The sequence below is a fragment of the Lactuca virosa genome, chromosome 7 (genome assembly GCF_052849685.1).
Source record: "Lactuca virosa cultivar CGN04683 chromosome 7, Lactuca_virosa_CGN04683_v6, whole genome shotgun sequence".
Classification (NCBI taxonomy): domain Eukaryota; kingdom Viridiplantae; phylum Streptophyta; class Magnoliopsida; order Asterales; family Asteraceae; genus Lactuca; species Lactuca virosa.
In genome coordinates, this window is record NC_136432.1 from 289,696,193 (window position 1) to 289,768,281 (window position 72,089).

Sequence of the window (72,089 nt, forward strand, 5' to 3'; positions counted from 1 at the left end):
AGCAATCTCCTGAGGAGTAGCAGCAGACTCATCGATTTCCTTAAGCTCCTTGTCGAGGACATATTCCTTGTCCTCGTAGCGAGTGACCATCTTGATGTTCCTAATCCAATCATTAAAATTAGTCCCATCAAAGATGACTCTCCTACAAAGGTTCATGAGAGAGAAGGAGCCGGTAGGATTTGAGCCCAAAGCAATTTTGGAAGACATCTGAAACGAAAGAAAGACAAAGTTTAGATTAGATAAAAAGTCCTTAATATAACACCCAAAATGAAATATTAAGGCTAGGACCCAACACAATATTTTACAATGTGGAAGAGGGATGCCGTAATCCAACTCGCAAAATATTTGAAGGTAGGTAAATGTGTTGGATTAATGTCTAAGTCCATAACTATAATTGGTAAGACTTGACCCGACCCAACATGGTCCATTTGGGTTGCATGACATCGGGACAATTGGATAGACAAGATGAGGAAAAAGGATACTAGTGATTTATATTATTATATTATAAGTTCTAATATATTAATATATAATCATATTATTTAATTAGTATTGATCAAGAATTAATTTATAATTAATTAAGTGATCAAAAGGAACTAATTAAATATGAACTCTAAGATATATGTGTGTGATGGGCCAAGTTCATTTAGGTTGGGCTAAGCTTTCATGGATAGTCCATGGAGTGTTTAACCCATGGATCATATGAAATGAAAGGTCATGGGTATTAGGGTTTAACCCTAATCTCCACACTATATAAAGATGTCCTTGGTTGGTGAAATGGGCACTAGTGTGTGTACACAAAAGGGCAAGGCCGATTTCACTAGAGATAACCAAAGTATCCTTATTCTCAAGGTTATTCCAAGTGTTCATGGTGTTGTGTGAACCGTTTGAGGTGTCACACTTGGGGCACTAGGCACTCAAGCTTCATGAAGACAAGTTACATAAAAAAAAGGTATGTATTCTATCTATTTGATTACCCAAGTATATGATATTTGTATGCTAGTATAGGGTAATATCTTGGAAACGTCATATTTGCGTGTATAATAGAGAAAACATAGATCCAAGGTATTTAGGGTTGTATGTGCACCATAGGATGTTGTAGTATACTAAAACCCAACAGTGGTGTCAGAGCCATGGGTTGTTTTCTGTTATATTCATGCAAATGTTTGATTTTCAAAGTTGAAAAAAAAAGAAAAAAAAACATGAACTTTGTCAAATTTTAAGATAATTACTTGTTTTGTGAAAAACTAATTATTTGTAAAATTTGAATCATTTGCTATATGAGTTGAATTAGGTCAAATTTAGTAAAAGATAAAATGATATGATTATTTTATTAGTTTTAAAAGTTTGATCTAAATGTTTTAAGGAGTTACAAATTTTGTCATAAAATTTTGGAGCTCAAAAAGTTTTTTTAAAGTTGTGATCTTATGTGTTTTGAAACCTCCATAAGTTATGGATATGAAAAGGTTTTAAATTTTTTTTTGTTTTTATGGAGTTAAAAAATTTGGTTTTAATGTTTTAAAGAATTCCATAACTTATTCTTAAGTTATGGAACATGAAAAGTTTCATCATAAAACAAGCATTTAACTCCATAAGTTATGGATTACCAAAAGTTCTATGTTTCCTTGATTTATGAGTTAGTTTAGATTAATGGAAAAAAAATTTGTGTTTTAGTTGTTTTCAATCCTAATTAATCTAAAAGTTGTTCATAAAATGTGTTTTTTTGTAACTTGTCCTCAAGTTATATGAAAAGTCACATTTATGAATCTTAAAAAACTCATAAATATGCCTTAGGTTACAAAAAAAATGAAGAGTCTTTTCTTATAAATAGTTTTTATGGCTCCATAACTTGTCCTCAAGTTATGGATGTCCAAGAGTCTCTTCATTAAAAGTTTTAAAGCTTTACTTAAAACTCATAAGTTATAAAAAAAAGAGTTTTGAATAGTTTCAAAACTTGCCCTCACGTTTTGGAATTTGAAAAGTTTTCTCAAATTAATACTTTAATTCCAAGTTAAGCCCTTAGAATTTTAAACGTTAAAATTCAACCCTTATACTTTATAATATTATAAGTTAATAATATATATATGTGTATAAGAGCAAGTCAATCTTACCATTAGTAGGCCTCATTCACGAAGCCGGTCTATAATGGGAGTATAAGGTTGTTGCCTATAAAATGGCAGCTTAATGGGTGTCCACTCTCACCCACCGCTTCCTTGACTGGTGGAGGGTCGTTAGCCGAACAGGTAGGACAAGGACTATAATTCTCCCTTCATTAAAATTATTAATGATAAATACTAAGTAACTAAACCTTTTATTAATTCCTAATCTTAGTTACTTAGGAAAATGTGAATAAGGTGCTAATCCATGAAATTACACTTTGTACTTTGTTTAATCTGTTAGTGGAGCGTGTGTGGTTAACCGGCACACTAACCTGGACTTAACAAGGTAGGCAAAGGGTAACTTAATGTTTATCATAATATCGTTGGAGCGTGTATGGTTAACCGGCACATCGATTGAGGGGTAAATATTAAGGGTACCAAGTATATTTGCATGGTTACTTCACACCTTGTTTTGTGATCCTCAGCATCCCAGTCACAAAACCTGAAGGGCACACTCGAGATTGAAACATGCCATTGAAAAGTTCAATGAATCTCAAAAGAATCTAGGAGTTTCAAAACCAATTAAAACCTAATAATATATTTCGTTTATCTTGGTGGAAATTGGTGAATCGTCATTCACCTACCTTCAAATATTTTATAGCTTGGATTACGGCATCCCTCTTCCAAGTTATAAAATAGTTTGTTGGGTCCTAGCCTTAATATATCATATTGGGTGTTATATTAAGGACTTAAATCAACTTTACGTGAATTTCTCCCATTGTTGATGTCTGGTTTAGACAACAATGATCTTCCCAAACCAAGCTTTCCTAATGAATATGACTTCCCGAGTTTAGCTCATGGAAGCCATACTTCTCTTCCTCTACCTCCTCCAATTATTCTCCCTAACCCACAAGTTCAAGGTCACTCAAGCCCTAATGGCAAGCAAGGTCTATGTGTGATCACATATTAGAGATGAAGTCACATATTGACAAGCCGGGAGAGTTGGGTGTCAAATTCTTGAGAAAGTTGGATGTCCAATCACTTTCTAAGTCACATAGTGAGTTCCTTTGGGACTACTATGAAACAGACTATGACATGAACCTTAATGATCATATCTATTTGCTTCGTGCTGCTGAATCAGCAATGATTTGGAACGATAGTAAAGCAAATTTGATTAGAAGATCAACTTCCCAAAAAATTTATGGACAGTGACAATGGTGACACTGGAAATCCAGAAAAAAGCATTCTCTTCCCAATGGAAAGGGATTGGCCATAGTCAACCCGGTTGACCAAATGGTAAAGAGAAAGGCTAAGTCTGAGATAGTCTCATTACCAAAGGGTCCATATGTTTATTTTGTCAAAGGAAGGGGCGTTGATTGCAAAGCTGCCAAATTTCCCTAAGGATGTTAAAGTCAATAAGTTTGACTCTACATCAGGTAGAGCCCATTATCTAACTCTGTTAAGTTCTATTCTGAGATCCTCATTAGATGATGTGACTGGGTCACATGTTGATGTTTTAAGAATCAAAGAATAGATAGAAATCTTAAAGGAAGTATATGCTGATTTTGATCGCGAAGGTGGATTTCGATCGCATCAGAATTTTGAGCAGTTGCTTAAGAAGTTATGATATATTGCTAAGGAATAGATAACAACAATTTTCCATGTGGATTGTAAGGATAAGTTTTTTTCCGCAAAGTTTTAAAATAAAAGAAAATTGTTTAATTTTATTTATTTGAAGTATCCTTACAATGGCATTTGTGGAAAATTGTTGCTTATATGATTGCACTGACAGCAATATTGGAAAATGGATTTGATTCTTTCATTTGTGGTAGTGTCTAAATTTACCAAATCAGGAAAGTTCCTCATCACCCAAGTTTCAATTGGACCGAAACTTGGAATCATGCAAGTTGAATAGTATGATGAATGAGAACTTTCAAGCATTGGAAAATCAAGACTAATTACTTGTTCACATGGATGTGTGAGTCAGGTGAAGGACTAAAGGGATCGAGTACACATTCTTGTGCACTGGTCATGTCCACCACAAAGCTCGTTAAGACTATTTGATTTACTAAAGTTTAGTAAATATGGTTATACTTACAAGTTTAAGTATAATTCTGAAACATTGGAAAAGTCTCAATGTATGGCAGAACGAATGGGAAGAATCAAATTAGGCAGAAAGATAAAAGTTTCTCAAATCTGAAAAGATGGGAGAGTACCTTAGTATCATGTTTGTGATCATCTTAATGATTTAGAAATCATATCACAATTAGTCCTCTAAAGGTCATCTTAGTGCATTCTTATGACTAAGAAGAGGAGTCATGAATTGTTGAAATGGTTAGATGAGGAAGATGAGTCATACTTCGTTCCAAAACAATTGTTAGAGTCATACTCCAAGATTGTAACTTGAGTGACATATCTTAAAGAAAGGTTTAAAACACTTGTCAAATGTAAGAGTAAAAGTGTCCTACTCTTGTACATTTGAAATTGGTAAGTTGTGATGTTTTGGATAAAACAAAGACCAACTAAGGCCAATTGTGTGAAGTGTTTGTCTTGATAAAGAATCCGCACTATCTCTTGAATATTTGGCAAGATAGTCTTATATGTCAAGAGGATAGTGGGAGTCTTAAATATCCTAAAAAGAATTTCAAGAACTAATCAAGAATAAAACCTGAGGTTCTTCACTAGCACACAAATTGAGGTTTATAACCTATCGTGTTGACATATTCTGTGCCCATTCCAGTTAAAGTTGGCTTTGCATAGGAGTTCTGAAAGTTCTCAATTGGTTGCATAACAACTTGGAAGCAATGGCAGGCCCTGTACTGCCAGGTGGCAAGAAGTTAAGATTGCATAAGTTCAGTCCATATGAGTTTGGATTTGTCATTATCCTTGTCTTGTGACTATGGTTTTGACGATTCACATGGATAAGAACACATACACCATAAAATCTAAGGGTCATAAGGTTTCTCTCCGATTCATGAAAATGATGGTGAGGAAACACTTCCACCAAGTAGATTTGAAGCAGATGGCAAAAGGTCTAAACAATTGAGACTATGCTTACGACATCCCTTTTCATAGTTCTGAAATTGTTTAGACACACATGCATGCTATCTAAGGAAAGGTGTATGATTTTGATAAAGTTTTATCAAAGCATCTCGTATCAAAAATTTGAACTTTGGTAAGAAAGTCAATAAAGTATTGATTTCTAGAAGTCCAGCTGATTTCTGAGTACATGTCAAAGCTAGTGGGAGCATAAGTGTTATTCTAATAATCATCATGTTAGTGGGAGCATGATAATTATTGTTAGTGTTGCAAGTTAGCAATGTTAATTATAGAAAACAAAAGTTTCAATTCGTGAGGTTGCAGGGATTGAAAAAGTTGTTTTGCTATAATTAAGGGAGAGGATATACTTCATTTCAGTTCTAAAGGCTTAGATTGAGACCTTAATCATCTTTAGTCAAGAATATATATATGAATTTCATGTTGGATTGGTTCAACTTAAGGAAATTCTATATATTGCGTTCTCAAAATTCGATTATGATTACGGCATCCCTCTTCATAGTCAATTTTTGAAAACATGGCAAATAAAAATATTGTAGCAAAAGACTGGTCTAGAATCATGTCTTTATGTGAGACATCATGAATCGTGTACCATTTGCTTTGGGTACAGGATCGATTGCATGTGCTATAATATTTGTCATTTCTAAATTTTTCCAAATGCCCAGAGGCATTAAGAAGGGAAAAGGTCTAGAATTGGATATGACTAAAATGATTAAGCAATTGTCGAGGACAATCTGAGGTTTACCAAAGATTGGTTGCTCAGGGACAGTTGGAAGTATAGTGCTAATTTTGGAAGGACCATATTGACATGTTCTGAAAAGAGGCATCTCTTATTCAGAAGTGATAGACAAAATGAGAATATGGAGTTGTCTCCATAGGTGGAAGTTATTTATGTAAGATTAGAAAACTTAATGCAAGAAGCATGTCCAAAGCAATGTACTTTAAATATGAGACTTAGTTTCCATGGAGTTGATCTCCATTGGAATACCTTATAATGACTGTTGACAAGTCTTTGTGACTTTGTACATATTCATTACAGGAGGGTCAGTGCATATAAGTTTAAAATCTAAACAGATTTCGATAAATGATAGGAATTTGAAATTCTCACATTTTTCGATAAGGATTTGGGAGTGTGAAATTAGAATCATTGAAATTATGTTCAATTGGTTTATTTCACAAAGTAAGGATCATAGACAAACATAGAGTGCATACTTGGTGTATGGCAAAGCTATTGTTTAAGAAAAACATAGTGTACATGCTTGGAGCATGGGACAACTAGTGTTTTTAATTCAAGTATAAAGTTGATAAAACTGAAACAATGAATAATGAGTAATCAGTATGGTGATAAATAAAAGTGTTTATTTATATTCATAGGGTTTGATACGATATTTGATTCATTTATTCTTGTGTTTCACTTTGCATGTTTGGACTTCCAGAATAACTAAGTCGCTCTTCCTGAATGATTAAGTTATTCAAACCATCCACAGTCGGTCATATGTTGGAAGTAGATATGAATCAAGACTGTCATGGGTTGGTTTGTAGAGGTCCAAGTTGGTGGACAAAGTGGTGCTACAACACTCATGAGTGCTCATAAGTTCTGAGTATTGGATTCAACCCACGCTCATTTGAATCACTTCATGGATTTTATCACGAGTGATCATGAGACGATAATATCTTATATTCTTCAAAACTAGAGATATGAGTTGTTACTATGAGTTGGTTATACATTGATTGCACGAAAACGCATTGGTAACTCGATGTTATAAAACGTGTCTTTGTGTATGATTCAACAAGTAGTAGAACAAGCCTTATGAGTCGAAGTTTATCCATTCCTTTTACCTTCGGGATAAAAGTGATATCTGTGGGACCCTCGATGATTTAATGATGACACATGTGAGTGCTTGGCCAAGCCAGGACTGATTTGATCTGTTCAATCAGTCAGTCGTCATGAATCGGAAATCGGGAAACAACAAATGGACAGAGAGAATGATTTATAATCCATGTCTCAGTCCATATGATATCTAGAATGGAGGAATATATGATCCCTTATCTAATAGACAAGTCATTGACAAAGGTCAGAGTTCATCGGCAAGGTCAGAGTTCGACAGAAGCTTTTGAGAGCTACGATTGCTAGTCAAGGTTTGAAGTCATACTCAATAATAGTTTTAGACTTATCCAAGTGGGAGACTGTTGGATTAATGTCTAAGTCCATAACTATAATTGGTAAGACTTGACCCGACCCGGCATGGTCCATTTGGGTTGCATGACATCGGGACAATTGGATAGACAAGATGAGGAAAAAGGATACTAGTGATTTATATTATTATATTATAAGTTCTAATATATTAATATATAATCATATTATTTAATTAGTATTGATCAAGAATTAATTTATAATTAATTAAGTGATCAAAAGGAACTAATTAAATATGGACTCTAAGATATATGTGTGTGATGGGCCAAGTTCATTTAGGTTGGGCTAAGCTTTCATGGATAGTCCATGGAGTGTTTAACCCATGGATCATATGAAATGAAAGGTCATGGGTATTAGGGTTTAACCCTAATCTCCACACTATATAAAGATGTCCTTGGTTGGTGAAATGGGCACTAGTGTGTGTACACAAAAGGGCAAGGCCGATTTCACTAGACATAACCAAATTATCCTTATTCTCAAGGTTATTCCAAGTGTTCATGGTGTTGTGTGAACCGTTTGAGGTGTCACACTTGGGGCACTAGGCACTCAAGCTTCATGAAGACAAGTTACATAAAAAAAAAGGTATGTATTCTATCTATTTTATTACCCAAGTATATGATATTTGTATGCTAGTATAGGGTAATATCTTGGAAACGTCATATTTGCATGTATAATAGAGAAAACATAGATCCAAGGTATTTAGGGTTGTATGTGAACCATAGGATGTTGTAGTATACTAAAACCCAACAAAATGATGATTTACCAATTTCCACCATGAAAACGAAATTTGTTAATTAAGTTTTAAATAGATTTGAAACTCCTAGATCCTTTGAGATTCATTGAACAATTCAATGGCATGTTTAAATCTCGATTATGCCCTTCAAGTTTGTGACTGGGATACCGAGGATCACAAACAAGGTGTGAATAACCATGCAAATGTACTTGGCATTCTCAATTTCAATTATCACCTTAATCAATATGCCGGTTAACCACACACGCTCCATTGACCTTATGATAAACATTAAGCTACCCTTTGCCACCCTTACTAGTCCAAGTTAATGTGTCGGTTAACCACACACACTCCATCAACGACTTGGTAAGGTGCAAAGTGTAATTTCATGGATTAGCATCAATTTAACATTTTCCTAAAGTAACTAAGATTGGGAATTTATAAAAGGTTTAGTTACTTTATAGTTATCATTATACTTTTAATGAGAATTTTAGTCTTTGTTATACCTGTTCGGCTAACGACCCTCCACCAGTCAAGGAAGCGGTGGGTGAGAGTGGACACCCATTAAATCACCATTTTATAAGCAATAACCTTATACCCCCCTTATAGACCGGCTTCGTGAATGAGGCCTACTAACGGTAAAACCGACTTGTCTTATACATATATATAAATATTAAACCTATAATATTATAATAGTAGAAGGGTTGAATTTTAACTTTTAAAATTCTAAGGTTTGGAATTAAAGTTTCATTTAGTGAGACTTTACAAATTCCAAAACTTGAGGTCAAGTTTTGAAACTTGGCAAAACTCTTCAAGTCCATAACATATGAGTTTAATGACATCCTTAATAGAAAAACCTTTCATGTTCCCTAACATCCATAACTTGAGGACAAGTTATGGAGTCCATTAAAAACATTTAAAACATTATTTAACTAATACAATAATCAAATAATTCATAGAAGATACAATTAAACTCATATGAACAAGACAATTCAAATCAAACAAATTTCATGTAATTAGCCTAATCATATAAACTATTACAAAACATGAAAATTTGACAATTATCTTTTAATTGGACAAGCATGATCATTACCATATCAAAAAAGAGGTTTCATAGTTCCAAAAACAGTTTAGGGTAATGATCATAATCCAATTGTTAGCCAAAACTCAAAATTCTGCTCACAGATGCATCACCACGTCGTGGTAAAAGCTGTTACGTCGTGGTGGGCATGCGGAAACGAAATTGGCAGATTTTCTAACTTTGGAAAAACAAGTATCATCAAGTATAATGGAAAGCAAGTGTAGGCTCTGATACCACTGAAGGGTTTTGAGCATTCTAACACTCCTATGGTGTACATGCAACCCTAGATGCCTTGGATCTATGTTTTCTCTAATATACATGCAAACTTTCAAGATTCCAAAGCATCATCCTAACTAGCATACAATGGAGTATCTATACTACAAAATTCTAGTTAGATGACATACCTTTTAGTATGGTTGGAAACCTAGAAGCTTTAAGAACCTAGCACCAATAATGTGAATGCCTCAAATGGAACCACAAATCACCACCAACAAATGGAAGAACTAGAGAGAGATTACTTGCACTTAAATTTCGGCTACCACTCTTGTGTGTACACTTAGTGGCCAGTTTTGCTAGCTAGATGGGTCCTTATATAGTGTGTCATGATTAGGGTTACACCATGCAAACCCTAATGTTCATGACCTTCCACATTCCTTAGGTTCCATGGGTTTTAACCTCCATGGAGTATCCATGGGTCACCACATGGGTTTAGCCCAACATAAAGAACTATGGATCATAAGCGCACTTTATAAGAATGAATGATTTACACAATCAAGCCCCATTTATTTAATTAGTCTCTTTTGATCACAAAATTAATTCCAAATTAATTCTTGATCAATACTAGTTAAATAATATGATTTCATATTAATATATTAGAACTTATAATATATTAATAAATCATAAATAACCTCATCTCAAAAGTCCATCCTTACAAATTGTTCCGGTGAAATGCAACCCAAATGGACCATGCTACTCTCGGGTCAAGTACATACCAAATATATGTTGGATTAATGTCTAAGTCCATAGCTATAATTGGTAAGACTTGACCCGACCCGACATGGTCCATTTGGGTTGCATGGCATCATGCATTTGGATAGACTAGAATGAGAGAAATAACACTTAAGGTTGGTTAATATATTATAAGTTCTAATATATTAATAAGGTTGTTTAATTAGTATTGATCAAGAATTAATTTGGAATTAATTAAGTGATCAAAAGGAGACTAATTAAATATATGGGTTGATTGTGTAAATCATTCATTCTTATATATGTGGGCTTGTGATCCACGATTCCTTATGTTGGACTAAGTCCATGGGGTGACCCATGGATACAACATGGAGGTTAAAATCCATGGAGCATAAGGAATGGGTAAAGTTATGAGTTACATGGTGTAACCCTAATAGCCACCATATAAAAGAATCCCATGGCTCAAGAAATGGTGCACTAATGTGTGAGTGTGAGGGCTAGACGATTTCAAGGAGTGTTCAAGTTTCTCTCAAGTTATTCCAAGTGTATTTGGTGTTGTGTGAACCATTTGAGGTGTCACACTTGGGGCACTAGGCACTCAAGCTTCATGAAGACATTCTACATCAAATAGGTATGTATTCTATCTTGTTATATTTATTATTTTGTATGCTAGATTAGGATAATAACTTGGATGTTCATAATTGTATGTATAATAGAGAAAACATAGATCCAAGGTATTTAGAGTTGCATGTACACTTAGGAGTGTTAGAATGCTCATAACCCAACAGTGGTATCAGAGCCTAGGCTTGTTTTCTTGTTATACTTGCAAAAGTAGCTGAAAAATCGAGTTTGATGCATATATTCGATTGTTTTGGCTGGAATTGGACTAGGAACATTAACCTAAGATGTTTTTGGACTTATAAACTTGTTTTTGATGTGGTAATGTTCATGCTAATCCAATTTCTAAGATAATTGTAATAATTTCAAGATTTGTATTAGTTTGTATGTTCTTGCTAATTTCTTGAAGATTGATGATTTGAATTATCTTGTTCTTATGAGGTTCTTAGATTAATAGAAAAGTTGTGTGAAATAGTTGTTTTCAATCCATTTTAATCTAAGAGTTGATTCCAAAGTGTGTTTTTGTAACTTGTCCTCAAGTTATATGAAAAGTCACATTTAAGAATCATAAAACTCATAAAAGTTGGCAAAGGTTACAAAATGAAGAGTCTAGTTCTAATTAAATGGTTTTATGACTCCATAACTTGTCCTCAAGTTATGGAGGTTCAAGAGTCTCTTCATTAAATTAAAAAAAAAAGGTGTAACCTTAATTAGTTCCATAAGTTACAATAATTTTTTTTTTATTAATTAGTTTAAAGTCTTCCATAACTTGTCCTCAAGCTATGGAACTTGAAGAGTTTTAATTAAAAAAAAACTACTTTAAACTCATAAGTTATGAAATTAATTAGTTTTGAATAGTTTCAAAACTTGCCCTCAAGTTTTGGAATTTGAAAAGTTTTCACTTATGAATACTTTAATTCCAAGTTAGCCCTTAGAATTTTAAAAGTTAAAATTCAACCCTTATACTTTATAATATTATAAGTTAATAATATTTATATATATGTATAAGAGTAAAGTCAGTCTTACCGTTAGTAGGCCTCATTCACGAAGCCGGTCTATAAGGGGGGTATAAGGTTACTGCCTATAAAATGGCAGTTTAATGGGTGTCCACTCTCACCCACCGCTTCCTTGACTGGTGGAGGGTCGTTAGCCGAACGGGTAGGACAAGGACTATAATTCTCCTTTCATTAAAAGTATTAATGATAAATACTAAGTAACTAAACTCTTATTAATACCCAATCTTAGTTACTTAGGAAAATGTGAATTTGGTGCTAACCCATGAAATTACACTTTGCACTTTGCTTAAGTCGTTAGTGGAGCGTATGTGGTTAACCGACACACTAACCTGGACTTAACAAGGTAGGCAAAGGGTAACTTAATATTTATCATAGTATCGGTGGAGCGTGTGTGGTTAACCGGCACACTGATTAAGGGGTAAATATTAAGGGTACCAAGTATATTTGCATGGTTATTCACACCTTGTTTTGTGATCCTCGGCATTCCAGTCACAAAACCTGAAGGGCACACTCGAGATTGAAACATGCCTTTGAACAGTTCAATGAATCTCAAAGATCTAGGACTTTCAAATCCAATTAAAACCTAATAAATTATTTCGTTTTTCATGGTGGAAATTGGTGAATCGTCATTCACCTACCTTCAAATATTTTATAGCTTGGATTACGGCATCCCTCTTCTAAGTTATAAAATAGTTTGTTGGGTCCTAGCCTTAATATTTCATATTGGGTGTCATATTAAGGACTTTAAATCAACTATCTTGAATATCTCCCAAAAAGATGTCTGGTCTAGACATTTATGATCTTCCCAAATCTCTTGAAACAAGCTTTCCTAAATGAAGATGATGTCCCATGGATATCATACTTCTTTCACCTCCTCCAATTATTCTCCCTAACCCACAAGTTCCTAAAAAGTTTAAGGTCACTCAAGCCCTATTGGCAAGGCAAGGTCTAGGTGTGATCACATCTTGGAGATGTAGTCACATATTGACAAGCCGGGAGAGTTGGGTGTCAAAGTCTTGAGAAAATTGGTGGCTCAACTACTTTCTAAGTCACATAGTGAGTTCTTTTGGGAATCCTATGAAACAGACTAAGACAAGACCCTTAATGATCTTATCTATTTGCTAAGATCAACTTCCTAAAACACTATGGACATTGACAATGATGTCATTGGATATCCAGTAAAGCTCTCTCTTCCCAATGGAAAGGGATCGACCATAGTCAACTCTGTTGACCCAATGGTAAAGAGAGAGGCGAAGTCTGAGATAGTCCCATTATCAAGGATCCATAGGTAACTATTGCCAAAGGAAGGGGCATTGGTTACGAAGCTGCCAAATTTACCTAAGGATGTTAAAGTCAATAAGTTTGGCTCTACTTCAGGTAAAGTCCATTGTCTAACTCTATTAAGTACATGCTGATTCTGATCGCGAAGATGGATTTCAATCGCATGGTTCGGTGATCAGAATTTTAGGCTATTACTTAAGAGTTATGATATTTATATTGCTTAGGAATAGATAACAACATGGTTTTCATATGGATTGTAAGGATAAGTTTTTCCGCAAAGTTTTAAAATAAAAGAAAAAGGTTTTGATTTTATTTATTTTAAGTATCCTTACAATGGCATTTGTGAAAAGTTGTTGCTTATAAGATTCCATTGATAGCAATATTGGAAAAATGGATTTGATTCTTTCGGTTGTGGTAGTGTCTAATATTACCAAATAAGGAAAGATTCTCATCACCCAAGGTTCAATTGGACCGAAACTTGGAATCATGCAAGTTGTATAGTATGATGAATGAGAACTTTCAGCTTGGAAAATTAAGACTAATTCCTTATGTGAATAAGGAAAGGACTAAGGGATCGAGTACACATTCTTGTGCACTGGTCAAGTCCACCACAAAAGATCAAGAAGACTATTCGTCATGATTTACTTAAGTTCAGTAAATATGGTTATACTTATAAGTTTAAGTATAAGTCTGTAGCATTGGAGAAGTTTCAATGTGAGACAGAACGAATAAGAAGAATCAAAGTATGGCAGAAAGATAAAAGTTTCTCAAATCTGAAAAGATGGGAGAGTACTTTAGTATCATGTTTATGATCATCTTAATGATTAAGATACCATATCACAATTGGTCCTCTAAAGTCATCTTAGTGCATTCTTATGACTAAGAAGAGGAGTCATGAATTGTTGAAATGGTTAAATCAAAAAGATGAGTCATACTTCGTTCCAAAACAATTCTTAGAGTCATACTCCAAGATTGTAACTTGAGTGACATATCTTAAAGAGGGTTTGTTAACACTAGTCAAATGTAAGAGTAAAAGGTTATCTACTCTTGTACATTTGAAATTGGTAAGTTGTGATGTTTTGGATAAAACAGAGACCAACTTAGGCCAATTGTGTAAAGTGTTAGTCTTGATAAAGAATCCGCACTATCTTTTGAATATTTGACAAGGGAGTCTTATATGTCAAGAGGACAGTGGGAGTCTTAAAGCTCTTGAAAGTTTCAAGACTTAATCAAGAATAAAACCTAAAGTCCTTCACTAGCACACGACTTGAGGTTTATAACCTATCGTGTTGAAATTTTTGTGCCTATTCAAGTTGGCTTTGCATAGGAGTTCTGAGAGTTCTCAATTGGTTGCACAACTACTTGGAAGCAATGGCAGGCACCTGAGCTGCCAAATGGCAAGAATTTAAGATTGCACAAGTTTAATCAATATGAGTTTGGATTTGTCACTAACCTTGTCTTGTGATTATGGTTTTGACAAATTCACATGGATAAGAACACATACACTATTAAATCTAAGTGTCATAAGGTTTCTCTCCGATTCATGAAAATGATGGTGAGGAAACACTTTCACTAAGTAGATTTTAGCTAGATAGCAATTGTGATATTTGCATTCTCAAAGTCGTTATTGAGCGTGTGTGGTTTACCGGCACACTAACATGGACTTGTGAGAAGTGGCAAAGGTCTAAACAATTGAGACTATGATTACGGCATCCCTTTTCATAGTTCTAAAATTGTTTAGACACACATGTGAGCTATCTAAGAGAGGTGTATGATTTTGATAAAGTTTTATCAAAACAATCTAGTATCAGAAATCTGAACTTTGGTAAGAAAGTCAGCTGATTTCTGAGTACATGTCAAAGCTAGTGGGAGCATAAGTGGTATGCTAATAATCATCATGTTAGTGGGAGCATGATAATTATGACAAAGGTTGCAAGTTAGCAATGTTAATTATAGAAAACAAAAGTTTCAATTCGTGAGGTTGCAGGGGTTGAAAAAGTTGTTTTGCTATAATTAAGGGAGAGGAAATTATACTTCATTTCAATTCTAAAAGCTTAGATTGAGATTTTAATCGTATTTAATCAAGGATATATATATGAATTTCATGTTGGAATGGCTCAACATAAGGAAATTCTATATATGGGTCCATTATTTGCGTTCTAAAATTCGATTATGATTACGGCATCCCTTTTCATAATCTGAATTTTGAGAACTTGGCAAATTGAAATGGAAATATTATAGCAAAAGACTGGTTTAGTCTTTATGTGAGACATCATGAATCGTGTCCCATATGCTTCGGATATAGGATCGATTACATGTGCTATATTCATCCTTTCTAAAATTTTCCAAATGCCTGGGGCATTATGAAGGAAAAAGGTCTAGAATTGGATATGACTAAAATGATTAAGCAATTGTCGAGGACAATCTAAGGTTTACCAAAGATTGGTTGCTCAAGGACAGTTGGAAGTATAATGTTAATTCTGGAAGGACCATATTGACATAATCTGTAAGGAGGCAACTCTTGTTCAGAAGTGATAGTCAAAATGGAATATGGAAATGTTTCAAAGTTAGAAATTATTCAATCTGTGTAAGATTAGGAAACTTAATGAAAGAAGGATGTTTCCAAGGAGCTGATCTCCTTTGGAATGCTCTGTAATGATTGTTGTCAAGTCTTTCTGACTTCGTGCATAATCATTAAGAGGATCAATGCATATAAGTTTAGAATCTAACAGATTTCAGTAAATGACATGAATTTGGAATTCTTGCATTTGCAGTAAGGATTTGGGACTGTGAAAAGAGGATCATTGGAGTGATGTTCAATTGATCTATTTTACAAAGTAAAGATCATAGACAAGCATAGTATGCATACTTGGTGTATGGCATGACTAGTGTTTAGAAAACATAGTGTACATGCTTGGAGCATGGGACAACTATTGTTTTAAATTCAAGTATAAAGTTGATAAAACCGAAACAATGAATAATGAGTAATCAGTATGGTGATAAATAAAAGAGTTTATTTATATTCATAGGGTTTGATACCATATTTGATTCATTTATTCTTGTGTTTCACTTTGCATGTTTTGACTTCCAAAATAACTAAGTCGCTCTTCCTGAATGATTAAGTTATTCAAACCATCCACAGTTGGTAATATGTTGGAAGTAGATATGAATCAAGACTGTCATGGGTTGGTTTGTAGAGGTCCAAGTTGGTGGACAAAGTGGTGCTACAACACTCATGAGTGCTCATAAGTTTTGAGTATTGGATTCAACCCGCGCTCATTTGAATCACTTCATGGATTTTATCACGAGTGATCATGAGACGATAATATCTTATATTCTTCAAACCTAGAGATATGAGTTGTTACTATGAGTTGGTTATACATTGATTGCACGAAAACGCATTGGTAACTCGATGTTATAAAACGTGCCTTTGTGTATGATTCAACAAGTAGTAGAACAAGCCATATGAGTCGAAGTTTATCCATTCCTTTTACCTTCGGGATAAAAGCGATATCTGTGGGCCCCTCGATGATTTAAAGATGATACATGTGAGTGCTTGGCCAAGCCAGGACTGATTTGATTTGTTCAATCAGTCAGTCATCATGAATCGGAAATCGGGAAACAACAAATGGACAGAGAGAATGATTGATAATCCATGTCTCAGTCCATATGATATCTAGAATGGAGGAATATATGATCCCTTATCTAATGGACAAGTCATTGACAAATGTCAGAGTTCATCGACAAGGTCAGAGTTTGAAAGAAGCTTTTGAGAGCTACGATTGCTGATTGGTTCCTGAAGTCATACGCAATAATAGTTTTAGACTTATCCAAGTGGGAGACTGTTGGATTAATGTCTAAGTCCATAACTATAATTGGTAAGACTTGACCCGACCCGACATGGTCCATTTGGGTTGCATGGCATCATGCATTTGGATAGACTATAATGAGAGAAATAACACTTAAGGTTGGTTAATATATTATAAGTTCTAATATATTAATAAGGTTGTTTAATTAGTATTGATCAAGAATTAATTTGGAATTAATTAAGTGATCAAAAGGAGACTAATTAAATATATGGGTTAATTGTGTAAATCATTCATTCTTATATATGTGGGCTTGTGATCCAAGATTCCTTATGTTGGACTAAGTCCATGGGGTGACCCATGGATACTCCATGGAGGTTAAAATCCATGGAGCATAAGGAATGGGTAAAGTTATGAGTTACATGGTGTAACCCTAATAGCCACCATATAAAAGAATCCCATGGCTCAAGAAATGGTGCACTAATGTGTGAGTGTGAGGGATAGACGATTTCAAGGAGTGTTCAAGTTTCTCTCAAGTTATTCCAAGTGTATTTGGTGTTGTGTGAACCATTTGAGGTGTCACACTTGGGGCACTAGGCACTCAAGCTTCATGAAGACATTCTACATCAAAGAGGTATGTATTCTATCTTGTTATATTTATTATTTTGTATGCTAGATTAGGATAATACCTTGGATGTTCATAATTGTATGTATAATAGAGAAAACATAGATCCAAGGTATTTAGGGTTGCATGTACACTTAGGAGTGTTAGAATGCTCATAACCCAACAATATAGTTATGGACTTAGACACCTTATCTAATAGTATGGGCCCATACTACCGAAAGCAGAGGATCCGTACTCGAACCAAGGAAGGCTGAGATGAATGCAGGGAACTTGTAGTGTATGAGATCCCTCGAGTTATGTTTAGTATTCTGATGTTAGTTATGATGTGTTGTTTTTCAGATGGTGGTTTTACGCCCTAGACCAGCAGTTGGCAGTTCAGGTGCCGATGAGGGATCAAGCTCAGGCTTTGGGACTGAGCAGTTAGACGAGCAAACTAGGGAGTTCATCTCCTCAGAGATCACGCGCAGTATTCTTGAGCAGAATCCTGTGATAGTCGGTTCGATCAAGGAGGGTATCCTAGAGCTTATGGAGGAGAGATTGAGTTCTCTCCGCACTGAGGTGGCAGCCATGATGGGGTCGCGCACACTCACTTTTTGGGAGTTTAGAGCATGTGGAGCTCCCGACTATCATAGGACTCGGGACACCATTGCAAGTACTAGATGGTTGGCTGATGTCGCCAACGCATTCCACACCAGCAGATGTCCCGAGGGGGACAAGGTTAGACTAGCGTCCTGTCTTATGAAGGACAGGGCACGTGACTGGTGGGAGGAGGTCGAGCATGCTATTGGGGATGATGCCATGTTGGATGCAATGACATGGGGTGATTTCTCGGCCAGATTCAGAGCTGAGTTTGCACCTGTGATAGAGGTGCAACAGCTTGCTAGGGACTTCCAGGATTTACAGCAGACTACTGAGACGGTGATGGAGATTACCGCTAAGTTTAAGGAGAGGGCCCTTCTTGTTCTGCAGTATGTGGCGGACGAGGGGATGAAGAAGGCCCGATATCATGAGATGTTGAGGAATGACATTCGGCAGTTTGTGAGCCGATCCAGCTGCAAAACGCTGGAGGATATGAATGCCAAAGCTAGAGAGAGAGAGATTGACTTAGAGATGGAGAGGAAGAGGAAACCGGATGCGGCATCTGGTATGGAGGGTTTTGGAAAAAAGCCTAAGACAGATTCCCGAAGGAAGGTCTAGCAGAGACCGCTGCAGCAAGTGTGGCAGGGGGCCAGAAAAGCCGTGTAGGGTGGGTAGTCCGGGCTGCTTTAAATGCGGCCGAACGGGTCATGTGAGTAGGGACTGTACAACCACCACTACCGCATCTGATCTAATTTGCTTCCAGTGCAATCAAAGGGGCCACAAGCGGTCCCAGTGTCCGAGCTTGGCAACAGCAGGACAAGTGGCAGTACCCGTTCCTGCTACATTGAGGATTACAGATGCCCGACAGGGCCATGCTGAGGCGCTAATGGCGAAGAGTAGAGCCTTCCAGCTGACATCAGAGGAGGCACATGCAACACCTGATGTTGTTACGGCTATGTATCTTCTCCTTATCTCTTCATTTATGTTGATTATTGCTTATGTTTATGTGTTTTATTATAGGATCGTTCCTAGTGAACGGTATATCAACTTTGGTATTGTTTGATTCGGGAGCTACCCGATCTTTTGTGTCACTCGCACTTATCAAGCGATTCGTAGGAGCTCCGAGGGAGCCGGATTGCCCACTTGATGTAGACATAGCAGATGACAGGACCGTCAGGGTTGCTAAGGTTCACCGAGGATGTACTCTTCAGTTATTCGATCAACAGTTTTCAGTAGACCTGGTTCCTATTCCCCTGCGTGGGAATAAGGTTATAGTAGGCATGGATTTGTTGAGCCCCAATGGGGCAGTGATCGACTGCGAGCAACAACTAGTGAGGGTTAAGACTCCTATGGGGGAGGGTTAGTGATCCAGGGCGAGAGGCCACAGCGTGGACCGATTTTCTGTTTAGCAGCGAGGGCGAGACGCCACATTCAGCAGGGTTGCGCAGGATACGTCGCCTATGTCATGGATACCCGCGATAAGGGTAAGGCAATAGTTGATGATGTACCGGTAGTGCGAGAGTACCTGGACGTATTCCCGGAGGATTTACCCGGGATACCTCCGGAGAGGTAGCTTGAGTTTAGGATTGACCTAGTCCCTGGTGCAGCCCCGATAGCCAAGGCACCATATCGAATGGCTCATCCCGAGATGCAGGAGTTTTCTACGCACTTGCAGGAGCTGCTAGACAAGGGTTTTATTAGGCCGAGCAGTTCACCACGGGGAGCCCCGATCCTGTTTGTGAAGAAGAAGGACGGGTCACATCGCATGTGCATAGACTATTGGGAGCTGAATAAGGTAACGATGAAGAACCGTTACCCACTTTCGAGGATAGATGATTTATTTGACCAGCTTCGGGGAGCATCTTGGTTCTCCAAGATTGATCTACGGTCAGGGTATCACCAGATGCGAGTCAGGGAGGATGATGTGCAGAAGACAACTTTTAGCACTCGCTATGGTCATTATGAATTTGTGGTGATGTCTTTTGGGCTTACCAATGCTCCATCCGCGTTCATGGACCTCATGAACCGCGTGTGCAGACCAATGCTGGATCGGTCTGTAATAGTTTTCATTGACGATATCTTGGTTTTCTCCAAGACTCAGGAGTAGCATGAGGAGCACATGAGAGAGGTGCTGGAGACATTGAGGAGGGAGAGACTTTTCGCAAAGTTCTCCAAGTGTGAGTTCTGGTTGCGCGAGGTGCAGTTCCTTGGGTATCTCGTCAACCAGAAGGGTATTCTGGTCGATCCAGCCAAGATAGAGGCCGTGATGCAGTGGGAGATTCTGAGGTCTCCAGGTGAGATTCAAAGTTTCCTGGGTCTTTCAGGGTATTACAGGAGATTTATTTAGGACTTCTCCAAGATTACAGTTTCGTTGACCCGACTGACCAAGAAGTCGGTGGTTTTTCGTTGGGGACCTGAACAACAAGCAGCCTTTGAGACGCTCGGGCAGCGGTTGTGCGAGGCACTGATTCTCACTCTACCAGATGGTGTAGATGACTTCGTAGTCTACTGTGATGCTTCGATCACAGGCATGGGAGCAATGTTGATACAACGGGGTCATGTGATAGCTTATGCCTCGAGGCAGCTGAAACCTCACGAGGCTAACTATCCGACGCATGAATTAGAGCTGGGAGCTGTGGTATTCACCCTCAAGATTTGGCGACACTACCTCTATGGGGTCCGTTGTACCATTTACATGGACCACAAGAGTTTGAGGTACCTCATGGATCAGCCGAATCTGAACATGAGGCAGCGTTGGGGTTAGATGTGGTAAAGGATTATGATTGTGAGATCCTTTACCAACCGGGCAAGGCCAATGTGGTGGCTGACGCCCTGAGCCACAAGGTGGTAGCGGCTCCGATCAGAGATTTATGTCTGAGGATGACTATGATCACTCCACTGTTGGAGCAGATTAGGGAGGCGCAGGTTGAGGGCCTGAAGGAGGAGTGCCAGAAGTGCGAGAGGATTATGCGCCAAGTGGACTCATTTGATTATGACAGTCGAGGGTTGTGACCCTGCATGGGAGGGTCTGGGTTCCCTACTGGGGTGGAGTATGGCACGTTCTGATGGATGAGGCCCATAAGTCGAGGTTCTCCATCCATCCCGGGGCGACGAAGATGACCGAGATCTTTGCCCTGATTACCGGTGGCCCTGCATAAAGCGGGACGTAGCATGGTATGTGGAGAGGTGCTTGACCTGCAGGAAGGTCAAGGTCGAGCACTAGAGACCGCACGACAAGATGCAGCCGCTAGACATTCCCGTGTGGAAATGGGAGGATATCACCATGGATTTCATTACCAAGCTTCCCAGGACCGCATGTGGAGTAGATTCGATATGGGTCATCGTGGATCGGTTGACCAAGAGCGCTCATTTTATCCCGATCCAGGAGAGAATATCGGCCGATAAGTTGCCTGAGATTTATGTGCGCGAGATAGTGGCACGGAATGGGGTGCCTATCTTGGTGGTGTCAGACCGAGATGTTCGTTTCACTTCCAGGTTTTGGAAGCGGTTTCACGATGAGATGGGTACTCGTCTCCACTTCAGCACCGCTTTCCACCCTCAGACAGACGGACAGAGCAAGAGGACGATACAGACTCTCGAGGACATGCTACATGCATACGTGTTAGATTTCGGTGGCAGTTGGGATACGTATCTTCCATTAGAAGAATTTTCGTATAACAACAGTTACCATGCCAGCATAGACTGACCTCCCTTTGAGATGCTCTACGGGAGGAAGTGTATGACCCCAATCTGTTAGGGTGAGATCGTTTAGAGAGTTATGGGGAGTACTGAAGTAGTACTCAAGACCACAGAGTGGATCCAGCAGGTCCGGAGCAGGCTTCAGACTGCTCAGAGTCAGCAGAAAAGCTACGCCGACAAGAGGCATTCGGACTTAGAGTTCCAGGTGGGCGACATGGTCCTCCTGAAGGTGTCGCCCTAGAAGGGTGTCATACGGTTCCGGAAACGGGGCAAGCTGGGCCCTAGGTATTTCAGCCCCTTCAGAGTCATAGCCCGGGTGGCAAGGTAACATACAAACTGGATCTTCCTGCCGAGCTCAGCCAGATCCACAACACCTTCCATGTTTCCAAGCTATGGAAGTGCTTAGTGGATGACACGACGGTTGTACCCTTAGAGGATATTCAGGTTGATGACAGCCTGAATTACATTGAGAGACCGGTGGCGATTCTGGATCGCAAGACGAAGGAGCTGAGAAACAAGAGGGTTAAGCTAGTGAAGGTGCAGTGGCAGCACCGCAAGGGCTCGGAGTGGACTTGGGAGCCTGATGAGGAGATGAGGGAGCACAACCCGAAGTCGTTTTCAGATACAGCAGACTTTGAGGATGAAGTCTAAGACAAGTGGGGGAGAATTGTAACGCCCGGTTCCCTGGTACGCATTTAATTTAACTATTTATTTATTCTGAGAGAAAGACTTGACGAGTTGGTAGCCCTAACTCGTCGAGTAGAAGGCAGACTATGCGTGGAGTTTAAGTTGTCTACTCGGCGAGTCAAGTCCTTGACTCAGCGAGTCAAGTCCTTGACTCGACGAGTAGCTCAGTCAGGGTGAAACAATAATTTTAGGGTTTTCCACCCTATTTAATCACCTTAATCCCCACCCCTTAGCCTCATTTCCAGCCTCCTTGTCCCAAACCCTTAACTACGAAACCCTAGAGTGCTTTTTGAGTGTGTGAGCCACTTTTGAGTGTTATTTGTGCCTTTTGAAGCTTGTGGAAGAAGAAGAAGTTGGAGGACTCAAGAGAAAGACTGTAGATCCAGAAGTTTCATTGCTATAGCTACATTTTCTTGTAATAAAGTCTCAAACTTGATCATTCTCTCCTTAGATCTATTTATGACTTCTTTTGAGGGTTTTTGGTTCAAGATTTTCTAACTTGTGGGTAAGGATTGATCCATGAGTTTCTCTTCCAGATCTAGTGCCTTGAGAGGCTGTGAGGACATAAAGGTGAAAACTTTATGCCCTTGGAGTCCTCATGCAAGTGCTAAAGAAGTATTTATGGCCTTTTGAGCCCAAAAAGGCCATGCATAGATGCAAGCTCGAGACTTTTAGTGATCATCTGATAGCTAGACCCTAGATTTAGGTTTGCATGTGTGGATTGAGAGTCTCTGGCTCTTTGGACAAGATCCATGTCCTCAAGGAATTAGGGTTTTGTCTAAACCCTTTAAGAAGAGTGATGAACGGGTAAAGTTGGAAACTTTACCCTTAGAAAGGCCATTCCAGTGAGAAAAGGAACCAAGGACCTTAGATCCAGAAGATAGGGGCTTACTCTATTAAGATGGCTCAAACAGAGAGGAGAACTCGACAAGTCCAGGAAAGGACTCGACGAGTTGAAGCGGGTTGTCCCGATCTTTATGACAGGAAGAACTAGACGAGTCTGTTTAGGGACTCAACGAGTTGACTTAGTTGACCATGTGTTTGAGTTGTTCATGAACTCGCCGAGTTGGAAGATGACTCGACGAGTTGGGGTTGAATGTGAGTTGACCTTGACTTTGACTTTGACCAGGATGTTGACTTTGACTAGGGGTAAAATGGTCATTTTACCCTAAGAAGGATTATCAGATTTTGATTAAGTGTTGTTATGGAATTGATAGCCGGAGAGTTGCTGGAGCAGCAGACAGGGATTCGTTACTCGAGTTTTCAGCAGTCTGTCTTACGAGGCGAGTTCCCTTTCAGTAGGAACGGGTCAAAGGCACCAAGGGCGGCCCGTATATGTGATATGTTAGTAGATGAGTGTGAGCGGGGCCCGAATCTTCTAGCAGTCGAGTGTGGGTGGGGCCCGAATCTCATAGTATTATTTGAGTATAGTTATGTGATTGCTTGATAGATATACTTGTTGTCTGTGTGATACTTGTATGCATGTTAGTAGCGGAGTGTGGGCGGGGCCCGAATCTCCATGAGAGTGGGCGGGGCCCGTATCTCCTAGTTGTATGTTATTTGTATGGTATGTGGTAGTTTTGGGGAGCTCACTAACCTTCGTGCTTACGGTTTTCAGTTTTGGTTTCACGTACTTCCACTAGCAAAGGGCAGGGCTCGGGATGATCGCATGGCACACACCACAGTCTTTAGACTGGGAGACTTACTCTGATTTTTGATATGAGATTTTGATATGTTGACATATATTATTATATTTGGAGACACATGGTTTATGATTTTATACTATGGCGATGATATTATGGTTTTAATAATAATTTAAAGACGAAACTTTTGGGTTGTATTTTTGTGACATTTCATCAAGCATATTCTGATTCAAACTATGGTGGTCTTCAATTGGAAAGAAAAAGCACCTCTGGTGGCTGTAAAGTTTTGGGTGGAAGATTGGTTAGCTAGTCATCTAAGAAATAGAAGTGCATTGCTCTTTCAACAGCCGAAATGGAATACATTGTTGCTGCTAGTTGCACTTCTCAAGTTCTTTGGATGAAATCTCAGCTTTTAGACTACGGGTATCGATTTCAACAGATTCCAATCTATTTTGACTATCAAAGTGCCATTGCGATTATTCACAATCCAATTCAGCACTCCATGACAAAGCACATCAATATTCGGTACCATTTTATTAAAGATCATGTTTTAAAAGGAAACATTGAACTTATTTTTGTTTCATCTGACGATGAAATTGTTGATGTCTTTGCTAAGGCATTAGACGAAACCAAATTCAATGGTTTCTGAACAATATGGGTATGATGGTTCTTGATCCTCAATTCTTCCAAGAAGCTTGTACTCTCTGATGGGAATACCAGAAAGTGAATTAATTCTGAAGTCAAAATCTTTTTCATCTCAGAATCATTTCCATTTGGAATAAATAGGATCATCTTCCATGTCTTTTCGTCTAACCTCTTGTTTTAGTTTTAAGTTGTACACCTTTCCATATCTTTTGAAGTTCATGACCAATATAGTCACATTGGTATTTTGTTTTGATCTCGCCTCAAAATCTATCTCAAAGTGTGTTATGAAGTTCACCTCGGAATTCAAATCCGAAACGGTAATTTGCATTTTCCTCTTACCTCTGTCCGAGCTCTGACTCTTTATGTCTTGGAATCTCAAATTTGTTTAAAAAATGTCGTCTAAGATCTTCATACATTTTACCTCTGCTATTAAGTCTGAGTCTATGTAATCTCGATCTCTATATCATGTAAAAGTGTTCTCATTTTCTCCTTGAAGCACCTTATGACAATCTATCTCATAATTTCCTTATTCCGAGATCACCCGTTTCAAGAGATGTTCAAAGGTTATTCATTAAAGTTTTTTTTTAAAACATTTTCTTAAATGACTTAACGGTTCTTTTTCTAATGATTATCCTTAATTCCTAAATAATCGCGCTTTTTGCACACGTCTCGACAAAGTGCACACCATCTCAAACTGAAAATACGGATTTCAATTTCGCACGTATTGCCATCGCATCTTTCGTCCTTGTAGGTCAAACGCATGCCATTTTTTGCAACACATTAAATGCGATCCATTTACCAATCGGGTATAATCATTATGCTTTTTCACAACCCGACCCGGATTTCCAAACTATATAAAGATCTCAAATCCCAAATGTTGCTTTTTACGCTCTAGTCTTCATATTCTCTAATACTCTCTCTGCAAACCTATTCTTTGGACTTCATACCTGCAACAATGGCCTCCTCACAAAATGCCCCAGAAACTCCAAAATCAGTCCCAAACAAGAAATCGTCAAAAGGTCCTGCCTCATCTTCGTCAACTAAACCCATTCTTTGTGAAACCACTCAACTCTTCTCACTTGGTCCAATGGATTATGATGAATCCATTCGAGTGATGATTGAGTTCTGTAACATCCCAAGTTCCAGAGCAAGAGATTGGGGTGTAAAGTGCCAATGGAGGTTTGGACTCGGCGAGTTGGAGGGGTAACTCGGCGAGTCGAGTCGTGAGTGGACCGCGTGAATAAGTGACCCGACTCGGCGAGTCGGGGATGGACTCAGCGAGTCCGTGCTGGAATATGAAACCCTATTTTCAGGGTTTCCACCATATTTAAAGAACAATATGCCTTCATTTCACCCTCTATCTTTCCTGAGTGTTCCAGAGAAACCCTAAATCGTGAGAGACTCCATTGTTGAGAAGAGTGAAGCTTGGAGGAAGAAATTGGTGAAGAGAAGTTGGAGGAAGTTGAGGATAGCATCAAGAGAGCTTGTGGATCTGAAGTCTACATCAGTTTAGACTCATCTTTGGGGTAAGAAGTCACCTCCTTAAGCCTTTTTCCTTATTGTCATCCATGGTGGTTGTTTTGGGGATTCTTTAGCATGACTGAAATCTATTTTGGGTATAGAGACTAGATCTGAGGTTGCAACTTTAGATCTAGGTGGTATTGGAGCCATGAGGGCAGAAAGCATCAGCCATGGGACTTGATTGAGAGTGCCTTTGTCCAAAAACCTTCTTGTAGCTTGGTTGGAGCTTGTTGAGCCTTGCATGCACGTAAAGTTGGAAACTTTACGTGTGAATCTGGCCCTAGGAGTCCAGATCTATGTATTGGAAGCAATGAAATGGCCTGAAATCGTCTGAATGAAGATGTTACGTTTGGACTCGGCGAGTCACATGGGTGCACTCAACGAGTTGTATGAATATGTGCTTGGACTCGACGAGTTGGAAGAACAACTCGACGAGTCTGTTGAAGATTGCCTGGGACTCGGCGAGTCTATGCTTGGACTCGGCGAGTCTGGTCGTGGAACCCTAGACTTTTCTGTTTGAGCTGTGAATCGGTGAGTCGAGGGATGACTCGGTGAGTTGAGCAAGAAGGGACTCAGAGCTTGTTGGACTCGACGAGTCTTGGGGCGACTCGGCGAGTTGAGTCGTGGCATGGGAGTTTCTGAGCATAGGAACTCGACGAGTCAACGGGTTGAATCGGCGAGTAGGGTCAACCAGGAAGGTTGACTTTGACTGAGGACTTTGACTTGGACCAAGGGTTGACCAGTTTGACTTCTAAGGGTATTTTGGTAATTATTGGTGTTTATTGGTTTTGGTTATTGGTAATGATCAGTGGTGGAGTTCGTGCTGGTGGTCGGAGCAGCGTGGTCTTATTTCTTCAAGTCGGCAATTGCGAGGTGAGTTATCCTCACTATATCCACAAGGTCTACGGCACCAAGGCCGGCCCTTTATTGGATGGAAATCCGGGTAGTTGTTGTTATGTTATTGCCTTGCTATGTTTGCATCCTCGTAGTTAGGATGGTATGTGTTAGATACCTGGTTAAGGTCGGTACCCGGGATATAAGGTAATGTTATGCTAGTGACCGGTTAGGTCGGAATCCTGGTTAGGATATTGATATGCTATGTGATCTGTTAGACTGTTTGTCTGGTTGAGGATTGTATATGATTATATGTTTATGTGCACATGGTTGTTGGACTGAGGTTGGGTTGAGGCGGGTCCTGCTTTGTGCTGTAGGCCAACATACCCAGGGCGGACCGGATATTCCGAGGCCCCAGCGAGCGGTCCGGATAGGCTGAAGGCCCCGAGAGGGCGGACCAGACGTGCCGAGGCTCGGAGAGTGGACCAGGCCGACTGAAGGCCCGGTGCGGGTGGACCAGTCATACTGTAGACTCAGAGAGTGGACCAGGTGGATTGAAGGCCCGGTGTGGGCGGACCAATCACACTGTAGACTCGATGTACATGGCTAGACTCGGAGGGTGGACCAGGTGGACTGAAGGCCCGGTGCGGGCGGACCAGTCACACAGTAGACCCGATGTGCGTGGCTGTTCTATTTGTGATATGTTATGAGTACGTTTATGTGTGGTTGGTATTTTGGGGGTAACTCACTAAGCTTTCGGGCTTACAGTTGTAGTGTTATGTTTCAGGTACTTCAGGAGATCGTGGCAAGGCGAAGGCATGATCGTACCGCTCCTCATGTTTTATGATTTATGAGATATGGTTCTGGGGGAAACTCTGATAATAAACTATTTTGAAAACGAGATGTATGAACTTAATGGTTTTGAAATGAATTAAAATGTTTTAATTTGGCTCAATTTTTATGGTCGTTACAAGTTGGTATCAGAGCCTTGGTTTGAGTGAATTGGAGGAACATTCGTGTGAATCCAGTCTCAAATCAAGGAGAGATTTTCGAGAATGGTTTTCAAAAGGTTTTCAAAATAAGTAAAGGAGGATGCAGAGGGTACGATCAGCCGGAGCCAGTAAGTAGACCCCAAAATACCATACAAGTTATTTGATTATGTGATATGTTAGAACATCATGCTAGTACTAGGCTAGGGATCTTCAGGAATTGCATGATAGAATTGCCTGATTATGTGATGCCTATTATCCTAGGGTTTTCCTTATATGAGATATGCAGCTTTTCCTCTAGGAGTGAGGATTGAGCGGGTGTGTGTATATATATGGTTAGAGTGTTGTGGTTATACTTGAGACAAATATGGGTAGGTGTGGAAGGTAGTATGGGCCCGTACTACTGAAAGCACAGGACCCATACACGTATCAAGGAAGTCACAACTCTCTAAGGTATCGGTTATGAGGTAGTTCCCCGGGTGGATATATGATGTGTCTAAGGGTCTTGTTGGTGTGTTGCAGTATGGCGATTTCGAGACGTTTCGGGGCAGGATCCGGTTCGGGATCAGGATCGGGAGAGGGTGGTCAGGATGGGTCAGTGCCACCCGAGGTCATTGGTCAGATGAGTACGGCTGAGTTGGATGCCAGGATTCGTGAGATCCTGCATGATGAGGTTGCTGCTATGTTTCGGCCTGAGTTGCCGGAGATGTTTGGGCCGATCAAGACCGCCATGGTTGAGTACTTTGATGAGCGCTATGCAGCTTTTGCGGAGGCGGCTGCCGCGGCAGCTACAGCGGCTGTAGCAGCGGCAGGGGGAGGAACCGGTCGAGGTTTTCAGTATAGGGACTTCGATAATACGAAGCCCCCTACCTTCGATGGAGTCCAGGATCTGATCGTTGCTATGAGGTGGTTGTCAGACGTGGAGGGATGTTTCTTCACGTGTTCATGCCCTGCGGATCAGAGGGTGAGATGTGCTCTGAACCTTTTGAGGCTTGGGGCGAAGGATTGATGGAGGTTGGCTACGGGATCTTATTCTGATGAGCAGCGGGCTGCGGTTACTTGGGATCAGTTTCGGGAGACGTTCAGTACTCGTTATGTTCCACAGGTTGAGAGAGAGAGGTTGGCTCAGGAGTTTCTGGAGCTGAAGCAGGATTCAGCGTCGGTGATGGAGATCACCAGGATGTTTACTGAGAGGGCGATGTTTTGCCCGGAGTTTGCGTCGGAGCAGGCTCAGATGTCCCGGTATCTAAGTATGCTCAAGAGGGATATTAGACAGTTTGTGTCTACGCAGAGGTGTGATACCTTGTTGGAGTTGCAGGAGGCCGCCAGGCGGCGTGAGTTGGAGATTGAGTTGCAGTTACGAGAGCAGAGGCATGCCCCGGTGCAGTCCCAGCCGGCGCCGAAACGGTTGAAAACCGTTGACTCCAGGATTAGGGGTCAGAGCAGCCACACTTGTGAGAAGTGTGGGAAGGGTCATACCGGAGTTTGTAGGTCCGGTGGTGCGTGCCGCAAGTGCGGGAGAGAGGGACATTATGCGAGGGATTGCCGACAGTCAGCCCCGGTGCAGGATATGAGGATTTTCTATCATTGCCATCAGGTTGGACACTTGAGGGCCAACTGTCCACAACTTGTTGCAGGACCGGTGTAGGCTCCAGCACCGGCCACTTTGAGGATTACTGGCGGAGGCCAGGGTGGAGCGGAGCCTCCGAGGGCTCAGGGACGCGCATTCCAGCTTACAGCAGAGGAGGTCAGAGCAGAGCCAGATGCAGCTGCGGGTATGTTTCCATCTTGTTATCTTGTTATTTGTGTAGCATTGTAATCTGTCTGCATTGTTTCGCATGTTTCATAGTACGATTGAGGATCTTAGTAGTTAGGAGTTGTAGTTGTTTAGCGCCCAGGAGGATTATGGTCGGAAGACAAGTTATGTGATCTCGCTGCTAGGAATAGCAACGGCGATTTGAGGAGGGTTCAGTTGAGATTCGAACTCCCTTGGAGTTCGGGTGTGCAATGATGGAAGGGTCATTCGGTGAAGGTTACTCACTCCCGAGGGAGTCAGATCATAGATAAGAGGGAATATATGGAGTAAGGGCAATTGAGTCATGCCGGTTTTGGGAACTATGGTTAGTAGTCGATGCACCGAGTGGGGGAGAATTGGAAAATTCTCCGGTGGAACGACATGCATCCAGGGATGGTTAGCTGTTGGACTTCAGTGTTGTGTTAGCCGAGAATGTGGAGATAGACAAGTGGGACAGGGAACAGACCATGGTTTCAGTTAAGGTAGTTGGTCGATGTGAGGCCTGGGTTTAGGCCATGGAAAGGATTCCGGGAATGGAACTGGAGTTCGGAGCCCCGAGAGGGCTAGAATAGTCTGCATGGGAGAGATTCCCAGGAAGAAGGGATCAGGGTGATGTGTGACAGTCTTTGAGCGGTCCGGATAGACTGAAGGCCGGTGGGCGTACCAGTCAGGCCGAAGGCTCAGGGAACGGTCCAGATAGGCTGAAGGCCAGGAGGGGGGTCCAGACATGCTGAAGGTTCTGAGAGTGGTCCAGATAGGCTGAAGGCCTGGAAGGGCGGTCCAGTCATGCTGAAGACTCTGTATGTGTTAGTGGATCGGTAGAGTGGAGTTTAGCTCAGTGGCACTTATAGGTGCGGTTATGGTTATGGAGTAGACTTCCTGGAAAGGAAAGGTATGTAGCTCTGGAAGGAGTGTGGGTCCTCTGAGAGGGAGGCGGCAGAGTAAAAGGATGATCAGAAGTGCTTTGGTTACTGGTAGTAAGCACTGGGATTGTATCAGGTATATGGAAGCACATACGGGTTGGATACCTGTTGAGGTTGTGGCAATGTTTGATGATGCACAGGCATGTTTTCGGTCTCCTTGGAAGAGGAGAAGGAAAGGGATTCCCGATTGGAGATTGGGACAGAGGAAGGTGAGACAGCAGGTTAACAAACTTGAGAGTAGTCTGGACCGGTGCTGAGGACTGTATGGGGATATTACAGTTAGAGGTCAAGGACCTAGAGATCGTGATAGAGAGGTGTGAGTGGGTTGCACTCCGTTGTGTCGAACCGAAGGGTTCGAGGGTGACGCAAGGACAAGGTCCTTGAGTCCGAGTATGGTTGCAGGCTTGAGTTGTGTATGAGGAGGTAGTTCAGTATGGGGTATTCCGTCATGAGGATGACCGGACCTTATGATTGATTGGACCTGGTGTGTTGGTATTCCATGCCGAGGCTGTTAGGCCAGGTACGAGTGGTTACGTAATATGGTTGGTTGATGGGTTATGCGAGCTGAAGGATGCGGCATCCTGTCAGAGCATTAGGGATAGAACCCGAGGGTGGAACAGGATTCGTTCCAGTTTGCAGTTATCAGGGTTATCGCCAATTTTTGGGCAGAGGAAGATGGATTAGTGTCTTGGCAGGAGCTCAGTGGGAGTATTATCTGGAATTGTGTGCTGCAGCAGGCTTCGAGGATGAAGCCTAATTTAAGTGGGGGAGAATTGTAACATCCCAAGTTCTAGAGCAAGAGATTGGGGGTGTAAAGTGCCAATGGAGGTTTGGACTCGGCGTGTTGGAGGGGTAACTCGGCGAGTCGAGTCGCGAGTGGACAGCGTGAATAAGTGACCCGACTCGGCGAGTCCGTGCTGGAATATGAAACCCTATTTTCAGGGTTTCCACCCTATTTAAAGAACAATATGCCTTCATTTCAGCCTCTATCTTCCCTGAGTGTTCCAGAGAAACCCTAAATCGTGAGAGACTCCATTGTTGAGAAGAGTGAAGCTTGGAGGAAGAAATTGGTGAAGAGAAGTTGGAAGAAGTTGAGGATAGCATCAAGAGAGCTTGTGGATCTGAAGTCTACATCAGTTTAGACTCATCTTTGGGGTAAGAAGTCACCTCCTTAAGCCTTTTTCCTTATTGTCATCCATGGTGGTTGTTTTGGGGATTCTTTAGCATGATTGAAATCTATTTTGGGTATAGAGACTAGATCTGAGGTTGCAACTTCAGATCTAGGTGGTATTGGAGCCATGAGGGCAGAAAGCATCAGCCATGGGACTTGATTGAGAGTGCCTTTGTCCAAAAACCTTCTTGTAGCTTGGTTAGAGCTTGTTGAGCCTTGCATGCACGTAAAGTTGGAAACTTTACGTGTGAATATGGCCCTAGGAGTCCAGATCTATGTATTGGAAGCAATGAAATGGCCTGAAATCGTCTGAATGAAGATGTCACGTTTGGACTCGGCGAGTCACATGGGTGCACTCGACGAGTTGTATGAATATGTGCATGGACTCGATGAGTTGGAAGAACAACTCGGCGAGTCTGTTGAAGATTGCCTGGGACTCGGCGAGTCTATGCTTAGACTCGGCGAGTCTGGTCGTGGAACCCTAACCTTTTCTGTTTGAGCTGTGAATCGGTGAGTCGAGGGATGACTCGGTGAGTTGAGCAAGAAGGGACTCAGAGCTTATTGGACTCGACGAGTCTTGGGGCGACTCGACGAGTTGAGTCGTGGCATGGGAGTTTCTGAGCATAACTCGACGAGTCAACGGGTTGACTCGGCGAGTAGGGTCAACCAGGAAGGTTGACTTTGACTGAGGACTTTGACTTGGACCAAGGGTTGACCAGTTTGACTTCCAAGGATATTTTGGTAATTATTGGTGTTTATTGGTTTTGGTTATTGGTAATGATCAGTGGTGGAGTTCGTGCTGGTGATCGGAGCAGTGTGGTCTTATTTCTTCAAGTCGGCAATTGCGAGGTGAGTTATCCTCACTATATCGACAAGGTCTACGACACAAAGGCCGGCCCTTTATCGGATGGAAATCCGGGTAGTTGTTGTTATGTTATTGCCTTGCTATGTTTGCATCCTGGTAGTTAGGATGGTATGTGTTAGATACCTGGTTAAGGTCGTTTGACAACCGTCAAATTTCGGTCAATTCAAAGTCAACAAGTCAAACCGGTCAACTCCAATAACCCTTGTATGCTAGGGTTTACGTTATGTAATCACTATACAATTCGCTATTTTAATGAGAAATCATCATTTGGAAAGTTCATGTGTTTGATTTTCCTTAGCCTTAACAAGTGCTAAACAACGAACCAAAGCGATAAAACACTATTACACAATCATCGGGATTGTGTAAGACACTAAAACACGGTTTAATGGGGTTTACGAACCTTGCGTTGTGAAGCCGGACACTCAAATTAAGCACAAACGAAACCTCTCTAAATCGTTTTCACTCTATCTCTTTCTATTTGAAATCTCTCCCAAATCTCTCCCAAATCTCTCTCAAAAGTTACTTTAACTTTTTGTAATCATTTGGGTCATCTCGACCCTTGACCGGGTCAAAAATCGCTTGAAACGGAGTAAAAACAAGTAAAATAGCTTTAAGGATCCGAAACCTAAGCTTCTGGACCGAAGCCTCGCATCCGAAGCCTCGCATCCGAGGCCTCTGATCCGAAGCGAGGGTCCGAAGGTCCGAAGCGAAGGTCCGAAGGTCCGAAGGTCCGAAGCCTCGCAGACAGCTCCTTTTTACCGGTTTTTCGACTACGACTTCGTTTTAACTCCGTTTTTCATTATTTTAACGTGGGATTTTCACCCAAAACTTTATTTTATAAACTAAGGCCCCAAAATATATAAATCTCCAGGGTTTTTATAAAATATATTAAAAGAATTGGTGATTGAACTAATTATTGAGGGAATATTTGCTTTTCCTTAATTTATGGCAAAAGCAAACCACCACCACCTCACTCTATGATTAGCCATTCTTTCCCACTACCCCTTGTCTCCTTAGTGGACCTTTACAGCCAATCTCCAGCTCTTCCCACGTTCTAAGAGCTGGAGGATTGATCCTCTCTCCTCATTCTCCATAAAACTCTTTCATTCTACACTTAGCAACCAAGAACACTCTCCAAAATTCTCTCATCTTTTCTCTCAACTTCAAGAACTTCAAGGCTTTCTCCAGGGATTTCTTTCTTCAATTAGTAAGTATCTTCATCATTCACATAATTATTAAACTCCATTCTACTCAAATCATTGATATCTTACACAAGTTTCATCTTCTTAGTGTTCTTGGGTTGAACACTTCCTCTCTCTCACTTTCATCTACTGAAACCACATAAGGTGAGTTCATACCCATACATTTACATGTTTTCTTAAGTTTTAAGGGGGGAATACAAGTAAAATCATCAAGAACACAATTAAACTTTTCCTAACAGATTACATCAGAAAAGATGGACGTTAATCACAGACTGTTTTGGTCAACTTAAATATTTTAGTTTTCAAAACTGTTTCAGGTGCAAGTAGTTCAAACTCTTAGCTTTAAAATGGCTACTTGCACATCACCATATGATTTTTCTACAATTTATGGTGATTTTTACAAAACTGCCTGTCATTTCAGAGGCAAACCCGGACCAGTCTGTGATTATGAACATTTTCACCTCTGTTAGAGATCACTAAAAATCATGATAAAATTTACGAACAAACTAGACTCATATTCCAAACTCTCAAAATTTGCGGATTTGGATTTAGAGCTTTGATGATTTTTCTATAAATTTTCTAAGAACGGTAACAGAAACTGTTTTTAACGAAAAGTTGCTGTTAAGTTCATTTCACCTTGTAACATGTTGAGCAAGGTGTATATCTTTATGTGATTATATGTTACTGCAATATATGACATTTTATCTTAATATTTAGACACACATCAGTTTACAACTGGATTTGGTCATATAAAATATAAAGAATAACAAGTGATTATAATCAAAGTACAATCGATACATTCAAACATTAAATAAACTATTTTGAATATAGTTTGCATACATTACCACGTACTACCCTTGGTTGATAAACTATAATAGGTATAGTTTATGATACATTACATAACACATACATTTAAAAAGGGTACATTTATACAAAGGATATTTTCATTAAGCAAGGTACGGCCATACGGTACCAAGTTTTCATAACACGTAATTCCGTTAATGACTTTGTGAGACATTTACTTCAAATTACCATTAAGTCCTGTATTGTAACCAGAGTCTCCTTGAGGGAGAGCGTGATACTTGTGTATAGATCTATATTGGGTTTGACAAACCCACACCTAAACTGCATGCAACAGTTAGACCGATAGGTCTGGGGTGACAAATGTCATAACATTTCCGACGCCTGAAGAACGTCGTTTTAGGCAACCTTGGTCATAGTATGGTTATAATAAACTCACATAAAGTATTAACAAACATTGGAAATTACGGGAACTTCATTAAAATTTAACGAGTTTATGTCGATTTAAACTTGCATTGTTTTACTATAAATATGACAAATTACTTGTACATTTCGGTCTTTGGGTTTTAAGACTACATTTACACATTAAGGAAAATATTGGATTTTTCTAACACAAATACTACTTTTACAAACGAAAAGCTTATGAACTCACCAACCTTTGTGTTGACACTTTTTCAAACAACTTGTATTCTCAGGAAATCATTAAACAGGTAATCAAGTGCTTTTGAGGATGGGACGCTAAGGCGTCTACTATTTCATATTTTATCAACATATTGTAATTGATTCGTAAACATGTAATTCATACAATGATGTAATTTTTTTCAATTATATATATGTTGGTTGTGTTTGCTTGAATTACTATTACAATTGCTGTTATGATACTATACATGAAGTCCTCCACCCCCGGACGTTTCCGCCATCCTTGGTTTGGGGGTGTGACAGGTCGGTACCCGGGATATAGGGTAATGTTATGCTAGTGACCGGTTAGGTCGGAATCCTGGTTAGGATATTGATATGCTATGTGATCTGTTAGACTGTTTGTCTGGTTGAGGATTGTATATGATTATATGTTTATGTGCACATGGTTGTTGGACTGAGGTTGGGTTGAGGCGGGTCCTGCTTTGTGCTGTAGGCCAACATACCCAGGGCGGACCGGATATTCCGAAGGCCCAGCGAGCGGTCCGGATAGGCTGAAGGCCCCGAGAGGGCGGACCAGACGTGCCGAGGCTCGGAGAGTGGACCAGGCCGACTGAAGGCCCGGTGCGGGCGGACCAGTCATACTGTAGACTCAGAGAGTGGACTAGGTGGATTGAAGGCCCGGTGCGGGCGGACCAATCACACTGTAGACTCGATGTACATGGCTAGACTCGGAGGGTGGACCAGGTGGACTGAAGGCCCGGTGCGGGCGGACCAGTCACACAGTAGACCCGATGTGCGTGGCTGTTCTATTTGTGATATGTTATGAGTATGTTTATGTGTGGTTGGTATCTTGGGGGTAACTCACTAAGCTTTCGGGCTTACAGTTGTAGTGTTATGTTTCAGGTACTTCAGGAGATTGTGGCAAGGCGAAGGCATGATCGTACCGCTCCTCATGTTTTATGATTTATGAGATATGGTTGTGGGGGAAACTCTGATAATAAACTATTTTGAAAACGAGATGTATGAACTTAATGGTTTTGAAATGAATTAAAATGTTTTGATTTAGCTCAATTTTTATGGACGTTACAAGTTCAACTCACACCATACCATCGCCATCCCTCTCACTAAAATCCCAAATCCCCAAATTTCTCTTCAAATCCTTCATACTGACTTTGAGAGGATTAAGATCCAAGATGGAGTTCTGGAAACAAAAATCACAGGCAATCGCATTGTTCCTGTGTCAAAGAAAACCTTCCTCAAGGTGATTGGAATACCAGAAAACCCCAAGGGTTTTACAGTGTAAGAACCAAAGAATGAAGTGTTCCAGACATTTCTCAGCGAAATCGCGTATAGAGAAGAGTTTAAGGCCAAGAAATTCAAGAAGTTAGTTGTTCCTAGCCTTTAGACGATACTCATGCACCTCATTCTTCGAGGTCTTTCAGGAAAACATGGAGGTACTGATACAATGAGCAAAGACTGGCTCTATGTGGTTTACAACATCTACTCAGGAAGGACGAATGCAATAGATTTGACTAAGGTCCTCTGGTAAGAGTTTCAGAAGTTTTCCGTGAAGAGAAAGCCACAAGAAATTTCTAGTCCGAGGTTCTAGGCTCTTACACTTCAGCAACTCTACCGAGAGAGACAAGAGCCAATTCCGGTCAACACAGAACCGAAAGAGGTATTTCTCTCCTTTAAGGCTATAAAAACTTATAGACTTTCGAACCAATCATCTTTTGGGCCCATAATTAGACTGCCACAACACATGTTGGCCACTCTACCATCTGATTCTGTTTTCTTGAAATATCATTTAGAGACTTCGACTGTGTATGACCCAACACAGTCTACCCTAGTCTCTGTTGAACAACCCTCAGATGTGGTCAAACCAGTCTTAACTGGTGGTAAGAAAAAGCAGGCAACTAAATGAAAAACATCTCCCCCAAACCAAAAACCAAAAACAGGGCCAAAAGTTGATGCTTCCTCTTAAAAGGAATCACTTAATGACTTCTCGAATGACTCTGGTCATCCACTCATCCTCCCCATGCCACTCTTCCGAAGTACCCTTTGGAGCTTCAATACCACATGCACACACACACACGGGGAGTCACCACATGATCCACCCTCACCTTCCCAAAAAGGTGATGTCGGTGTTGAAAAGAGTTCCTTGAACCCCCTGGAACACACTCATGAGTCATTTCGGATATCCACCTTCCTTCCACATAAGCACGATCTTAGGCCCCTGCTCGGGTCCTAAGCTCTCTAAAGTTGGGGTTGTCCCTCCAACTTCAAGAGCCACAACTGGTCTGATACCTGGCTCGGGTAAAGGAATACAAGGTTGTAACGATGCAGATTGGATCGATTTTGTCAACAGGGCTCACACGAGTCATCTAAAGCTCACTCATTCTCAAGTTGAATCAACTCTCATCTCTATGAGAAATCGAGCCATTCAGAGCAACATGCCATTTATTCCTCCCATAGATGAGGTCACAGATCAATAATTTGCATCAGGAGAAGCTCATCAAACCAAAATCATCTCGTACGATCCTCTGAAGTCTCCTCATCATGATGTCTTCCAACCTCACCGAGACGAAGAACACTCAACCGAGTTCATGTTCGATGATGACAACGCTTCAGTTGGCACTCCTCTAGACCTGTTTATGATTTCAGACTGACGTCATCTTCATCGGAGCATGTTGATGAAGAAATATAGATAGATGACCAAGTCCAGGAAACACTTGGAGGTGAAACAGAAGCAAATCCTCCTAAAGAAAATCAAACAGAGAATAATGCAAATCCATCCGAACCTCCTGTCAACAAAAGTGTTGATAAAGAAAAGTTTGGGCCCTCCGAAACAAAAAGGGCATATCAACTCGATCCACTCATATCCTTACGTTTCAAGCATACTTTGGAAGAAGTTGAGTAGAAATACAACTACAGCCTGGATCACCACATCGACACCACCTTTACCATGCTCAAAATGCATGAAGATATGATCAGTGCCACCAACGAGCTGATCAAGCAAACCCGTGTCCTACATGAGAAGCAGATCCAGAGGTTGGAGAAGGAAATCAGAAAGAAGGATGAACTTAATCTCATCATGCAGCGGTTCCTTATCAAATTAATCTAAGCTTTTTGTAATATAGTCGACGTTTCAAACAACAAGTTCGATGAAATGCTCTCCAATCTCGCCTCCTTGTTTGATCACTTAAAAGCACAATCTCCCACTGCCGAAACCTACGATGATCTCACTAAGAAACTCAACATGAGCTTCCAAAATGTATTCGAAAAGATGTCTGAAGTTCAAGATTTAGCTCGACTTGGATAAATATGATGACAATTACATTCAGGTTTTGGATAAATGTATTCGAAAAGATGGGCCATCCGATACAAGAGGGGGAGAAAGACCAATCAGAAATGGTCGTACCATTTCATGGAAACCTTCCTTGGAGTTTAATCTCCGAGATAAATATGATGACAATTACATTCAGGTTTTGTCCATGGTCACCTCATCTAAAGTTGATGAAGAAGAAAATGAAGAAGAAGTTGAGTATATCACCAATGCGATTGCTGGAATTCAAGCTCCTCGGAAATTTCTAGCTAAAGTTCTTTCAGAGGAAGAGAAAAGGACATGGTCCGCTGTTACCTTGCCATCATCCTTGGCAGATGTTCTTCAACAAAGTCGTGAAATGGCTAGAGAAAAGACTAAGCTCAATGTTGATGCATTTCGAGCTACCCAGTCTATGCCGCCTCCGATTCCCTCTCCAACAATTGTTCCCATCAATGAAGGTTCTCCTCTTTGGAAACCTAATGACATTCCAGAAGAACCTCTAATTCCTCCTCCACCAGAGTTCACAATCAGCGAAAACATTCAAAAAGTCATTTCTGACTTGAACAAGCAACATCAAGACAAAGGGAAAAAGCATGCCTCGAAACCTCACAGCCCTGAAAGGACATTCAAGAAGTCCGAAGGATGGTCACAAGCCCAAATCGATAAAGAACTTGAAGAGATCATTTAGATCCAGGCTTTAAAATACAATCCTAATCTAATGTTGGGCATATCCCCGCTCTTTTGAGAAGGGATAATTCATGATCAAGAAATTATGCCATTCATGTACTATAATCGACCCAAGCAAGATTCAGACCAAATCAATCTCCCAATCTCTCCCTTCGAAAGGTATTACGTCAATTTCACTCCACTCCATCCAAATGATGATCCTCAAACAATCATCAGAACAGAGCAAGAGAGATTGAACACATTCTACTCCGTTAATGCACGACCTCAAAAGGAAGTGTGGTATTGGAAGAGAATCACAAAAATTGATGGGTTTGGACGAAAGGTTCAGAGCACGTTTGACATGAACTGCATGTTGTACAGGTACTACATCAATCGGAACAAAACAACCACCATCACCATCATGTATGCAGACTTCCCTTCCATAAATCTGAATGACATTCTCACGATTGTTTCTCACTTCCGAAGTCGACAGAATGATCAAATGAACATCGCTGCTTACAGTGCCGCAATGAACTTCCTCAAACATTATGTTTCTGAGTTCTGATGATGTGATTTCGAGCTTGCGCATCTGTTCGATACTTAAAAACTTTTGGCTAAAATCGACTATAAACTACCTAAAGCAGAAATTATGGTAGAAGGACCTATTGACGAACCAGTGCTCGGATGTGTCTACTTGCAAAAGAAGACCAACAAAAAGGATTTCTTTCGAGTCCTTGACAAACACCTCGTTCCGTCCAAGATCCTCCAAAAATTCATTGCCAAATGCAGCAAAGTACGATGCTCCGAAGCACGTGAAGAACAAATACATCAACCATCTCCAATGGTGCCTGTTCATTAATGAGGAAGACAACTAAGTTGACATGAATTCTAAGTTCACTTAGGGGGAGATTGTTGAATCATGAAAAGTAAACCTCTAGCAATCCCAAGCATTGAAGTTCTGATGCCAACTAAGTCCGCGATATGGTGAAGTTCCGAGATTGAGATCAAGTCCGAGATCAAGATGTTCCGAAATCCGAAGTCTGTTCACGCATTTCATGCATTTTGTCTTATCTTTGATGTAATAGTTCATAGGATTTATTTATGTGTATCTTTTAGATATCAGTTTGTTAAACACTGATTTTTGTCCAGTCATAAGAATGTTTTCTTGGTTTGTACATTGTTCCTCCTCCACTATATAAGAATTGAATATTTCAACATTTGTGTGTGTGTGAATGATTCAAAGTTATAATCCAAGAATAGCAAATATTCTCTTCACATAACTTTCACTTCCCTTCAAGTCAAAGTTCTTTCATAACATTCTTCATGTTTTTAAAATATCTTTGCATTGATTATACTCTAAGGTTACTTCATTTATTACTTAAATATATTGTTGAATATTTACCTTCAAATCCTAACTGGTTTACCAGATTCGACTGAAACTTTATATTAAGAGCAGACGTTGATCTTAAAGATTAACTCAAGATTTGAGTTTTCAAACCTTGTCCTTGCGCATTGATTATCGTACTCACAATTATGTTTCCATTAATAACCTTGGAGTTAAGATCTTGGCTTAGAGGGATGTCTTAATGGATAAAGTTGGAAACTTTATCCATTTAGACCTTGGGGAGAATCACATTTGAGCTTCGGAGCTCATGGAGTGGATTGGACTTATCTTAATCCATTAAGCTGGTGTAACATCCCTATCCTCAAGTATGATATTTAAATCTTTAGTCGCATTTTTCCTATACAACTCGATGAGTTGGAAGGCCTCAACTCGTCATGTTGAGATGGTTTTGGCCGCAGATATTAGTGGGCCAACTCGACAAGTTGAGGAGCCTCAACTCGACGAGTTGGCAGTTGATTATGAAACCCTAATTTTTAGGGTGTTGCACCCTATTTAAAGGCCTTAAACCCTTTGGATGGCCTCCTTACCAGTCTCCTCTGTCCAACAACCCTAGTTTCTGGCATCTTCTCCTATATTTGTGTGTGAGAGAGCTTGAAGAGTGATTTCTTGATGTTCTTTTGAAGGAGCTTGAAGTTTGAGGTGGCTTGAATGAAAGGAAGGCTATAGATCCAGAACCTACTCTTTTGTTGCAGTCATTTTGAGGTATAAAGTCGACACCTTGCTTATCTATTGCTTAGATCTCTTCCTTGGAAGTTTATTGTCATATTTGGCTCATTTTTGAGATTGTTCAAGGGGTTGAGCATTTCATGAAGTTATCACTTCAGATCTGGACGTTTTGTAGCCTCTTTGGGCTTACAGTTTCAAGCTTTATCAAGTTTTAGGCCTCCTTCATGCTTTAGTCCCTTATTAAGCCTTCCTTGAGTTTTAGAGCCTCTTTGTGACATGTTAGACAATTTAAAATGTTAGACTTGATGAAAAAGGATTGAATGTGTTAAGCTGGGAAAACTCGGCGAGTTGTCCAACCAACTCGACGAGTTGGCTAGGGTTTTCCCAACTCTCTGAATACGGTAGAAACTCGACGAGTTTGGTCAACATGGACTGTTGACCTTGACCATTGACTTTGACTTTGACCATGGTTGACCAAGTCTGACTCTTGAGGGCATTTTGGGTATTTCGGGGTTTTGATGGGGTTGGTCACATGGTGGTTGTAGGCATTTGAGTCCGAAGCTAAGTTTTAGATTTGGATTTTACCAGTTCAGCACTACTTGTGAGGTGAGTCTTCCTCACTATACTTGTTGGGTGAAAGGCACCAAGGCCGGTTATTATCCTGATTGTTGAGCATCAGTGCTACCGGTTGATCTAAAACCAATTGGTGTTAGAAAGGGCGCAACCTAACCCATATAGCGCATTCAGCCCTCCAGGACCAGGCATTCGATTGCGGCACAACGGCCATCGCACGAGGAATTGGTCGATGCCATTTCTGACCCCCAACAATCCCCCCTCAGAAATTGCTCCCTGAGAGAATCGAACCCTCGCCAATGGCTCTGATACCACTTGTTGAGCATCAGCGCTACCGGTTGATCTAAAACCAATTGGTGTTAGAAAGGGCGCAACCTAACCCATATAGCGCATTTAGCCCTCCAGGACCAGGCATTCGATTGCGGCACAACGACCATCGTGCGAGGACTTGGTTGATGCCATTTCTGACCCCCAACACTGATTATTGCGTGATTGAGTATTGTAGTAATCTGCTAGATTTGTATCCTGGTAATAGGATATGTTATGCTTACTTGCTTAGTGATCTGTAAGATTTGTCTGTTTTTCTGTTGACTTGTTATATGTTTAATTGTGATGTATATGTCGACATGTGATGTGCGGTTGGGTTGAGGCGGTCCTGCTTTGTGCTGGAGGCCAACAGACCCAGGGCGTCCCGGATAGACTGAAGGCCAATGGGGCGTACCAGTCTGTAACGCCTCATTCCTGGTACGCATTTAATTGTAATTTGTTTATTTTTGTAGACCTACTCGATGAATTGTGATCCCCATACTCGTCGAGTAGAAATGAGATTGGATGCGGGTTTTAGCCATCTACTCGACGAGTTGAGAGCCCTCAACTCGGCAAGTAGGTCTGCCAAAATGAAACCCTAATTTCGGGGTTTTGCACCCTACTTAAGCAACTTAATCCTTACCTTATGGTCTCATTTCCAGCCTCCAAGTCCCAAACCCTAATCCACGAAACCCTAGAGCATTTTGTGAGTGTATGAGCCATTTTTGAGTAATCTTGTGTGTTCTTTAAGCTTGAAGAAGAAGGAGTTAGAAGGCTCAAGGAGAAGATAATAGATCCATAAACTTCCTTCCATCCTCATCATTTTCTGGTAATCAAGTCTCCATCTTGGTTTAGTTCATTAGATCTTCTTATGTCCATTTATGGGGGGTTTTGGTTCAAGAACCTTGATCCTTGGGACATGGACGTCCCAAGTGGTTTACCTTTCAGATCTGGGATCTAGAAGGGGTTTCATGGCATAAAGGTTCAAACTTTATGACCATGGAAGCCCCATGCAAGCCTAAGGACGTTTTTATGGCCTTTTAAGCCCCAAAAGGCCATGCATGGAAGTAAAGTCTGAGACTTTACGTGTTTATTGGGTGTTTAGGACCTATATCTAGGTTTTCATGCTTTGGTTTGGAGTAATAAGGCTTTTGGACAAAGATCTATGTCCTAAAGAACTAGGGTGTGAGCTAAACCCATTAAGAAGGACTATAAACGAGTAAAGTTGGAACTTTACCCTTAAGAAGGCATTTCGAGTACTTAGAGTAGTTATGGTTTTTGGATCTGAAGAGTAGAGGCTTAATCTGTTAAGATGGCCCAAACATACAGAGGAACTCGTCGAGTCCATAGAGGAGCTCGACGAGTTGAGTCGTGTTGTCCCATTTTCTGTTTAGGGTAGAACTCGTCGAGTTGATTCGCCAAATTGCGACCATTAGTAGCCAGGAACTCAACGGGTCAGGGGGTGACTCGACGAGTAAGATCGTAATTTCAGGGTTTTAGGACTCGGTGAGTCTATGAAGCAACTCGGCGAGTCGGGTGAAGTTGTGACTGATGCCTTTGGAAACCAAGAAACTATTCAGGAGATGATTCGTAAACTCGCTTCCATTGTCACTTCGGATTCTTCTAACTGGTAACTTGATTTGGAGTTCAATTTCTTTGATGAAGTTGATCAAAACCTGCGGTGTTTCTGATTTGAGCCTTAGGAAGAAGACCCAAGTGAAACGAGTGAAGTCATCAACTATAACCAGTACATACTTCTTGTGATGGAGACTTGCTACGGTAGATGGACCGTAGAGATCAATGTGCAAGAGCTCTAAGGGTTCATAAATGGATGAATCAATCACCAGTGGACGGCCTCCCTTTGATTGTTTACCACACTCACAAGCTGGGCAGAGTGTATCATTGTTGTACTTTAGAATTGGAGACCTCAGACGAGTTCTCCGGTGACAAGGTTGTTGATATACCGAAAGTTCAGATGAGCTAGCTTGCGGTGCCACAACCAGTTGACTTCGGATACTGCTTTGGAAAGAAAACACAGTTGCGGTTTCCCAATGATCAATGAGACATCCAAAGGATACATTGTCCCTTTGGACTTAGATTTGGTCAAATAGGTGCTTCTATCACTTTTCATGATGTAGCAGTACTCATTATCAAACTCAACTCGATGGCCTGCTTTGCATAGTTGGCCTACACTGATGAGATTATGCTTGAGGCCTTCTACATAAGCAACCTTTTGTATTGAGAAGTTCCATGTTGTTAACACACTGTAACCTCTGATGATTCCATTCGCATTGTTGCCGAATGTGACATTTCCACCGTTACATATAGGCCTGAAATCCCGAAGGTATTCTAACCTTCCGGTCGTGTGCAAGGAGCAGGAACTATCAATCAACCACTCCTCTTCTTGTTCCTCCTTGCACATTGCTTGCAAAATTATACGGTTTGTTTGGGCACCCAAACAAGTTTGGAGCCCGGGGTTACAAGTGAATTCTTCTTCTTAGGTGCATGAGCATGGACTGTAGGAATAGGTTTCGTGTCAATCTTGAGACCTAGACCTGGGTGTTTTCGATATTTTGGAGTGTTACGAGGTTTTGGAAAGTTATGAGGTTGGACTTGAAATGACCTTTTCTGATGATAAAATCCAAAGGAAATATTTTTCTCATTCATCCAGACACTATACTTGGTCAGCGGTCCGGAGGGTGTAGTGTGAGTCTTATGACTAGTCCAAGAGTGAGTTTTGACAGTTCTGACTGTGTTGCCCTTGGAATTCGAAAAAGTGTGAGCAAGTGAAGTCTTCCAAGGTTGTGTTCTTTTGAAAACTTGATGCAACTTAAAAGGTGTAGGAGTTGGTAAAATCCCTTTCCACTTTGGGTCGTCCAAACAGTTGATTTCAAAACGATACCTTCGAAAAGACTTAACTTTCTTTTGGAATTTGTCAGAAAAGTTAGAAAAAGTCGTTGGTATTGTACATTCCTCTTTGTCTAATTCCTTGACTGCAGTGTTTTTCAAAAACTGATTTGATACAGCAGATTTTTCAGGACTCTTTTGGTTTGAAACTTTGGCTTGTTTTTTGTTTTTGAAAAAGATTTCCCGCTTTTTACCACGAGATCTAAGTTCCTCTTTGAAAGCCAGTTTTTCCTAAGTTTTTGGGGAACCGCAATCAGAAGTGTTCAACTGTGGTTTTTTGAAAATCTTTGTTTGTTTTTGAAAATGTGGACTAGAATTTTCTGAACTTGAAGATTTTGGACTTGGTGAACATTGACCATATTCGAAATTTTCAATTGGTATTTCATGAAAAATGGGTTGTATGGTCACTGTGTTTTTTACTTTGGTCTGCGGTAAGGATGACTGGACTACCGCAGAGTATGTCAGAGGTGGTTTTTTGTTAGAGTACTCTATGGGAGGTAAGGATGAGGAATTATCGGCTAAGTCTGGTCCTTCCAACATAATTTCTTCATCTACAATAGAAAATGAATGAGAATTGGGACAACTGGTGTTAATGACTGGTATTGGATCCGAGGATTCTGGAAGAATTTCTTCAATAACATAATTGTTACTCAGTTCATGAAGTCTACTGAAGTGACATCTAATGTCTCCGGGGAATGTTTTGTCATTGACTGGGAAATGAAAACTCTCGATCTGATGGGACATAGGGACGATCTTTGTTAAATCGGGGTGATGAATCCTTTGCGGTGGAATACCCATTGGACCAACTCCAATTGTATGTATTATCTACAGTCCCATTATTCACAAGATTTTCAATGGCTTCACTTTCATTAAATAAATTTTCGATTAACAGATTCAAACGTGCACTTTCTTTTTGGGCTAGATCCCTTTGATTCAAAGATATTCCTAACTGAGTTTCACACAACATTCTGACATGCTTTTCTAACACTAAGTCTCTTTCTAAGATGACAACTTGGAGTCTCTTGTCTTCTAGTCGTCCTCTTAAATGAAAATTTTCTTGGGACGCTATGTTCTTCTCATCTAAGGCCTTGTTATAGTCTGAAAGGACGGCAGCACAAGTGTCATTAAGGTTGTCTAAGAATGGTTGACAATCATGTATGCTGTAATTATTAGATTGGATCATGAGTTTTACCTGTTCAACGATGCTAAGAGTTCCATCTTTTGCCATGTAGCAATAGTTTTTCTCTAGCTTTGTTGACCCATCCTCATCAGCAGTTGCCATCATGCAAAAATTTCCCTTGCCCTTGATGTTGTTGAAATCTTCATCTTGATCTCCTGAAGACCAAACTTGATGATCCCTCTTAACTTGGGCCACGTATGCCCTTGCCTTTTCCTTTTCTTCTATCTCTTTAGCCATTCCAAGATAGAATGCTCTGTCCTTCACCATCTTGGCTTTACAGTCTTTAGCAAACTGGTTTTCTTTGTTGCATTTATGAAAAATGATAACATCATTTTTGTCTTCCATTGAGGTAGCGGAGTCAGTTGGCTTGACAGGCTGCGGTGCCTCCTTGGATTGATGAGTGTTCTGAGGTTGCGGAGTCTAGTGGGGATTTTTGGGATATCGAGAATGATTGTTCTGCGGATTGAAGTTACGGTTGAAGGGTGGTTTGGTAAACTACTGATTTTTATGAAAACATGATGGAGGTAGTCTGTTGAATTGTTGGCTAACAAGAGTAATTTCATTTTGGAATTCTTCTTCATCATGATACTCTGTATCTGCTTCGTAAGACTATGGTGGGTTGTCATATGACAGAGGGTAGGGTTCATATGATTGGGTGATTTTGTTTTGTGAGGTTTGAGCTAAGAGAGCAAGTGGACCTCCGAAGTCTGCACAATCTTTTAGCACAATCGATTCTTGTGCCTGAAGCTCGCCATAGAGTTTAAAAAGAGATAAAGTGTGAATCTTCCTATCTCCTTGGACTATCATTTTAGCCGTAGTCCAGTGTTTACCCAAACCATTGAGAAACTGAAGGTTTGTTTCATGATTGCTTCGGACGGTGCCATCATTTGATAACTTTGTGAAGATAAGGTTGAATCTTTTGAAGGAGTCTTCAAGACATTCACCAGCATGAGGTTTGAAGCTGTTGAAATCGTTGAGTGCGGTGGTCAGCTTCTTATCTTGAGCTTGCTTAGAACCTTCATACAAGTTCTTGAGGACATCCCATATTTCTTTGGCTAACTTGCAATTGATAATAATGTCAAAGTTGTCAGGAGCAACTCCGCAGGATATTTCATAAAAAGCAACAACATCACTTTCCATCTTATCAAGATCATCTTTAGTAGGACGATTCATGGCAGCTTGACCTCCTCCTAGTCTAGCTTGAGCACCATCGGCTTGAACTGGAGTCAGAATAGGGACATGAGGTCCTTCTTCTACGAATCTCCACACATCTCGTCCAAGTCTTTTCAGATACCTCTCCATCCTTTGGGACCAGTGATGATACTCATTTGCAACAAGTATTGGGACTCGATTAGAACCACCAACATTGTTGGAAACATTAAGTGATAATGCTTGTGCCATATTTCCTTTGTTTTTTTTTGAGAAAAAGAGCTTTAGTGGTATACAAGGCTTTTCAAAATCAGAGTTTTGGTTCAAAAAGCAACCACTTTGGCTCTGATACCAATTGTTGAGAGAAAAACTTTTGAGACACACTTGAACAAACGTTAGAGCAAGTTAGATATTGCAGAAATAATTTAATCTCAAAGGATCATAAAGCTCAACAATAATAAGAAGTTATAGTTGTTAGAGTTGTTAGTTGCGGAAATGTAAGTGAGAAAAGTAAAGGAAATGTAAATGACAACAAGTTATATATTAAGTAAACACTAAGCTGATTCTTAACAAGGTTTGCATTCAAACCGAATTAGTTTATGTAACAAACCTTTATTTCAAACATATGTAATAGTGTAGGTCAATTTGTACTTCTTTTTAAATTAATAAAGAGTAATTTTAGCATACTGTGTATATTTACATAATTGACCCTCAAAAATAAATTATTAAATAATCTCGATTGGGATGAACCAAGTGGTAGAGATTGTAACAAGGTTTCCAAAAATATAAAGAACACTAAAATCCGAGTTATAACGAAGAAGTTATGACCAATCGAAAATCCGCGACAAAACCGGCAAAACACTGTTCATTGTAAAAACTGAATTTTTAATAAAAGGCTTTTTAGCCTTAACAATCTAAAAGAAAGTTGTAGTTTATGTTAAACCGAGAAATTTCATAGAAAGAACGCCAAAATCTGACTTCGTATGAGGAAGTTATGATTTTTCTAAGTTTCAGTATAGCAGTGTACAGCTAAAAACTCGAAATAAAGATCGAGTGATTTTTAGCCGACCTGACCTAAACAAGAATTGAAGGTCTCGTCATTAGTAGTACAACGGTAAAAAGACAGACAAAAACGGACATCGGATGAAGAAGTTATGAATTTTTAACGGATTTTCCTGTCCCGGTCTGTTAAAAATAATAATATTAAAAATAAACTCAAAATTAGCTGACGACGTCTAAACGAAAGTCGTAGAGTATAATTTTACCTACGCGTGCATATAAAGAACGTCAAAAACGGAGTTCGTATGCAAAAGTTATGAATTTTACAAGTTTTTGGCTCAAAAACCGAGAAAATATTGAAATCGGGCAATTTCGCATGAACAGTACCCGGCCACGTCACCCTCGCATGCGAGCCTCCACATGTCGCCTGCTGATTAGACCGAAGCCTTGCGTGGCACCTCCTGATTCGACCAACTCCTCGGTCCAATCCCACTCGGACAGCCTCGCATGAGACACACCGGACATCACCCTCACACGCTCCTCGGACGCCCCTTCGCACGTGTCCTTCTCCTATTGGACCGAAGTCTGGTCCAGTCCGAACCTGCCACTTGCGAGCCTGCCGTCCGAAGCGAGCCCCATTCCTTCGCCACCTGTCTAACACGCGTCAGCCTCGCATGGCCTCGGATCCGAGGCTTCGGCCTATATAAGGCATGCGAGGGTTCGAGATTTTTTTACACTTTTCACCCTAAATTTCACTCTCTTTCATATTTTCCACTTCCATAAGTTCATATACAACCCCTAAAGCCTCGGTATCAAGTCTCGAACCCTAAGCAAGCCTTGAAGCCCCGAGATTCCCGAGAAGTAACCTCTCTCCTGTCAAAACTCTGCCCGATTTGAGCCGGTTTCTCGACAAATAAACTCCTTTTCGTGAAACGAAACTCTGTCCGATTCACCATCTATCAAGTGAGTTCATACCCCCGTATTTTCATAATTTTTACTGTTTTAAGGGGGGAAATACAAGTATAACACAAGAACTTTGTGTTATAAATAAATGATTTCAAATCACGATAAAACGATTTTAAAGCATCAAAAATACTCCAAATATTGAACTCTTTTATAAACTTATATTTTTCCCGAAAATTCATATTTGTATATATATATATATATATATATATATATATATATATATATATATATATATATATATATATATTAATATAAATATGATTTAAAAGGCTTAGGACTAATAACTCATTCTAGGTCCTTTTCCTTGTTTGGATGTGGATTTATAGTACCGGTTATTTGTCCGAATGTCGTTTAAATTTTACTTATATATAAAATTGTATATGTATATAAATATAAAAGTTATTTCATCAATTCAAATACCTTTGTAACATGTTGAGCAAGGGATTACATGCAAACATAGTTAAATACCAATTCATAAAGTACATATAAATTATAATACGTATAATTTATGATACATAGAACAATAATTCATGATTCAAGTATACTAGAATACACTGTTTTACAAGAAACAAGGGTTTTGATTCAAAACAAATCAAGGGTTTACACTTGTCAAATACATGTTCGCAATACTGATTCAAGAACATACTGTCAATCATTTATTTCAGAATGATTGGGTTTTCATAACTAATATACATGTAACGTTTATATGCTTTTTATGAGACATTCAATTCAGGATGTGTGACAACTCGAAATTTCTATCTTGTACAACCATTCACTTCAATAGAAGTCAGATTTGTTTCTGCTAACTTTTAAGTTGTTTGGAGTCTGTTTGAGTGTTCTACAGCCTAGACCTTCAAAAAGGAAATTATAAGACGTATACTCTAGGGTTTATTGTGCATCAATAAAGTCTCAAAACTCCAAGAGTTTGGAGATTACGGCCCAAACAAGGAGTTTACGGCCGTAAACTCTAAGGAGTATAAATATGACACTTAGTCATTTTACTCATTTTTTTACCATTTCAAGCCTAGAAACTCATTCTCTCTCAAGTATCATCCGATTTTACTTCTTGATCTTCAACTTTGTAAGTGTTTCTTGCCTTGATTAGTTGATATCCTTCATCATCTAGTGATCTTACATGATTTCATCCATGAAATCTCTTCATTTTGATAGATCTTCAAGTGTTCTTCATTTCACCAAGAACACCAAGAACACACACTAGTGTTCTTGGACTTTAAACACCCTTACAAGCTTCTATATTGTAAGTACTCTTACCTTAGCTTGTTATAGGCTTGATACACTTGTTAAACAACTAGAAAACATCAAGAAACATAAGATCATAAGTGTTTACGGCCAAGGCAATCTCCTTGGGCCGTAAACTCTAATGAAAGGGCCATTATGAGGCCTAGTACCTTCCTAAGCCTTGGATACAAGTCTAGATCACTTCCTTGAGGAGTTTAGGACCTTAAACAAGCAAAAGAACCAAGCACACATGAGTTTACGTCCGTAAACTCATGGAGAATTGACCATGGGCCGTAAAGTCTAAAAGGTGGTGCAATTGTGCAACTATTACTTCCTAAGGCTTGGACTTGATCATATGATACTTAACCTTGACTTGTAAGACCTTAAAACACAAAATGGTAGAAGTTAACATGGGTTTACGGCCGTAAACCCATTAGGACCGTAAACCCTAAACCGTAAACTCATGGAGAGTTTACCCTTGGACCGTAAACTCAAAAGCAAAGCCCTACAACCCTTAGATGCAACCCTTGGTACTTCTAGCACATGAATCAAAGTGTTTACCATGTCCTAGGGTGTCTTAACTTGGTTAATTAGTTATTAAATGACTAATTGGATACATATATGTGTCAATATGTGTGTGTGTGTTCAAGTCTTCACTTAACACTTAGCATCCTATACCATCTGTTCATCCAAACCACTCACTACAGGTGAGTTCATACCCCTTAATCTACCTTTTAAATGATTTTAAATGCTTTTATGGGAGGGAATACAAGTTGAAACATTATAGTTATTATATCAATTACATGTGATTAATAACTATCAAACAAAGGATTTGCTATTCAATTAGCTGTTTTATCAAACAAAACTACTTCAAATGATTATCAAATGCTTTTACATGTTAAATACTTTTTATTCAAACTCTTTTAAACTTATACTTTGTCAAATGCATATCTATATAGATATAGTTATATAAGTAGGATTGAAAGGACTTAGGACTGATAACTCGCCTCGCTTCCTGTTCCTTGTTTGGTTGTGGACTTAGGGTATCGGTTATTTGTCTGAAGGTCTTTTGAATCTTAGTTATATATTATGTATATGTGTATAGATATAAAAGTTCCTTCATTCAGTTCAATACCTTTGGGTAGCAAAGGTATACAATCATGTTCATACATACAAACAACATTGGTAGTAAACTATAATAGGTATAGTTTAGGAAGTTACTAATACTATTACTAGAACAATGAAACATACAACGAGTCAGTTCATACATGAGTCAATACATTCTATGATGAGAAACAAACATAACATACAGATAGAGAATACTATGATGAGAAACAAACAATAACATACAGAGAGAACATACATACATACTAGACACAGAGAACATACAATACAGCTAGTACATACATTACAATAGTACATACAATACATATACAAGAACATTACAACAGTTATGTGAGCCACGTAACGGGGCATGGTATCACCTGTCATGGCTCGTTTTGTATCCAGAGTCTCCTACAAGGAGAGCGTTGAATTTGTGTATAGATCTATACTGGATTGACTATCCTACACCTTGTTGCTCGCTACAGTGGGACTTGCAAGTCTACGGGTGCCAAATGTCATTTCTTCCGACGTCTTTCATCGTCGTGTTTTTAGTCGGTAGTATGGTACAGGCATATCACATGTTACTTTAAATAACAATTAGTACAGCAGTAGTTACTTAATACAACACTACAGTACTTTATTATTTCCCCATTGCATTCACTTTGTGATCTTCACACAATGAACGGTAATGTAAAAACTATATTTTTGGTTAATGATAGTCATATTTGGGAAAATACACACTTTTACAAGAAACAAACATACAGGACATTTGATGCCTTGGTAGAAGGCTACGTTTAGTAGAAAATATAGGATTTTCTAGGAGATACAAACATTTACAAACATTACATCAAGTACATACAAATACTTTCATACAAACAATGACACTAAAATACTTATGATTTCACCAGCTTTAAAGCTGATCAACTCTTTCAAAATAACTTGTATTCTCAGGTCATCAGTAGACAGGTACCGATGCCAGGATTTTGAGAAGATGGAGCTCGTTCAAGACTCATCTCATATTTTGATTTACATTTTTGGTGTCTTATAAACTTTACAGAACACACTTGTATGAAATTATATTATTAATGCAATGGATGATGTTGTTGCTTGTTTACTACTATACTTTGTTGTGATACTGAACATGACGTCCTCCACCCCTGAACGTTTCTGCCGTTCCGGTTTTGGGGTGTGACAGATTGGTATCAGAGCTTTGTTTATAGTGAATCGAGTATATCAACCCATAAACGATATACAAACTATAAACACAACGGGATTAAAATACTCTGACCAAGAGTTTATACTTTTAAATAATAAAATATTTAACCAAGTATACATACCTGCATTCATACTAACATCAATGTCACTAGGACAGAACAAAAGTATTACGATTGTTGGGCAACACAATTAGACTTAGAGACATATAGTCAACCCTGGGAAGATATAGCCTGATCAACTATATTATCCGAGGAGTGACTAGCATGTGCCTAAGGATGGTTGTGAGGTTGCAACAAGTCTAAAAACTTACCAACACTGCTACAATGAAAGCAATAGAACAGAACATAAACTTAAAATACTATAGGAGTATTTTGTGTTACTATAATTACTTATCTGAGAATTAAAGGTCTTTATTAGTATGTCAATAGTTGCTAAGTGGATACGCTAAGGTTATATGTAAGTAGAATGTCATAGACTTAGAATCTGTTATCTTTGCTTTACTTCCTGTTCCTTGTTTGGTTGTGGGCTTAGAGTTAGGGTCACTTATTCGAAGGTCTATCCTGTTTTGAGTACATATAACTGGTATGCACTAAACAAGTATTGATGTAACTAATAAAGATCATCTTATAATTATCTACTTAATGCGTGTATTTAGTTATATCTTATACCCCTTTTCTCGCGTAGATATCATGGTTGGATTCCATCTTCCCGGAGACCCGTACTATCCCAACAACGGCAATGCAGGATGGCTGGGAGAAGAGCCAGAAGGTGATCACCCAATCCCTTTGGATGATCACCAAGCTGAAGGCTTTTCTGATGGTTCTGACTCAGAACCTGAAGTCAACAACCTACCCACAGTAGCTCCAAACCCAAACCCTCGTCCACGATTTCAAGGACTCACACCTTTGTGGGCCACAAACTTGAACAGATGGAGTCAGGAAGAGGGTCAACCCATTCCCTACAATGGGGACCGAAGCTTTTACAACCTAAATGAGGGAGGTTCAGCTGACCAAGTCCTGCCCATCATGGTCCGTAGGATTGCTCGGAACACCGAGCAAGGTCGAGCAGCTATCGACCGAGTAGTGGAGATTAAAGCCAACTCTGGCGTTAACACAGTCCGCATTCGTCAGCTAGAGTCTGCTCATAAAAGGAATCAGGTCCATAATACAGCCCTACAAAGAGAACTTACTGAAACCCGAGCTGAAGTCAGGGAACTTCGAGCTCGACAGGCAATGACAGAAAGGCATATGAGAGACATGGAGCGCCGTCTGTCAGAATCAAAGACTCACACTAGTGGCTCTCGTCGTAGATAGAGCCTACTCAACCTTCTCTTTTGGATATAACTTAGTTTATGTAAAAACTCTAGTTTAAATTCCTATCTTTGTAAAGGCCTTAGATCAGTTAAGTGATGATTTGGTCTTAGTTCTTTCAAAATTTTCCCATCTTGGTTTGATGTAAGACCTACTCCTAGGTCACTTTTCCCGAACTCATTACATCTGTAATACCAGTATATTTGACAGATATCTAATATCATGGAAATTTATATCCATATGCTATCATCTTTTAGTACTAGATCTACATTCAATCATACTATTCAATTGTGTTGTTGGGCTACGGAGAGTTAGTCCATGAGTCACTCTCATCAATTTCTCTATTCTTACCCATATTGTCATATTTGTAAACTTATAGCTAAAAGATGCCTCCGCGCCGATCAACAAGACACAATCCTCCGATAACTCCAACACCACCACCTACTCCTCAAATCGATACGGCAGCTCTAAATGCTGCAGTAGCTGAGGCTGTGGCAACAGCCATGGCTCAATATCATTCTTCCGGTTCCACTGGAGGAGGAACACCTGTTGAATCTACTCATGGTGAAATCCCTGTGCGCTTGAGAGAGTGCTCCTATAAGGACTTCACCAACTGCAAGCCAATGTCCTTTAAAGGGACTGGCGGAGTCATTGCCCTCTCGCAATGGTTCGAGAAAACCGAATCGGTTTTCGAAATCTGCTCCTGTCCAGAAGGGAGCAAGGTCAAGTTCGCTGCTTGCACCTTCGAGGCAAAATCTCTGACATGGTGGAATAGCCATGTCAAGTCACTATCTCTAGTAGTGGCAATTACCATGGGCTGGGAAGCTCTGACAGAGCTAATGATTGAAGAATACTGCCCGAGGGGCGAAATCCAGAAACTGGAGCAAGAACAGTGGAGCCTAACCATGAAGGGCTCCGACATAGTCTCCTACACCGCCAGATTCTGCGAGCTGGTGGCCCTCTGTCCCAACATGGTTCACACATAGGGAAAGACAATAAAGAGGTACATCTGGGGGCTGGTGCCTCCATTTCAGGGGAATGTTTTAGTTTCAAACCCCACTACATTCGATAGTACCAAGAGGTTGGCACAACGGCTCATTGACCATGGGGTCCGTACCCTATCAGCAACAACAACCCTAGCCATCTCGGAACCCTCCAAATCCGCCGACAACAAGCGGAAGTTCTGGGATGACAAAAAGAAGAAGAAGGCTGCCAAAAAGCAGCAGGTTGTGGCAGTTCATGCTGCGATAGCACCTGCCGCCGCTGCTCCGGTAAAGCAGTACGCTGGAAGTTTGCCCAAGTGCAACAAATGCAACTTCCACCACATAGGAGCCTGCCAGATTCTGCGAGCAAGAACTGTGGAGCCTAACTATGAAGGGCTCCGACATAGTCTCCTACACCGCCAGATTCTGCGAGCTGGTGGCCCTCTGTCCCAACATGGTTCACACAGAGGGAAAGACAATAAAGAGGTACATCTAGGGGCTGGTGCCTCCATTTCAAGGGAATGTTTTAGCTTCAAACCCCACTACATTCGATAGTGCCAAGAGGTTGGCACAACGGCTCATTGACCATGGGGTCCGTACCCTATCAGCAACAACAACCCTAGCCATCTCGGAACCCTCCAAATCCGCCGACACCAAGCGGAAGTTCTGGGATGACAAAAAGAAGAAGAAGGCTGCCAAAAAGCAGCAGGTTGTGGCAGTTCATGCTGCGATAGCACCTGCCGCCGCTGCTCCGGTAAAGCAATACGCTGGAAGTTTTCCCAAGTGCAACAAATGCAACTTCCACCACATAGGAGCCTGCCGGGAAATGCAGTGTTCAAACTGCAACAGGAAGGGGCACATTGCCCGTTTCTGCAAAGCTCCGGCAAGGCCAGTCAACCAAGTCCCCGGCGCTGCAGTGAGCCAAGCTTGCTACAATTGTGGCGAAGCGGGCCACTACGAACTGCCCGAAGGCAGGGATCGCCGGCGGAGTAGGAAGAGTTCTGGCTATAGGCAATGAGGAAGCGGTTGCCGACCCCACAGTGGTCACTGGTACGTTTCTCCTCGATAACTCTTATGCATGCATAATGTTTAATAGTGGAGCGGAAAGGAGTTTCGTGAACCGGAAATTTGCTCACTTACTTAAGAATAAATCGCATGCACTAAAAGAACCGTTCACTGTAGAAATGGCTAATGGGAAGACAGAGAGCACTAGCAGTATATTCATAGGATGTACCCTAACTTTAGATAGCCATTCATTTTCGATCGACCTCATGCCGGTCTCAATTAAAAGTTTCGACGTCATTATCGGTATGGATTGGTTGAGTCTACATCGTGCCGACATCATGTGTTATGAAAAGGTTGTTCGCCTTAATCTGCCGTCTAGCGAAACTCTAGTAATCTATGGCGACAAACCTGGCACTAACCTTCGCCTCATCTCGAGCATTCAAGCCCAGAAATTCTTGCGAAAGGAATGTCGCGCATTCCTTGCTCATGTTGTCGATGTGAGCCAAGAAACGAAATCTATTAAGAACATTCCAGTAGTACGTGATTTTCCCGACATCTTTCCAGAAGAACTCCCAGGATTACCTCCGCAACGTCAAGTCGAGTTCAGAATCGACTTAGTTCCAGGGGCTACCCCAGTAGCCAAATCGCCCTATCGTCTAGCACCTGCAGAGATGCAAGAACTGTCCGGTCAACTTAACGAATTGCTCAGCAAGGGCTTTATAAGACCAAGCTTCTCACCCTGGGGAGCTCCAGTCTTGTTCGTCAAGAAGAAAGACGGATCGTTTCGTATGTGCATCGACTACAGGGAGCTCAACAAACTAACCGTCAAAAATCGTTACCCTCTGCCTCGTATAGACGATTTATTTGACCAACTTCAAGGGGCGAACTTCTTTTCAAAAATCGACTTAAGATCCGGATATCACCAACTACGAGTGCTAGGGGAGGATGTTCCGAAGACAGCCTTCTGAACTCGTTATGGGCACTACGAATTCGTAGTGATGCCGTTCGGATTAACCAACGCGCCCGCAGTATTCATGGATTTAATGAATAGGGTGTGTCGTCCTTACTTGGATCAATTCTTCATCGTCTTCATCGATTACATACGTATCTACTCTCGAAGCAAGGAGGAGCATAGTCAACATCTGCGACAAGTCTTGGAAACATTACGATCGGAGAAGCTCTATGTGAAGTTCTCGAAATGCGAATTTTGGATCCGAAGAGTCGAATTCTTAGGACACGTGGTTAGCGAAGAAGGTATACACGTGGACCCGTCCAAAATCAAAGCCATTGAGAGCTGGTCAGCACCGAAGACGCCTACATAAATTCGTCAATTTCTAGGCCTCGCTGGCTACTATCGCAGGTTCATTCAGAACTTCTCCCGAATTGCGAAACCTCTTACAACACTAACCCAGAAGGGCGTATCCTTTGAATGGGAAGAGAAGTACGAGAGAGCGTTCCAAACACTCAAGCGAGCCTTGTGCACCGCACCAATACTATCCCTCCCCGAAGGGATAGAAGACTTCGCTGTCTATGGCGATGCGTCAAACCAAGGGCTCGACTGTGTTCTGATGCAGCGAGGTAAGGTAATCCCTTTGCCTCAAGACAGCTGAAGACACACGAGGTCAACTATACCACACATGATCTTGAGCTAGGAGCAGTTGTGTTTGCTCTGAAGATCTGGAGACACTACCTGTATGGTACAAAAAGCACTATCTTTACAGACCACAAAAACCTACAACATATATTCGACCAGAAGGAGCTCAACATGAGACAACGACGGTGGGTCGAGCTACTCAGTGATTACGAATGCGAAATTCGTTATCATCCGGGTAAAGCCAACATAGTAGCTGACGCCCTAAGTCGGAAAGAATACTCTGGTCGTAGAGTCAAATCATTGACTATGACTATCCATTCACACTTATCCACACAAATCAAGGAAGCTCAGCTCGACGCATTAAAACCTGAAAATGTGGCAAGTGAATCCCTTCGAGGGATGGATAAGAAATTGGAAGTCAAGGGTGGCGGAGCTTTATATCTCATGGATCGGATCTGGACACCGAAACACGGTGGTTTCAGAGACTTGGTCATGACCGAAGCGCACAACACTCGGTATTCCGTCCACCCAGGTTCAGATAAGATGTATATGGATCTTAAAAAGCTATACTGGTGGCCTAACATGAAAGCAGAGATTGCTACCTTCATAAGTAAATGCCTTACTTGCGCCAAAGTTAAGGTCGAATACCAGAAACCGTCAGGATTACTACAACAGCCGGAGATACCGGAATGGAAGTGGGAGCGGATCACAATGGACTTCATAACCAAGTTGCCCACGACGACGGGTGGTCTCGATACCATTTGGGTGATCGTAGACAGGTTAACCAAGTCCGCACACTTCCTGCCTATCAAAGAAACAGACAAGATGGAGAAGCTTACAAGAACCTACATTAGGGAGATCGTACGACTGCATGGTGTTCCTATATCTATTATCTCCGATAGAGATAGTAGATTCACTTCGAGGTTCTGGCAGTCGCTACAAAGTTCCTTAGGAACTAGGCTGGACATGAGTACAGCCTATCATCCACAGACCGACGGAAAAAGTGAGAGGACTATCCAAACCTTGGAAGCTATGTTGCGAGCCTGCGTGATCGACTTTGGGAAAGCATGGGATACTCATTTAGCCCTTGTCGAGTTTTCCTATAACAATCGTTATCACACGAGCATAAAGGCTGCTCCATTTGAAGCCCTCTATGGCCGAAAGTGCAGATCCCCTCTGTGCTGGGCTGAGGTGGGTGACACCCAGTTAGCTAAAGGACGAGTTCCTGACAGCACTCTCACCGGTCTGAAGATCATTCGGGAAACGACAGAGAAGATCGTTCAGATTCGTGAACGATTGAAAGCCTCTAGAGACCGACAGAAAAGCTACGCAGACAAACGAAGGAAAATGTTGGAATTCCAGGTGGGCGACCGTGTTCTATTGAAGGTCTCACACTGGAAAGGCTTGATACGCTTCGGAAAGCGTGGAAAGCTAAATCCATGATACATAGGGCCTTTCGAGATTCTCGCCAGAATCGGCCCTGTAGCTTACAAACTCAACTTATCACACGAACTCAGTAACGTACATTCTACTTTCCACATCTCAAACTTGAAAAAGTGTCTGTCCGAAGAGACTCTTGTAATCCCACTCGACGAGATCGAGATCAACGAGAGCTTCAACTTCGTGGAAGAACCTGTAGAGATCATGGACCGAGAGGTCAAACAAACAAAACAAAGCCGAATCCCGATAGTGAAGGTTCGCTGGAACGCCAAGCGAGGACCTGAATTCACTTGGGAGCGAGAGGATCAGATGAAACTGAAATATCCTCATCTTTTTACTTAGTTATTTGTAACTACTTATTTGCTTAAACTCTAATTTCGGGATGAAATTCCTTCTAACGGGGGGATGATGTGACAACTCGAAATTTCTATCTTGTACAACCATTCACTTCAATAGAAGTCAGATTTGTTTCTGCTAACTTTTAAGCTATTTGGAGTCAGTTTGAGTGTTCTACAGCCTAGACCTTCAAAAAGGAAATTATAAGACGTATACTCTAGGGTTTATTGTGCATCAATAAAGTCTCAAAACTCCAAGAGTTTGGAGTTTACGGCCCAAACAGGGAGTTTACGGCCGTAAACTCTAAGGAGTATAAATATGACACTTAGTCATTTTACTCATTTTTTTTACCATTTCCAGCCTAGAAACTCATTCTCTCTCAAGTATCATCCGATTTTCCTTCTTGATCTTCAACTTTGTAAGTGTTTATTACCTTGATTAGTTGATGTCCTTCATCATCTAGTGATCTTACATGATTTCATCCATGAAATCTCTTCATTTTGATAGATCTTCAAGTGTTCTTCATTTCACCAAGAACACACACTAGTGTTCTTGGACTTTAAACACCCTTACAAGCTTCTATATTGTAAGTACTCTTACCTTATCTTGTTATAGGCTTGATACACTTGTTAAACAACTAGAAAACATCAAGAAACATAAGATCATAAGTGTTTACGGCCAAGGCAATCTCCTTGGGCCGTAAACTCTAATGAAAGGGCCATTATAAGGCCTAGTCCCTTCCTAAGCCTTGGATACAAGTCTAGATCACTTCCTTGAGGAGTTTAGGACCTTAAACAAGCAAAAGAACCAAGCACACATGAGTTTACGGCCCTAAACTCATGGAGAATTGACCATGGGCCGTAAACTCTAAAAGGTGGTGCAATGGTGCCACTATTACTTCCTAAGGCTTGGACTTGATCATAGGATACTTAACCTTGACTTGTAAGACCTTAAAACACAAAATGGTAGAAGTTAACATGGGTTTATGGCCGTAAACCCATTAGGACCATAAACCCTAAACCGTAAACTCATGGAGAGTTTACCCTTGGACCGTAAACTCAAAAGCAAACCCCTACAACCCTTAGATGCAACCCTTGTTACTTCTAGCACATGAATCAAAGTGTTTACCATGTCCTAAGGTGGCTTAACTTGGTTAATTAGTTGTTAAATGACTAATTGGATACATATATCTGTCAATATATGTTAAATAGGATTCGTGTGTGTGTTCAAGTCTTCACTTGACACTTAGTATCCTATACCATCCGTTCATCCAAACCACTCACTACAGGTGAGTTCATACCCCTTAATCTACCTTTTAAATGATTTTAAATGCTTTTATGGGGGGGGGGGGGAATACAAGTTGAAACATTATAGTTATTATATCAATCACATGTGATTAATAACTATCAAACAAAGGATTTGTTATTCAATTAGCTGTTTTATCAAACAAAACTACTTCAAATGATTATCAAATGCTTTTACATGTTAAATACTTTTTATTCAAACTCTTTTAAACTTATACTTTGTCAAATGCATATCTATATAGATATAGTTATATAAGTAGGATTGAAAGGACTTAGGACTGATAGCTCGCCTTGCTTCCTGTTCCTTGTTTGGTTGTGGACTTAGGGTATTGGCTATTTGTCCGAAGGTCGTTTGAATCTTAGTTATATATTATGTATATGTGTATTGATATAAAAGTTCCCTCATTCAGTTCAATACCTTTGGATAGCAAAGGTATACAATCATGTTCATACATACAAACAACATTGCTAGTAAACTATAATAGGTATAGTTTAGGAAGTTACTAATACTATTACTAGAACAGTGAAACATACAACGAGTCAGTTCATACATGAGTCAATACATTCTATGATGAGAAACAAACATAACATACAGATAGAGAATACTATGATGAGAAACAAACAATAACATACAGAGAGAACATGTATACATACTAGACAGAGAGAACATACAATACAACTAGTACATACATTACAATAGTACATACAATACATATACAAGAACATTACAACAGTTATGTGAGCCACGTAACGGGGCATGACATCACCTGTCATGGCTCGTTTTGTATCCAGAGTCTCCTACAAGGAGAGCATTGAATTTGTGTATAGATCTATACTGGATTGACTATCCTACACCTTGCTACTCACTACAGTGGGACTTGCAAGTCTACGGGTGCCAAATGTCATTTCTTCCGACGTCTTTCATCGTCGTGTTTTTAGTCGGTAGTAAGGTACAGGCATATCACATGTTACTTTAAATAACAATTGGTTTAAGGTAATTAGTACAGCAGTAGTTACTTAATACAACACTACAGTACTTTATTATTTCCCCATTGCATTCACTTTGTGATCTTCACACAATGAACGTTAATGTAAAAACTATATTTTTGGTTAATGATAGTCATATTTGGGAAAATACACACTTTTACAAGAAACAAACATACAGGACATTTGATGCCTTGGTAGAAGGCTACGTTTAGTAGAAAATATAGGATTTTCTAGGAGATACAAACATTTACAAACATTACATCAAGTACATACAAATACTTTCATACAAACAAGGACACTAAAATACTTATGATCTCACCAGCTTTAAAGCTGATCAACTCTTTCAAAATAACTTGTATTCTCAGGTCATCAGTAGATAGGTACCGATGCCAGGATTTTGAGAAGATGGAGCTCGTTCAAGACTCATCTCATATTTTTATTTACATTTTTGGTGTCTTATAAACTTTACAGAATACACTTGTATGAAATTATATTATTAATGCAATGGATGATGTTGTTGCTTGTTTACTACTATACTTTGTTGTGATACTGAACATGACGTCCTCCACCCCTAAACGTTTCCGCCGTTCCGGTTTTGGGGTGTGACAGGTTGTTTAATTCATTTTAGACAACCAAGGTAAAGCCCTGACATTATAACCAGAATCTCTAGCCCGGGGATCGAAACAAGTTGTGTGTAGATCTATATCGGGATTGACAACCGCGCACTCAGGCTGCTAGCTACAGTCAGGCATACACGCCAATGAGTGGCAATTGTTATCACCAGTTTAAACGCCCACAAGGCGTTTGTTTCAGGAGATCATATCTTAGTATGGTTATAATAACTCATTAAAAAGATATTAACAACACGTTAGTGTATAAACAACTAAACGTAAGTACATCTTCAAAGTACCAGTTTACAAAATACAAAGTATAATGGTATACTACAGTTTTCAATAACAGCTGGTGAAGCCAGGCACACTCTCAGTTACAAGTTTTACAAATACAGAACATTGCTTTACAAATAGAACGATTTTATGGGAATAAAACTACTTTTCACATACAACAGAAAATATGGGATTTTCTGGAACAGTTTTCATATTCAAGATACAAAGACACCCTTTTAAGCATAAAGACTTATGTACTCACTCAACTTATTGTTAATACTCTCTTTTCAAATTACTTGTATTCTCAGGGAAATAATAACAGGTACTCCCCGAGCTTTTTGAGAAGATGGAGCTATTATGAGTCATATCTTCTTCTTTTGTATAACTATTTTGGTTTCAATATACAATGATTGAACACATGTAAATACTTATACTATTAAATACAATGGTTGTTTGTACTTTGATTACTATGATGCATGTGTTGTGATACTACAAATGAAGTCCTCCACCCCCAGACGTTTCCGCCGTCTGGTTTGGGGGTGTGACAGATTGGTATCAGAGCATTGTTTATAGTGAACTCAGTATATCAATCCATAAAAGATATACAAACTATAAATACATTGGGGCTAGGAGCTCTGACTACAAGTATACTTTTTAAAACTTTAAGTATTTTTACAAGGAGTATACTAACATGCATACCTACAAGTACATAGTCATAAGAACTTAAAAGTATTTGGATGTTGAACATTACAGTCAAACCCGGGCAGTTATGTAATCATATCTAGAATTAATATAGTCTGATCAACTATATTGATTTCAGATATGACCAACTTGTGTTTGGGAGTGATAGTAGTGTTGTGACATGTCTAAAACTTACCAACTACAGAAGAAACTTTAGAACAGAACATAAAATACTACAAGAATATTTTAAAACATCGATATGCTTTAGTTTTTTAGGCAGTTCTCATAACCTTATTCTCGTACAGACACAATGGCAGGACATCATCTACCAGGGGACCCTTATTTTCCAAATCATGGCAATGAAGGATGGGTAGCAGAGGATCCAGAGGAGGATCCAGAAGAAGACTCAGATGAAGAACCATCTGAGGACAGCAAATCAAGTGGTACGGATACAGAGCCACAAGTCTGCAACCCGGGGTTACGTCCCCTGAGACAAGAAGAAGCAGAACCCATACCCGATTGGGGCCAATATATCAACCATTGGAGTCGGCAAGACGGCCAACGCCCTCCCTACGGAATAGCACGAGGGTTCTATAATGTCTCTAGAGGAGGAACAACCGATAGAGCTCTTCCAGTTATAGTCAACCGAATAGCCTGTTAATTCGATCAATCAAGGCTTTCGATCAATCGAATCCTACAAGTGAACACGATTGCGCATGCTAACACTGCAGATATCCTTCGTCTTGATGAAATGCAGGACGACACCCAGCATCATACTGAAGCCCTTCAAAGGCAACTTAATGCTGCTCAATCCGAGATAAGGGAGTTGAGAGAGCATCAGGATGCACAAGAAAGGAGCTGGAAGACGCAGGATGAGGCAGAACCCAGCAACCGTCGTAGTAACCACCGCAAGTAGTGTTTACACTACTTCTACTTTCTAGTTTAATATACTGAATGTATAGACTACTTTCATGATATGTACAAAATCAAGTATCAATAAAATAATAAGCACTTTAATTCAACAAGAGTTATTACAATTTTCATAAACATTCCATTCCAAAGTTTTGGGATTACGGATATGTTCCAGTGTTATTTTTCATACTTTTCAATACGACCACGAAAATTTTTATTTTTGGTAGGTCGGTTTGATGTCGATGCTTTCGCAATATTGTGGTTTATTAAAGACCTGCTTTAGGATCAAGTATCCAGATTACATATACTTAATATACCAATACAATCGACATGTATTTTCATACTCTTTGAAAAATAACCACTCCATTTTATACTATCCTGTTGCAAGTTGTACTTGCAGTGGACATCTATTTTCAATTCTTTACAAGATTCTTGTTTAATTAAGTGTTTAAGTTCAGAGATATCAAATTCATATTCATTCTTGATATCTCACTATCTTTTTATCTATTGACTTTTATAGAAAAAGATGCCTCATCGTAGAAATCCAAGACGTAACAATGAAAATGGAGCACCGAAGCCACCTCCACCACCACCTCCTCAATTCGATGTGGTTATGTTTCAAGCAGTAGTCACGGCAACTGTAGTGGCTGCCATGTCTCATATCAATACTCCTGGTACTAGTGGGTCGGGAGCTGGTTCACATCCTTCCAACCATGGCGAAAGTCATGGGCATTCGCGAGAATTCACTTATAAGGATTTTTCCAATGCCAAACCCAGGACCTTTAATGGAACCGGGGGAGTTATGGCACTAAGACAATGGATTGAGAAGACGGAAGCAATCTTTGAAATTTGCTCCTGTCCTGAGGGTAGCAAAGTTAAATTTGCTGCCTGTACTTTTTCTGATAGGGCTCTAACGTGGTGGAATGGCCACATTAAGTCACTTACTCTAGTAGTGGCTAACTCCATCAGCTGGGAGAGTCTAAAAGCCATGTTAATGCGGGAATACTGTCCGCGAGGGGAGATACAGAAACTAGAGCAAGAACTATGGGATCTTACAATGGTTGGTTCTGAAATATCAACCTATACCAGTAGGTTCTGTGATCTGGCAATTCTTTTTCCGGATATGGTTCCTATGGAGAGTAAAAAGATTGAGAGATATATTTGGGGTATGTCGCCCCAAATTCAGTCAAGTGTTTTAGCTTCAAAGCCTATTACTTTTGACAGTGCCAAAGAACTGGCACAATCTCTTATCGACCACGGAGCCCGTCAAAACTCTGTGGTTATTGCTCCAGAACAACCTAAGGAGAACAACAACAACAACAAGAAGAAGGGTTGGAACAAAAGGAAGGGCAAATCTCCCCTGGAACCTTCAAAGAAGCAACAAATAGTGGCAGTCCATGCTGCTACTGTACCTGCTGCCATACCTGCCGATGTGCCTGCTGTTGCCCCTAACAACCCAGCACCAACTAAACCATATGCTGGTAGCCTCCCTAAATGCAACAAGTGCAATTTTCACCACACCGGAAATTGCCAAGAAATGCAGTGCCGTAACTGCAACAGGAAAAGGGCATACTGCCCGATTCTGTAGAACACCACCTCAACCCCTTAATCAAGTACCTGCCGCTGGAGTAGGTCGAACATGCTACCAATACGGTGATGTGGGGCATTTCAAGAGAGATTGTCCAAAAGCTGGAAATGCCGGTGGGGTTGGGAGAATTTTAGCACTGGGTCACGAAGAAGCGGTGGGACACCCTACAGTGGTCACGGGTACGTTCGTTCTCAACAATACTTATGCATGCATTCTTTTTGATTGTGGTGCTGAGAGGAGCTTCGTGAGCCATAACTTTAAACATCCACTAAATCAAAACTCTCAACCACTAAATGAAACTTTTACAGTAGAAATGGCTAACGGGAAATCCGAATCCACCAATGATATATACATAGGATGTACCCTTACCTTAAATGACTTGTCTTTCCCAATAGACCTTATGCCGGTCTCTATCAAAAGTTTTGACATCATAATAGGTATGGATTGGTTGTGCCCCAACCATGCCGACATCCTATGCTATGAAAGAGCTATTCGCTTGAACTTACCAACTAATGAAACTCTTGTTATTTACGGCGACAAACCCGGAACGAACCTTCAGATCATTTCTTGCATCAAGGCACAGAAATACCTTCGCAAGGAGTACTGTGCATTCTTAGCTCACGTGGTAGACAAAAAGCAAGAAGTGAAAGACATCGCGAGTATTCCCGAGGTCTGCAACTTTCCCGATGTATTTCCCGATGATCTTCCAGGGGTGCCTCCCGAACGACAAGTCGAATTCCGAATTGACTTAATCCCTGGAGCTACCCGTGTAGCCAAATCTCCATATCGTCTTGCACCTTCTGAAATGCAGGAATTATCCAGCCAATTTAACGAACTCCTAAGCAAAGGTTTCATAAGACCAAGCTTCTCACCTTGGGGAGCACCGGTTTTGTTTGTAAAGAAGAAGGATGGATCATTCCGCGTGTGTATAGACTACCACGAGCTGAATAAACTTACCATCAAGAATCGATACCCTCTGCCTCGCATTGACGATCTGTTCGACCAACTTCAAGGTGCGAACTACTTCTCGAAGATAGACTTAAGATCCGGGTATCACCAGTTACGAATTTTGGAGGAAGACGTTCCCAAAACCGCGTTTAGAACTCGTTATGGTCATTACGAGTTTATAGTGATGCCATTCGGATTGACGAATGCACCTGCAGTGTTCATGGATCTAATGAACAGAGTGTGTCGTCCATTCCTGGACAAATTCGTTATAGTCTTCATTGACGATATCCTTATCTACTCAAAAAGCAAAGAGGAACATGGCCAACATCTTCGTCAAATGTTACAAACTCTTAGATCAGAGAAGCTCTATGCGAAGTTTTCAAAGTGTGAATTTTGGATCAGGAAGGTAGATTTCCTAGGTCACGTGGTTAGTTCAGAAGGAATACACGCCGACCCTTCCAAAATAAAGGCAATTGAAAACTGGTCAGCACCCAAAACACCTACAGAAATCCGTCAATTCTTAGGTATTACTGGCTATTATCGCAGATTCATTCAAAATTTCTCTCGAATAGCTAAGCCTCTTACAACCCTGACCCAAAAGGGTGTAACCTTTAGCTGGGGAGAAAAGCAAGAAACAGCGTTCCAAACGCTAAAGCGAGCTTTGTGTAGTGCACCGATCCTGTCTCTCCCTGAAGGGACAGAGGATTTCATAGTGTACTGTGATGCTTCTAATCAAGGGCTTGGATGTGTTCTTATGCAAAGAGGAAAGGTTATATTCTATGCCTCAAGACAGCTAAAGACACATGAAGTCAACTATACAACACATGACCTTGAACTAGGAGCAGTGGTGTTTGCTCTAAAGATCTGGAGACATTACTTATATGGCACGAAATGCACAATATTCACGGACCATAAAAGTCACCAGCACATCTTCGATCAGAAAGAGCTGAACATGAGACAACGACGATGGGTCGAGCTACTTAATGACTACGAATGTGAAATTCTTTATCACCCTGGTAAAGCAAACGTAGTAGCTGACGCCCTTAGTAGAAAAGAATACTCGGGACGCCGAGTAAAGTCATTGACCATGACAATCCATTCGCATCTGTCCACGCAGATCAAGGAAGCTCAACTTGAAGCCTTGAAACCCGAAAATATGGCAGGTGAAACCCTGAGAGGAATGGATAAGAACTTCGAAGTCAGGGATGATGGAGTCTATTATTTCATGAACCGGATCTGGACACCAAAGTTCGGTGGTTACAAAGATGTGGTTATGAATGAAGCACACAAAACCCGATACTCCATCCACCCAGGTTCAGACAATATGTATCTGGACCTTAAGAAACTATACTGGTGGCCTAACATGAAGGCCGAAATCGCTACCTTTGTGGGCAAGTGCCTTACTTGCGCCAAAGTTAAGGTAGAGTACCAGAAACCTTCAGGTTTATTACAACAACCTGAAATCCCTGAATGGAAGTGGGAGCGGATTACAATGGATTTCATAACCAAGTTACCCAAGACATCGAGTGGTTATGATACTATTTGGGTAATCGTCGATAGATTAACCAAATCCGCACACTTCTTACCAATCAAGGAGACCGACAAGATGGAAAATCCAACAAGAACATACCTCAAGGAGATTGTTAGACTGCATGGTGTGCCAATATCTATTATTTCGGACCGAGATAGTAGATTCACCTCTCGTTTTTGGTAGTCTTTACAAAACTCTCTGGGAACTAGGCTGGACATGAGTACAGCCTACCATCTGCAAACCGACGGACAAAGTGAGTGGACGATTCAAACATTAGAATATATGTTACGAGCTTGTGTGATAGACTTTGGAAAGGCATGGGATATTCATTTATCCCTTGTTGAGTTCTCTTATAACAACAGTTATCACACTAGCATAAAGGCTGCTCCATTCGAAGCCCTCTATGGCCGCAAGTGCAGATCCCCTCTGTGCTGGGCTGAAGTGGGTGACACGCAGCTAGCTAGAGGTCAAACTCATGACAGTGCTCTCACTGGTCCAGAAATTATTCGAGAAACTACCGAGAAGATCGTACAATTCGGGAGTAACTTAAAGCTTCCAGGGATAGACAGAAAAGCTACGCTGACAAAAGGAGAAAACCCTTGGAATTCCAAGTTGGTGACCGCGTTTTGTTAAAGGTACATAGGACCATTCGAGATTCTTGCCCGAATCGGCCCTGTAGCTTACAAACTTCGATTACCCTAAGAACTAAGTAACATTCATCCTACCTTCCATGTTTCGAACTTGAAAAAGTGTCTATCCGACGAGACTCTTGTGATTCCACTCGAGGAAATCGAGTTAAACGAGAGCCTCAATTTTGTGGAAGAACCCGTAGAGATACTAGACAGGGAAGTTAAGAAAACCAAACAAAGCTGTATCCCGATAGTGAAGGTTCGCTGGAATGCAAAACGGGAACCTGAATTCACTTAGGAGCGGGAGGATCAAATGCAACAGAAATATCCACATCTTTTTCCCTAGTCTATCTGTAATGTAAATTTCGGGACAAAATTCTCTCTAACGGGGGGATAATGTAACAAACCGTTATTTCAAACCTATGTAATAGTGTAGGTCAATTTGTACTTCTTTTTAAATTAATAAAGAGAAATTTTAGCACACTGTGTATATTTACATAATTGACCCTCAAAAATAAATTATTAAATAATCTCGATTGGGATGAACCAAGTGGTAGAGATTGTAACAAGGTTTCCAAAAATATAAAGAACACTAAAATCCGAGTTATAACGAATAAGTTATGACCAATCGAAAATCCGCGACAAACCCGGCAAAACACTATTCAGTGTAAAAACTGAATTTTTAATAAAAGGCTTTTTAGCCTTAACAATCTAAATGAAAGTTGTAGTTTATGTTAAACCGAGAACTTTCATAAAAAGAACGCCAAAATCTGACTTCGTATGAGGAAGTTATGATTTTTCTAAGTTTCAGTATAGCAGTGTACAGCTAAAAACTCGAAATAAAGATCGAGTGATTTTTAACCGACCCAACCTAAACGATAATTGAAGGTCTCGTCATTAGTAGTACAACGGTAAAAAGACAGACAAAAACGGACATCGGATGAAGAAGTTATGAATTTTTAACGGATTTTCCTATCCCGGTCTGTTAAAAATAATAATATTAAAAATAAAGTCAAAATTAGCCAACAAAGTCTAAACAAAAGTCGTAGAGTATAATTTTACCTACGCGTGCATATAAAGAACGTCAAAAACGGAGTTCATATGGAAAAGTTATGAATTTTACAAGTTTTTTGCTCAAAAACCGAGAAAATATTGAAAACCGGGCAATTTCGCATGAACAGTACCCGGCCACGTCACCCTCGCATGCGAGCCTCCACGTGTCGCCTGCTGATTGGACCGAAGCCTTGCGTGGCACCTCCTGATTCGACCAACTCCGCGGTCCAATCCCACTCGGACAGCCTCGCATGAGACACACCAGACATCACCCTCGCACGCTCCTCGGACGCCTCTTCGCACGTGTCCTTCTCCTATTGGACCGAAGTCCGGTCCAGTCCGAACCTGCCACCTGCGAGCCTGCCATCCGAAGTGAGCCCCATTCCTTCGCCACCTGTCTAACACGCGTCAGCCTCGCATGACATCGGATCCGAGGCTTCGGCCTATATAAGGCATGCGAGGGTTCCGAATTTTTTTACACTTTTCACCCTAAACTTCACTCTCTTTCATATTTTCCACTTCCATAAGCTCATATACAACCCCTAAAGCCTCGGTATCAAGTCTCGAACCCTAAGAAAGCCTCGAATCCCCGAGATTCCCGAGAAGTAACCTCTCTCCTGTCAAAACTCTGCCCGATTTGAGCCGGTTTCTCGACAAATAAACTCCTTTTTGTGAAACGAAACTCTGTCTTCACCATCTATCAAGTGAGTTCATACCCCCCGTATTTTCATAATTTTTACTGTTTTAAGGGGGGAAATATAAGTATAACACAAGAACTTTGTGTTATAAATAAATGATTTCAAATCACGATAAAACGATTTTAAAGCATCAAAAATACTCCAAATATTGAACTCTTTTATAAACTTATATTTTTCCCGAAAATTCATATTTGTATATATATATATATATATTAATATAAATAAGATTTAAAAGGCTTAGGACTAACAACTCATTCTAGGTCCTTTTCCTTTTTTGGATGTGGATTTATAGTACCGGTTATTTGTCCGAATGTCGTTGAAATTTTAATTATATATAAAATTGTATATGTATATAAATATAAAAGTTATTTCATCAATTCAAATACCTTTGTAACATGTTGAGCAAGGGATTACATGAAAACATAGTTAAATACCAATTCTTAAAGTACATATAAATTATAATAGGTATAATTTATGATACATAGAGCAATAATTCATGATTCAAGTATACTAGAATACACTGTTTTACAAGAAACAAGGGTTTTGATTCAAAACAAATCAAGGGTTTACACTTGTCAAATACATGTTCGGAATACTAATTCAAGAACATACTATCAATCATTTATTTCATAATGATTGGGTTTTCATAACTAATATACATGTAACGTTTATATGCTTTTTATGAGACATTCAATTCATGTTGTTTAATTCATTTTAGACAACCAAGGTAAAGCCCTGACATTTTAACCAGAATCTCCAGCCCGGGGATCGAAACAAGTTGTGTGTAGATCTATATCGGGATTGACAACCCCGCACTCAGGCTGCTAGCTACAGTCAGGCATACACGCCAATGAGTGGCAATTGTTATCAACAGTTTAAACGCCCACAAGGCGTTTGTTTCAGGCGATCATGTCTTAGTATGGTTATAATAACTCATTAAAAAGATATTAACAACACGTTAGTGTATAAACAACTAAACGTAAGTACATCTTCAAAGTACCAGTTTACAAAATACAAAGTACAATGGTATACTACGGTTTTCA